Source organism: Bombina bombina, chromosome 7, assembly GCF_027579735.1.
Source record: "Bombina bombina isolate aBomBom1 chromosome 7, aBomBom1.pri, whole genome shotgun sequence".
NCBI lineage: Eukaryota > Metazoa > Chordata > Amphibia > Anura > Bombinatoridae > Bombina > Bombina bombina.
This window is the reverse complement of record NC_069505.1, coordinates 352,413,003-352,485,091: the sequence shown is the minus strand read 5'-3', so window position 1 is coordinate 352,485,091 and position 72,089 is coordinate 352,413,003. Positions and strand designations below refer to the sequence as shown.

General features: G+C 38.5%; 1 protein-coding gene across 1 annotated transcript; it reads right to left on the bottom strand.

Annotated features, from left to right (window-relative positions):
* Nucleotides 1-15,860: 15,860 nt before the first annotated feature.
* LOC128666429 (uncharacterized) lies at nucleotides 15,861-70,223 on the bottom strand. The gene is made up of 6 exons (XM_053721027.1): nucleotides 70,122-70,223; nucleotides 54,838-54,997; nucleotides 51,988-52,178; nucleotides 30,952-31,020; nucleotides 26,665-27,064; nucleotides 15,861-17,422 (listed from the first exon to the last, which is right to left on the bottom strand). Exons 2-6 carry the CDS (start codon nucleotides 54,956-54,958, stop codon nucleotides 16,809-16,811), a joined length of 1,395 nt encoding a protein of 464 aa, XP_053577002.1. The 5' UTR covers nucleotides 54,959-54,997; nucleotides 70,122-70,223; the 3' UTR covers nucleotides 15,861-16,808.
* Between the last annotated feature and the right edge of the window lie 1,866 nt (nucleotides 70,224-72,089).

Here is a 72,089-nt window from a genome sequence, read left to right as displayed (position 1 = left end):
TCAGCATATACCAAAGTATTAAACTTATCGGGCTGCAAAGACGTACAGGGGGAGCAGCGGGTAAGAACATTTAAAAAAGTAAATTACTTAAGGGCCGAATTGGGGCTTCTGATACATACGAAAGTATATAAACTCTACAAAGAAAAATAAAGGAGAAAAATAAAAAGGAAAATATCCGCCTGGGGCAGAAGGGCCTTTCTTTTTCTCTTTTCTCTACAACAAGTAACTGTAAAAGAAGTAACAATCACTCCTAGAGGAATGCTTGGAGAGAGGAATAAGAGTTAAGGAAAATGTGCTGATCTAAATACAAACACATGCTGTTCAAAGGACACTTTGTGGCTTTTTATTGCTACACAAAACTGTAAATGTCTGACTGGTATAGGAGAAGGAAAAGAAAGTAGAAGAGAAAGGGAAAAAAAGAAAAATAGAATGTGACTATGTAATTCTTTTCCTTTCTCCTTATGTTTACTTCTGCACTAAAAAATCTTTTCACTATATGTCTCAAGTCACAAATGGTCTTAAGTGTATTGAGCTAGGTATAGTATAACTTAACATTGATCGAAAATTTATTTAAATTGTGGGTAGCCTTTAATAGCTAACTAAGATTTTACTTTATGGTGCTGAGGTATAATCTTCTTATTCCCTGGTATTTATCCAAAGGAAATGGGTATATACACTCTATGAATTGGGCAGTGATATTTTGAGTAAAGTCTGAGCATACTAAGAATACCGGTTGAAAAAACACTGCTCAATATTCTTATCTCTCTTTCCTCTAAAGTCTGGGCATAAAGAGTGTTAATTCTCTCTGGTGGCAGATACAAATTATATAGAGCTTATAAATAAACAATTCATTGTCATCTGTTTAGATACTAAGCCTTAAACTCTCTATATTTAGGGATACTTGAAAGAGATTATATACAAATAATCCTAGTGCTAGGCACTGATATTATTTGTGCAAACTTTGCATCTCTAAAACAACTGTTAGATAGTTGCTGTACAAATATCAATTTCCTCCGTTGAGGTTCTAAAACTTAGTTCTGTGAGCTGAAAGCAGTAGCTGCAGGAATAGGGGAAGATAAGAGTAAAATTGATACTTCTTTAAACAAAAACGTCTAGAGTAACTAATATTAAACCTGAGACTTCAGGTAAATTCAATCTTAAATATAGCTGCAAGCAGCAATAGAGGTGGCCAGCGCATCATTTTTTCAATGCCATATAAGTAGTTATGTCACAAAATAAAGCTATACAACAACTGTTTACAGTTCTAACATAAGCATTTGGGGAAAAAAAACACATTTTCGAAATGTTTGCGTTTTTTAAAATGGCTGCCACATCATATGATCTATACTTTCAACATGAACAAATGTAACTCTAGGTGACAATATATGGTTATACAGCAAATTTCACAGCTTTAACATAAGCGGTTGGAAAGAAAACACAGTTTAAATTATTTTGCGTAAACCAATATGGCTGCCACAGCTTGTGACTAATTCCTTCAACATGAACAACTGTGACTCTAGGTCACAATATAAGACTGTACAGCAAATTTCAAAGTTCTTACATAAGCGGTTACAGAGAAAATAGACTTTCGAAATTTTTGCGTAAACCAAGATGGCTGCCCGATCGTAAGATATACAGCCTCTATATTATGCACAATAGTGCTCACTATAGATGTCAATAAACATGGCAAAAATAAAGCATTTTTGTAAAACGGTTTTTGTTTTATTATAAATTTAAATATATTGTTGAGCAATTTTGAACAATTCAAAATGGCTGCCAAACCACATGACGTATCAACTTCTCTTGAACAAATCTGAATATTAGTCATAAGATAACTCTATAAACAAAATTTCAAGTCTGCCCGATAAGCGGTTTCGGAGAAGAAGATTTTTTATAGTTTTTAAAAATGGCGCAAACAAAACAAAATGGCGCCAAGCTATGCAATGTATGGCTTTCAAATTGCACATACTAATGCTCACTATAGACCTCTACAATTTGCAGAAGTTTAATGAAAATTCGCAAATGTTTGATTTCACGAAGGTGACTGCGCAATGCAAATTTTAACTGCAATATTATCTTTAAGGGTTATGACTATGTGTAATCATGTGTCTATTACACTGTAATATTGTTAAATATTGTAAAACTAATGTATAAAGTGCAAAATTACGCAATTAAATGGCGATAAAAAGGTTAATGTCTCACAGCAGCCATGTTGATTATAGAAAAATCGCAATTTTAACAATCTTGGTAGAGGAAGTTGCAAGGAGCATACGTGCAAAATTGCGCTTTATTGCACAAAGCGGTTTAAGAGAAGAAGATGTTTAAAGATTTTCGTAAAATGCAAGATGGTTGCTACATCATGTGACCAAGTCACTTCTGTTGAGCAATGGCAAATCTAGGTCATAGCAGTACTAAGCACAGCAAGTTTCAAAGCTGCAACATAAGCAGTTCCAGGACTAAAGATTATTAAGCAGTTCTCAAAATTTGTCGCAAAAAACAATATGACTGCGTAACCTTATGACCTATAAGTTCAATATTGCATGAGATGTAGCATTGCAATAGGCTGTATCAGCATACCTGATTTCAAAAGTTTAGCATAAGTAATGTGTGTTTTGTGAGCAATTGACTCAAAAGAGGAAGTATTGAATTACAAATAATTACAATAAACATAAAACCGATATTGCTGCCGCATCATGCGACTGATTCTCTCCTAATGAGCAACTGTGAATCTAGGTCACCATATAAGACTGTACAGCAAATTTCACAGTTCTTACATAAGCGGTTGCAGAGAAAATAGACTTTTGAAATTTTCGCGTAAACCAAAATGGCTGCCCGATCGTAAGATATACAGCCTCTATATTATGCACAATAGTGCTCACTATAGATGTCAATAAACATGGCAAAAATAAAGCATTTTTGTAAAACGGTTTTTGTTTTATTATGATTTTAAATATATCGTTAAGCAATTTTGAACAATTCAAAATGGCTGCCAAACCACATGACGTATCAACTTCTCTTGAACAAATCTGAATGTTAGTCATAAGATAACTCTATAAACAAAATTTCAAGTCTGTCCCAATGGCCGCCAAGCTATGCAATGTATGGCTTTCAAATTGCACATACTAATGCTCACAATCCTCTACAATTTGCAGAAGTTTCATGAAAATTTGCAAATGTTTTATTTCACTAAGGCGATTGCGCAATGCAAATTTTAACTGCAATATTGTCTTTAAGGGTTATGTATATGTGTAATCATGTGTCTATTACACTGTAATATTGTTAAATATTGTAAAACTAATGTATAAAGTGCAAAATTACGCAATTAAATGGCGATAAAAAGGTTAATGTCTCACAGCAGCAATGTTGATTATGGAAAAAACGCAGTTTGAACAAACTTGGTAGAGGACCTTGCAAGGAGCATATGTGCAAATTTGTGCGTCATTGCACTAAGCGGTTTAAGAGAAGAGGATGTTTGAATATTTTTGCAAAATGCAAGATGGCTGCCACATCATGTGACCAACGCACTTCTCTTGAGCAATAGCAATTTTAGGTCATAGTAGCACTAAGCACAGCGAGTTTCAAAGTTGTAACATACGCAGTTCCAGAGCTAAAGATTTTTAAGCGTTTGTCAAAATTTGGCGCAAAAAGCAATATGGCTGCCAGAGCATGTGACCTATGAGTTCAATTTTGCATGAGATGTAGCACAGCAATAGGCTGTACCAGCATTCCTGATTTTAAGAGCTTTGCAAAAACAGTTAAGCAGTTATGGGCAATTGAATACAAAGCTTGGCGGAATAAAAAGAATAATAATAATAATAATAATAATAATAATCCGAACAATAACAATAGGTTGTCCTGCAACTTTGTTGCTGGCCACCTAATAATCCTGACAATAACAATAGGTTGTCCTGCAACTTCGTTGCATGGCCACCTAATAATAATAAATATAGCTGCAAGCAGCAATAGAGGTGGCCAGCGCTTCATTTTTGCAAAGCCATATAAGTAGTTATGTCACAAAAAAAATATACAACAACTGTTTACAGTTCTAACATAAGCATTTGGAAAAAAAACAAATTTTCGAAATGTTTGCGTTTTTTAAAATGGCTGCCACACCATATGACCTATACTTTCAACATGAACAAATGTAACTCTAGGTGACAATATATGGTTATACAGCAAATTTCACAGCTTTAACATAAGCGGTTGGAAAGAAAACAGTTTCAAAATGTTTGCGTAAACCAATATGGCTGCCACAGCTTGTAACTAATTCCTTCAACATGAACAACTGTGACTCTAGGTCACAATATAAGACTGTACAGCAAATTTCACAGTTCTTACATAAGGGGTTGCAGAGAAAATAGACTTTCGAAATTTTCGCGTAAACCAAAATGGCTGCCCGATCGTAAGATATACAGCCTCCATATTACGCACAATAGTGCTCACTATAGATGTCAATAAACATGGCCAAAATGAAGCATTTTTGTAAAACGGTTTTTGTTTTATTTTTAATTTAAATATATCGTTAAGCAATTTTGAACAATTCAAAATGGCTGCCAAACCACATGACGTATCAACTTCTCTTGAACAAATCTGAATGCTAGTCATAAGATAACTCTATAAACAAAATTTCAATTCTGTCCCATAAGTGGTTTCGGAGAAGATGTTTATAGTTTTTAAAAATTACGCATACGATACAAAATGGCTGCTAAGCTATGCAATGTATGGCTTTCAAATTGCACATACTAATGCTCACTATAGACCTCTACAATTTGCAGAAGTTTCATCAAAATTTACAAATGTTTTATTTCATGAATTTCATTGTCTTAAAGGGTTATGACTGTGTAATCATGTGTCTATTACACTGTAATATTGTTAAATATTGTACAACTAATGTATAAAGTGAAAAATTACGCAATTAAAGGGCGATAAAAAGGTTAATGTCTCACAGCAGCCATGTTGATTATGGAAAAATCGCAGTTTGAACAAACTTGGTAGAGGACCTTGCAAGGAGCATATGTGCAAAATTGCGCGTCATTGCACTAAGCGGTTTAGGAGAAGATGTTTGAATATTTTCGCAAAATGCAAGATGGCTGCCACATCATGTGACCAAGGCACTTCTCTTGAGCAATAGCAATTTCAGGTCATAGTAGCACTAAGCACAGCGAGTTTCAAAGTTGTAACATAAGCAGTTCCAGAGCTAAAGATTTTTAAGCATTTGTCGAAATTTGTCGCAAAAAGCAATATGGCTGCCAGAGCATGTGACCTATGAGTTAAATTTTGCATGAGATGTAGCACAGCAATAGTCTGTACCAGCATACCTGATTTTAAGAGCTTTGCAAAAACAGTTAAGCTGTTATGGGCAATTGAATACAAAGCTTGGCGGAATCAAAAGAATAATAAATATAGCTGCAAGCAGCGATAGGGGTGGCCATGCGCATCACCTTTGCAAAGCATACAAGCTGCAAAGTCACAATATATAGCTACACAGCAAATTTCAGAGCTTTAACATAAGCAGTTTTCGAAATTTTCGCGTAAACCAATATGGCTGCCAAAGCCTTCGACCAATTCCTTCAACATGAACAAATGTGACTCTAGGTCACAATATAAGGTTATACAGCTAGTTTCACAGTTCTAAAATAAGCAGTTGCAGAGAAAATAGATTTGTGAAATTTTCGCATAAAACAAAATGGCTGCCAGATCACGATATACAGCCTCCATATTATGCACAATAATTCTCACCATATATGTCAATAATAATGGCAAAAATAAAGCATTTTTGTAAAACGGTATTTGTTTTATTGTTATTTTAAAAATATCGTTAAGCGTTTTTGAACAATTCAAAATGGCTGCCAAATCACATGACCTATCAACTTCTCTTGAACAAATCTGAATGTTAGTCATAAGATAACTCTATAAACAAAATTTCAAGTCTGTGCCATAAGCGGTTTCGGAGAAGGAGATTTTTGTAGGTTTTAAAAAATGCGCATACGAAACAAAATGACCGCCAAGCTATGCATTGTATGGCTTTCAAATTGCACATACTAATGCTCACTATAGACCTCTACAATTTGCAGAAGTTTTATGAAAATTTGCAAATGTTTTATTTCACGAAGGCGACTGCGCAGTGCAAATATTTACGGCAATATTGCCTTTAGGGGTCATGTCTATGTGTACTCATGTGTCTGCTACACTGTAATATAGTTAAATAGTGTAAACAGAATGCATAAAATGCAAATGTACGCAATTAAACAGCGATAAAAAGGCGAATGGCTCATAGCAGCCATGTTGATTATGGAAAATTCACAGTTTGAACAAACTTAGTAGAGGACCTTGCAAGGAGCACATGTGCAAAATTGCGCTTCATTGCACTCAGCGGTTGCAGAGAAGAAGATGTTTAAAGATTTTCGCACATTTCAAAATGGCAGCTAGATCATGTGACTAAATCACTTCTGTTGAACAAAATTTATTCTAGGTCAGTACAGCAGTACACACAGCAAGTTTCACAGCTGTAACATAAGCGGTTCTGGAGAAGATTTTCAAGCGGTTGTCGAAATTTGTCGCAAAAAGCAATATGGCTGCTAGATCACATGACCTATAAGATTTATGTTGCACAGGATTATGCACAGCATAGATCTCTAGCATTGTGCCAAGTTTCATGAGTTTTTGAGTTATGCTGTTGTTTTTATAAGCAATTGAAAAAGTGGCGGAATAATAAAAAAAAAATAATAATAATAATCCTGACAATAACAATAGGTTGTCCTGCAACTTTGTTGCTGGCCACCTAAATATTGTCTCCTCACATGGCTGAAAGGAGAACATAATATAAACACAAGATCACATATTAGTCACTTAAAACACGATTTGAACAAAATAAATTAACACTTGGGTGGTTTTCACCCATCTTCCCCCCTTTTTTTTTTTTTTTTTTTCACAATACCTCACGAGAGCACCTCACAACCCCTTGTGTTTTTTTTTTGTTTGTTTTTTCTCACAACGCACGTGGCTTTTTTTCAGGGACAACGTAAGTATATATGGATAAATTTCTGCATGGTCACCCAAAAACTTCTCCATCAACCATGGCGGGGAGAAGAGACAAAAAAAGTAAAACTACTCCTGAACCTCAGTCAGAAACACAAATAGCTGGGGCTAATCCCTCACATATAATGGAACCTCTAGACATGCAAACATTGGTAAACAATATACTGATTGCATTAACTCCTAAATTTGTTTTTCTTAAGGTAGAAATAAAACAGGATATTGCTGCTTTGTCTACTGAAGTTAAACAGTTTGCACATAGAATCTCTGAGGCCGAACAAAGGATCTCGGATCTTGAGGATACGACCTCATACTATAAATCTGCTCTTGAATTAACAAATAATACACTAACGAAAATGCAAAGTAAGATCGAAGATCTAGAGGATAGGTCAAGAAGAAATAACCTTAGGGTTATTGGGGTCCCAGAAAGTAAACAATATGAAGATTTAGAAAAACTATTCTCAATCACCCTACCCCGGCTACTTTAGATTTCAGAATCCCATCCCCAGATAAAAGTTGAAAGGGCTCACAGAATAGGTTCACCTAATCAAAGTAAAGTAAACACAAGACCCAGACCAATTATAGCAAATCTTAAATTTCCAACATAAAGTGGCACTACTTCAGGCATACCGTAGACACCAACCTATCTTTTTAGAAGGCACAAAAATTTTAATGTTTCAAGATTATTCATCTGAAACAGCTACAAAAAGAAGGGAACTCGCTCCACACTGCACAAAATTTATTAAGCAAGGTGCAAGAGCTACCCTACTCTATCCGGCAAAATTGAAAATAGTGATAGAAGGTCTCAACTATTTTTTTGATTCGGCTCAGGATGCTGAAATTTTTTACAAGGAAACATACCCCACAGCAACAGAATAGACTAGAGGCACAGTTAATTGAGACCAAAGCTAGCTTTTTGTTATTAATCCTTTTGTTGCACTATAAAAATGGAAGAAATTGAATTTAAGGATCCCAGAGGGAGTAGGAACGTACTTCCCCTGAGGGCTTGGTTTAGATGGGATCTTAGGGATATTAGAAACCTGAATTACCTGCTTCATGGGATGTTTTTCCTTTTTAAATGTATCCCCTTTTTTTTTTTTTCTCATCTCCTTCTCTCTCCTCCTCCCCCTTCTAAGTATTTACTAGATGAGTATAAAAAATAAGCTTAAAATGACATCTTGGAACATAGGAGGCTTAACCTCCCCTATCAAACGTAAGACTATACTTTCTTATTTAAAAAAAAAAAAAAAAAAAAAACAATACGGATGTAGCCTTTTTACAGGAAACCCATTTAAAACCAGAAGAAGTCCGTAAGCTCAAGACCTCTTGGGTCAAGGAAGTTATATTTTCATCTACATGTGAAATGAAAAGCGGGGTAGCAATTCTGCTAGGCAAGAAAATCCCATATGAAGTTATACATGTGGAAACAGATGATGAGGGTAGATATCTTATTGTTAAAATTATAATTTCACATATTCTGTATACACTTTGCAATGTCTACGCTCCTAATGTTTTTAATCTGTATTTCTGGGAAAAATTGCAGAATAAACTTATGGTATGTGCAGAGGGGTATTTGATCCCCTGTGGGGGTTTCAATATGGCGCCCATATTTCCTATTGATAGGCTTAGACGAGACTCCACTTTAAAAAAAACAAAGAGAGATAACTTAGAAGCTAAATTATTCCTCAAAAGAAATAAAAATCTGAAAGTATGTGATATCTGGAGAATACAGATGTTAAAGAGTACACGTGTCACTCCCGAGCACATAAAACACTATCTAGGATAGATCTTTTTTTGGTGGATGAAAGAATCTGCAAATCCCAGATAAAAGCTGAGATTTCACTAATTACAATATCGGACCACGCCCCGATTCAGCTAGTAATTCAACTTGATAATTTCAAGAAAGGGACTAGATTCTTTCAGTTTCTGCGCTACCTGGCTTCTAACAATAAATTTAAAAATTGGGTAAATACCAAGTTCCGCGAATATGCCCAATTAAATCGTGAACATATAACCAGACCGGCCTTGTTCTGGGAAACAGCCAAGGCAGTTCTAAGAGGGGAAATACTGGCCTATAGTATATCTAGCACCAAGAAGTTGAAGTTAAGAGAGGGGGAGCTTCTGAAGGCAGTAACGAATGCGTATAATCGATATATATATATATATGAAAACTCCAGAGAGCTGGTCTAGGTATATAACAGCATTAGCCGATAGGGATTCCTTTTTACTGTATAAAACAACACAAAATGATTTAAGACTCCAGGCTAAACTATATCATTATGGGAATAAAACAGGGAAACTCCTGGCAAACTTGGTTAGACGGGAGAAAGCATCTCCCATAATAGACACAATAATAACAGAGGAAAAGTGTCTTAAAACACCAACTGAATTGACTGGAGTACTTTAAGATTACTATAGAAATCTTTACACTGCCAAAACCTCAAACTTAATAGAACGTGAGGAATTCTGGAAGAATTTAGCTCACCCAGTTCTAACCCCTGATCTCCTAGATAAACTATACTCTCCCATTTCTGAACAAGAAACTCTATTGACTATTCAAAATTTAGCTTCAAATAAAGCCTCTGGGCCAGATGCACTTCCCAACGAAATATATAAAATAATGGCTCCTGAAATAACAACCTATTTAACCTCATTATATAATGAATTGTATATTAAAGGTCTGACCCCAACATCTGACTTTGTTGCTTCAAACACAGTCCTTATTCTAAAATCTGGAAAAGACCCAAAGAGGAAAGAATCTTATCGACTTATTGCATTACTAAACACAGATTATAAGATACTAATGACGATTCTGGCAGGAAGGCTTCAATCTCTTCTTCCTAATATCATCCACACAGACCAAGCTGGGTTTCTTCTGAAGCGTAATTCTTCTGCTAAAATTAGGGAAGTATTCCTTACTATAGAATATTTTAAAGTAATGGGAGAATTAGGAGATGGGAGGGAAGAGGATGCCCCTGACAAGGCTATTATTTTTATTGATGCTGAAAAATCATTTGATTCAGTACACTATGATCATCTATCTTTTACTCTAAAGAGATTTGGATTGGGAGGCAATTTTCTTCGTTTCTTTGACAATTTATACAAAAATGCCTCAACTAAAATCATAGTGAATGGGGATCTATCTCAGGATATAAAACTAGGTAGAGGAACAAGGCAGGGGTGTCCTCTTTCCCCACTTTTATTTGACCTAGCTATAGAACCGTTGGCCAATGCAATTCGGCAACAGCTAGAAGGTATTAGGATTAATAAGAAGGAGATGCGAATGGCACTTTATGCGGACGATGTTTTGATATATGTCTCAAACACCTCCAAAAATATACCTAAACTGCTTAAAATAATTGATCAGTTTGGATCATTCTCAGGATACAGGGTCAATACCACAAAGTCAGAGTTATTGTGGATTAAACAAACAAAATATTCTACCCTGGAAATTCCTTTTAGTATAGTTAAAGATGCAGTTAAATATTTGGGAATATGGATATCATATAATCCTGAGAATTGGTATAATCTGAATATACTCCCGGTTCACAAAAAAGTAAAAGAGGCATTCAAGAACTGGCAGATGCTCCCCCTCTCCTTATCTGGTCGTATAGCTTTATATAAAATGACTCTCTTGCCAAAAATATTATATGTTCTTCAAAACACCCCAATTATCCTCAAATCTAAGGATATTCTCTCTTTCAATTCGGCTCTACGTTCATTTATATGGCAGAATAAAAAGCCCAGAATCTCCATAGCTAAATTAGCTTTACCTATGAAACTCGGAGGTCTCTCTCTCCCGGATATACGCATATATAATCAGCTGTTCCTAGCGCGTATTATAGTAGATTGGTTAACGAGTAATAATTATATCACAAACATAGAGCTGGATTCTAATATAACATATCCAGCTGACTTACGGGCCTTAGCACACTGTAATAAAAATGCGCTCCCTCTAATAACAAAAAAAATGAGATCAATATGCAACCCACTTCTTATGTGGGAAAAGGTTTGTAAGTTGCTATCCATAGAATATAGAGTATCAAAAAACAATCCACTGTTAAATAACCCGCAGTTTGAAGCTGGTATGCAATCAGCTACTTTCTCGCAGTGGAAGACTCAAGGGCTTATATACGTACATCAAGTATTAGATTTTGAAATTAAGGGCATTAGAACCTTTAACTCCTTGAAGGAAGAATTTAATATACCCAATAAAAACTTCTTCGCATACTTACAGGCAAGACATTATGCTACCAGTCTTTCATCCAAATATGGATGGGACTGGTCTCTGGGAAAGATAGAAAACTGGCTTCTACTAGTTAGAAATGGACTCATCTCAATTTCTTATACATACCAAAATTTGGTCTCTATTAAAGGCACAGAAATTATTGAAAAAATCTGTGAAAAATGGGCTGAGATGCTAAGAATAGAAACACTTGATACCACGTTAATCACCAAGTCAGTTCAAGTAGTTGCTAGGGCAACTCTTTCAGCAACATGGAGAGAGGCGCAGGTTAAGCTTCTTCACATATTTTACACCAAAAAAGGGAGCACAGTGTCTGAACTCTAGCTTCAATGTATGTCCAAAATGTTCTCTGCCTCAAGCTAATCTAATACACATGCTCTGGGAGTGCCCAAAAATAAAAAACTTCTGGTTGAAGGTCCAATACTGGATGAATAAAACGCTGGGTCTCTCTTCTATGTCTCTGTCACCGTTAATGGTGATAACACTAGCACATGAAGGGGAACTATCTCCTAACAACAAGAAAATGGCTAACTTAATAATATTAGCAGGCAGATATTTAATCTTAAAGAAATGGAAGAGTCGAGCAATCCCGAGTGTTAAAGAAATTAAAAATTGTTTAAAGAAACAATGCATGATTGAACAAGTGGACACTGACTTGCAAAGTGAGGCAGATGTAAAGAAGTTCTTTGCAAAGTGGTCTATTTTTATAAAAACTTTCCCCCTTACGGAAATTGAATATCTAATATACCCATTTAGAAATACTGAACTAGTATTGCTAGGCATCTGGTGAATTTGACTGCCCTTTATCTTTTTATATCCTCTTTCTCTATGGGAGGGAGGAGAGAGGGGAGAGAAAAGGGTAGATTTTTTTTTCCTCCTTTTTATTCATTTATATTATTATTTTTTAGCAGGTAAATTGCTTATTAATCTATTTAGAATACTGAGAATCAGTATAGGAAAGTGTATAAAATTGAAAAAACCCAGCAGAATGGGCAGTTTATTTTGGATGTTCTATAGTGTATCTTTATATAGTCATATTGTATAAAATTGGCTTGTTTACTTTTAAATTGATTTCTTTTTCCCACTCTTTGAATGTTTTCTTATGATTGACTAATATGTATTTAATGGCCCTGCGAGGTGCAAATTATGTATCTGAATTTCAATGTATCCTCTGCTGGATATAAATAAACAATTTAAAAAAAAAAAAAAAAAATTACATGCCCTATCTGGATCATGAAAGTTTTTTTTTTTTTACTAGACTGTCCCTTTAACCTTTTCGTGCCAGGGTTCACTTGTCTACATCGGAACAACTCTTCCGATGTAAACAAATTGAAATCTCACGATCGTGCATGTGATCATGAGATTTCAATGATGGGATTGTGCCAGGGGGTACACCCTTTGATGCTAGGCACGCCCTCCAGACCGCAATCCCATCAGGGAAGTGCCAGTGGCTTCAGGAAAGCCAAGCGGTTAGGACGTTGTATTTTGTCCTTCGGCGCTAAAGCCCAGCAAAATTTGGACGAAATACAACGTCCTAACGGCGTTAAAGGGTTAAGTATTTTTTTCCTTTATTTTTGTTTGTTATTTACCAAGGTAATGACAACCACTGTAAATAAGTAATCAGAATGATAGCAAGAATGAGAATATTATTTTCTGTTACAGTACATACTTTGAATTGTCTTTCGGAAGAGGTGTTATTTGTAACGTAATAGTTTTATTTTATATCCTCTCACATGATTTTCGCAGCAAAAAGTTCTCTACTGATCATGGGCAAGAAACTGACTGAAGCTTCTCCTTTGCCTTCCTGTAGAGGCAACAGCCCCTTTGTGGGGCTGTGACAGAAAGAAATGGACCCTGCGCAAATTAAAATGACAAAGTCCAAATTAAAAATAAATGGGTTGAATTGAGCATGAAGTTTTAAAAAACTTTTAATTTTATTTTTATTACCAATTTTGCTTAATTCACTTGGTATCCTTTGTTAAACATATAATTCTAGGTGAGCTCAGCAACATGCAAGTGTCCTTAGCAATCTGCCAGCAGTGTTTGCATCAATGTTTATAGCAATGATATACATAGTTGCAACTATGTATAACATTGCTGCAATCACTGATGCTAGATGGCTAAGGACACGAGTACACTTAGCCTAATTAGCTTTACTCTTCAACAAAGGATACCAAAAGAACAAAGCAAATCTGATTATAGAAATAAATTGAAAAGTTGTTTAAAACAGCATGCTCTACATGAACAATAAAATAACAATTTCCTTTAGATTGTGTTGCAGTGTATGTATAAGATGAACACCCAGAGCTCTACCCCTCATTGTAAGGTAACACCAACAACCAATCACTGACAGTAAATGTATTGAAAGGGATTGGATTTATTTATGTTATGATGATGGAGTTTGTGGATTCAGGGAAATCATCATAATGGGAAAAATATTCATGTTCTATGGATGCTTTACAACTCTGAGGGTAGTTTAATGTCATTGCTACCTTAGCCTTACTCATCGGTCTTCTGGGCAATGCTCTTATAGATGCCCTTCAGTTTCCTGCTTCTACATGATCCTCACCACTCTGTCATATCACATTTTATTTTAGGGACTAAAACCTAGAATTACAAGTGAGACACTATTAAGAGCAAATGGTGGGTGATAAATATCGCAGGCCCGCGCTGAGTAGTGTGCAATCTGGTGTTACAAGTCCATGGTAAAACAGAATTACTAGAGAATGTTTGTGCTTAAGTTTAAAGCTACATGTTGCACACATACACACATATTAAATATAATTTTTATTATTGAAATATATGTATAAAAAGTGTTTTAAAGGGTAATGGTATACGTCAATGTGTTTGACAGGGTAGGGCTCAAAGGTGTGTGCGTTTTTATATATATATATATATATATATATATATATATATATAAATTAATTTTATGTGTGTATTTGTATTTGTGCATGTACACATTTTTATATATGTATGCGTTTATGAATACATATGTATGTGTACACATACATACACAGATACAAATATAGACTCATATATACATCTTTGTGCCCTTCCCTGTCAAACATCTTGATATCTACCATATCCTTTTAAAATAAAGTGAATATATCAAATAGCATTGTTCACATGTTATCTATCTATCTATCTATCTATCTAGCAATAGATCTATATTTTAAATATAAAATGAACTAATATATTTTACATGTTATTTTTAATTTTATATTTAATAGTTTCCTTTAAGGGAAGAACAGTGCTAATTTTTAACACACCTTTGGCTTTAGCACAGTTGGCCTAGTGCACCTTCAGGTTAGTGCATGAACAAAAGACAGAAGAGGCTTTTGTAGAGCGCACATAGAAGTGCTATTAGACCATCAGATGTTAAAGGGACATTAAACCCAATTTTTTTCTTTCATGAGTCAGATAGAAAATACAATTCTAAACCACATTCCAATTTAGTTCTATTATGTAATTTGCTTCATTCTTTAGATATCCTTTGTTGAAGAAATAGCAATGCACAAGAGTGAGCCAATCACACGAGGCATCTATGTGCAGCCACCTATCAGCAGCTGCTGAGCCTATCTAGATATACTGTTCATCGCAGGATATCAAGAGAATGAAGCAAATTATATAATAAAAGTAAATGGGAATGTTGTTTAAAACTGTATTCTCTATCTGAATCATAAAAGAAAACTGTAAAGTTTAATGCCCCTTTAAGGCACCTAAGTTTTTCCCTCGAGCAGAAACTTTTTACTTGTAATATGACCGCAAGAATATGAGCGCTATTGATTTAAAGGGCCAAGAACTCTAAAATATGTCTTTCATGGCTCAGACAGATTATGCAATTTTAAGCAACTATTTTGCTTTGTTCTCTTAATATCATTTGTTGAAAAGCATATCTAGGTAGGCTGAGGAGCAGCAATGCACTACTGGGAGCTAGCTGCTAATAGGTGGTTGCACATATACACCTCTTGTGATTGGCTGACCTAATTTGTTTAGCTAGCTCCAAATAGTGCATTGCTGTACTTTCAACAAAGGACACTAAGAGAATAAAGCAAAGTTTGATAGTAGAAGTAAATTGGAAGGTTGTTTAAAAACTCATATTCTCTACCTGAATAATGAAAGAAACCAACATGTAAATCTCATCTCTCTCCCATTATCCCTTTCTCTCTGCAGCCTCAAAGAATCTCTGCCAGCTAAATTAACACCTTATTTAACAGTCTTTGCTCCATTCAGCTTCTGCCCTTTTAGGGTCTGATTCTCAAAAACTCACTGGCTTGGAGAGAAATCATCAACTTATTGTAATGAGCTTATATTACAAAGTGTCTCTCCATATAACACGTTAGGGAACTCCCCTTAGTAAGACATAGTTTCCAAGGTAAAAATTGCCTTTAAAAAAATTCCTAAAGGGCTTTGTAATAATGAGGTATCAAAGAATTTTGCTAGACCAGAGAGCTTTAGAGAATTGGGCCAATAGTGTATAGCGTGATCTTCAAAAATGTCTATCTTTATATGGCACACATTCATGCTAACCGCTGCTACAAATGAATTAGTGCAAATCAATTTGTTCTCACAGAAACCATTGAGAAAAACCTTTTTATTTCTTAACTAAAGCTCCGCCAGAGACAGAATTTCAGTTTTCAGCTAATCCTAGAGGGTTATTTTTTTAAAAAAAACTTTGTGGAACAAACATCATAGAATTCGCTGTCCTTTTATTCTTGAGATACATTTTCTGAGCACTAAATACACGTTTAGGGCACCCTCTCTCTTTAACCTGTACTTACACAATTACGCTTTATAAAGACTTTGATTATATTCTTTACCAACTTTTACATCAGATGAAATAATAATAAAAGCCCTTTGTTAAAGGGTAATAATTACATATTAATACAACAAACATATGCTGTAAATGGTTAAAACAATAGAACAATTTCAATATTTTCTAAATTGCACAAATTTTCTTGTTTCCATTTACTCTTTAACCCTTTGAGTGCTAAGCACTTTCCCACTTGGGTGCTAAGGTTTTTTTTATTTTATATTTTTAAAAATATATTTTTTTCCCCTTTTTTTCATATTTATTTCAGATCCCCAAGACTTACACTGTTGGAAAGGTTAGGCGATTACCTTTCCAACGTTGGGTCTTGGGGGTCTGTAGCTGCTTAGATGCCTAAGATACAGGCTTCTAAGCAGCATGCCCCCTGCTCCTATATTTAACATTGTTAATGTTAAATAAAGTTGCGCAGTGACGTCATCACGTTATTGCGCATGACGTCACCACGCAAAACGGGAAGCCCCGGCGATGCCTGGAATTATGCAGCACCGATCGCCGGGGTAGGAGCGGGTGGGAGCCCCCAGATCTCCCTCAAATTGGGAGAGTGCTAGTGACAGCTCTGAGCCGTCATTAGCACCAGAGTGGGAAACTCTGTGACGGCTCAGAGCCATCATTAGCACTCAAGGGGTTAAAAATGGAGTGTCGACCCTTGTAAGTGCCATCTGCTTTACCATGAGCACAAAAACATCACTAAAGTCTTCATTGAATGGATGCGCTAGCACAGCTTGTTTCATTCAGACTATCCATGGCTGTGCTTTGACCGGATGCAGTTTGGTGTTGAGTCCTAAACATTTCCAGAGCCTGATGCATAGTGCTCATTATTTGCTGCGAGTTGTGCAGCTGTTGCTGTGCAATAAGCTGCATATTAGCTGCAATTTTTTCTTGAACAGTATTTTTCTGCAATAAAATCTGGTTCATTTCTCTTTGTGCCTGAGTAAGAGATTTTATACATTCACACATGTAGTTCATTTTACTCATTAAATTGTGCCGGAACACCCTCTGTTCCTCATGGAACATAATCCCTTGTTCAGTAAAGCCAGTTTGCTGCATTTCTGAAGCCTGTGCTGGTGATACCAGTCTTGCTGCTGAAACCTGCTGATTTGCTTCACAAGGTGCAGCTCCCTCTGCGGATATAGCTACAGGACTCCCATAGTTAGCATTTACCGGCATCGAATTCAAAGCAGCTTCATCTTCAAGACTAATTGAGAAATTGTCCTCCACCGCAGAACCATTAGAGGAGTCCTCTTTACACTCTGTGACAAGAGTATCTCTAATTGCTTGGAACTGTTGTTCTACAGCATGGCTTGCATGTCCTAATAGAGAAAAAGTAAAAATGACAACACATATTAATTAGCAAATAAGATAAATATTTCTGCTTTGTATGTGGTGTGTTGCTAGTAAACACCAAAATAGAAGACTTGAAAAATAGAAAAGCTAAGATATAAAGGCTAGTAAAAACGTATCCTATAGCATACCAGCTGTATCGGAGAAAGCTATTTTTTTATACTTTAACTCTATTCACAATCTGTGTATAATAAAGACTACATAGACAATGCAAAAATATACTGGTTGGAATCTGCTAGACATAATGTTCAATAAATAGTATTGAGTTGTGGATCATCTCAAAATACTTTATACTTTCTAGAGAACAATCCCCCCCCCCTCATGTACAAAGAAAACAAGAAAAATAGATATTAAAAGAAAGAAGAAGAAAAAAATTACATTTCAGGGTTCAAATTTATTGAAAAGCATACCTAGATGGCCTCAGGAGCAGCAATGCATTACTGGGACTAGCTGGTGATTGGTGGCTGCACACTTATATGCCTCTTGTCACTGGTTCCCCCTATGGGGTAGATTTATCAAGCAGCAGATACTGCAATCTACCCCCGAAGTTTCAGGTCCACCTGAAACTTATGAAGCAGCACCTCTGAGTTGGCGGACAGCAATCATTCCAATCGGAACTGATCGGGATGATTGACACATGGCCGGGAATGTGCAGGGGGCGGCATTGCACAAGCATTTCACAAGAAATGCTTGTGCAATGATAAATGCTGACAGCGGATTATGTCCGCCAGACATTTGATAAATCTACCCCCATGTGTTCACCTGAGCTCCCAGAAGAGCAATTGCAGCACTGGAACTGACTTTATGTGCGCATCTGAACTGCCGCTAAGGTGTTAAAGTCATAACATATAACAACAATCAAGTTCTACACGGCAAAATATCTGTATACAAAATGCTGTAAATTTACAAATCAAGATCAGTTCAGAGATAAAATCATTAAAAAACATATTGTAATTAATGCATACTTTTCTGTGATCTTGTGCTTCAACCTATGTTAAAGTGAGTGTCAATTTTAATGCTAAAGTGCCCGGTTTTTAAAAATTTGATTAAAAACAGGGGCACTTTAATTCATCAAAATTTACATTTCACTCGTGTTGAGAAAAAAAAACACCTCTTAATCTTCACAGCAGCTCCAGCTTCCTCAACCTGTTGCAAAGCCTCTTCCTGGGTCTAAAATAAGGAATCCGGCTTCCTCCAATCACGGCGTTGACATTGATTCCCCCGGGGGGAAAGCCGTGATTGGAGGATGACCTATCCATCATTTCTGACGTCAGAAATGGCTTGCAACGACCGGAGGAAGCTGGAGCTGCTGTGAAGATTAAAAGGTAAGTTTTTTTTTCATCAGGAGTGAAATGTAAATTTTGATGAATTAAAGTGCCCCTCTTTTTAATCGAATTTTTAAAAACCGGACACTTTAGCTTCAAAATTGACATTCACTTTAAGAATGTTGCAGGATCAGTTACAATTCCCCCAAGTACAATCAAGGCACTACAGGAACATTCATTATACTTAAAGGGACATTGTACATTTTCCTAATAGTCCATTTTACCTGCTTGAGTGCAGTTTGCAAACAACCTTTAACTTTATTTTGTTATTTGAAATAACTGATTTTCCTGTAGAAACTGAAAATATGAATACCAAAACATATTCTCTAAATAAAAGCCATGTAAACAGGAGACAGTAGCACACATTAATCTATCTGTGGGAGGGAGAAGGCTAGAGGTTGTTATATCTAAAATAGCTGGTTGTGCGTTTAAACATTGATAACATTAACAGGTTTGCTTTACCTGGAGACTCAGGCCATTTTTGGGCATATTCTTTAGAACAACAGGTTATGGCTTTAATGAGCAAAAACAGCTATCTTAAATACAAAAGCAAACATGAAAGAACAGTTCTCCATACATTTGAAACAAGTTAAAGGGAAACACATTTTATAGTACAGTGAAACTCAAAATGTTCTTTTGTGGATTCAGACAGAGAATATAATTTTAAAAAAAAAGTTTCCAATTTACGTATATTATAAATGTGCTTTGTTCTCTTGTTATTCTTTGTTGAATAGATGGGCAGCCTGCATTGAGCAAGTACTTAGTTTTAGGGGGAGATAGAGAGCTCTCTTTGAAACAGAAAGAAGCTTTTTGGATTTTCCAGCTTGAATCATTAACACCAATATGTATGAATAAGGATTATGATTTAGCAGTATTTTTGTAATGATCCTTGGCATCCGTGTTACATATAGATGTTTTCCCTAAGATAGTACTTTTATGATTATAAATGATTAATAAAATAAATGTAAGAATTTGGTTATGAAGGGGTAAAATTTGTATTAAGAGATGTGGCTATGTATAGGTTAAATAGTTATGCTATTCAAACACTGTGTCACACCCACTAAGGGCATTGCACCCGAAACTTGCTGTATTCCGTTTCATGCACAATAAATTGCAATCAATCAGCAGCTAGCTCCCAGCTCCTGAACCTACCTAGGTATGATTTTCAACAAAGGATACCAAAAGAACAAAGCAAATGAGATAAAATAAGCAGAATGGAAAGTTGTTTAAAATTATGGGCCAGATTATGAGTGGAGCACAAATATTGCGCTTATGCAAGCTCAATATTTGCGCTCCACTCAGTAATACCAACGCAACAGCGTAAATGTGCTCTGGTATTACAAGTGTGATGCAATGCGAACACTCCCTCACAAGAGTGCACTTCCATAGGCTACAATGGGAGCCTCATTTTCATGCCGGCAGCCACAGCAAACGACCTAGCGCAGCAGAGGGGCAAATCGTGCAGCAATAAATATATGTAAAAGCTTATATACATATATATTTATGTGTTTATATGTGAAAATATATATATATATATATATATAACAGAATTTATGTTTACCTGATAAATTACTTTCTCCAACGGTGTGTCCGGTCCACGGCGTCATCCTTACTTGTGGGATATTCTCTTCCCCAACAGGAAATGGCAAAGAGCCCAGCAAAGCTGGTCACATGATCCCTCCTAGGCTCCGCCTACCCCAGTCATTCGACCGACGTTAAGGAGGAATATTTGCATAGGAGAAACCATATGGTACCGTGGTGACTGTAGTTAAAGAAAATAAAATATCAGACCTGATTAAAAAAACCAGGGCGGGCCGTGGACCGGACACACCGTTGGAGAAAGTAATTTATCAGGTAAACATAAATTCTGTTTTCTCCAACATAGGTGTGTCCGGTCCACGGCGTCATCCTTACTTGTGGGAACCAATACCAAAGCTTTAGGACACGGATGAAGGGAGGGAGCAAATCAGGTCACCTAAATGGAAGGCACCACGGCTTGCAAAACCTTTCTCCCAAAAATAGCCTCAGAAGAAGCAAAAGTATCAAACTTGTAAAATTTGGTAAAAGTGTGCAGTGAAGACCAAGTCGCTGCCCTACATATCTGATCAACAGAAGCCTCGTTCTTGAAGGCCCATGTGGAAGCCACAGCCCTAGTGGAATGAGCTGTGATTCTTTCGGGAGGCTGCCGTCCGGCAGTCTCGTAAGCCAATCTGATGATGCTTTTAATCCACAAAGAGAGAGAGGTAGAAGTTGCTTTTTGACCTCTCCTTTTACCGGAATAAACAACAAACAAGGAAGATGTTTGTCTAAAATCCTTTGTAGCATCTAAATAGAATTTTAGAGCGCGAACAACATCCAAGTTGTGCAACAAACGTTCCTTCTTTGAAACTGGTTTCGGACACAGAGAAGGTACGATAATCTCCTGGTTAATGTTTTTGTTAGAAACAACTTTTGGAAGAAAACCAGGTTTAGTACGTAAAACCACCTTATCTGCATGGAACACCAGATAAGGAGGAGAACACTGCAGAGCAGATAATTCTGAAACTCTTCTAGCAGAAGAAATTGCAACTAAAAATAAAACTTTCCAAGATAATAACTTAATATCAACGGAATGTAAGGGTTCAAACGGAACCCCCTGAAGAACTGAAAGAACTAAATTGAGACTCCAAGGAGGAGTCAAAGGTTTGTAAACAGGCTTAATTCTAACCAGAGCCTGAACAAAAGCTTGAACATCTGGCACAGCTGCCAGCTTTTTGTGAAGTAACACAGACAAGGCAGAAATCTGTCCCTTCAGGGAACTTGCAGATAATCCTTTTTCCAATCCTTCTTGAAGGAAGGATAAAATCTTAGGAATCTTAACCTTGTCCCAAGGGAATCCTTTAGATTCACACCAACAGATATATTTTTTCCAAATTTTGTGGTAAATCTTTCTAGTTACAGGCTTTCTGGCCTGAACAAGAGTATCGATAACAGAATCTGAGAACCCTCGCTTCGATAAGATCAAGCGTTCAATCTCCAAGCAGTCAGCTGGAGTGAAACCAGATTCGGATGTTCGAACGGACCCTGAACAAGCAGGTCTCGTCTCAAAGGTAGCTTCCAAGGTGGAGCCGATGACATATTCACCAGATCTGCATACCAAGTCCTGCGTGGCCACGCAGGAGCTATCAAGATCACCGACGCCCTCTCCTGATTGATCCTGGCTACCAGCCTGGGGATGAGAGGAAACGGCGGGAACACATAAGCTAGTTTGAAGGTCCAAGGTGCTACTAGTGCATCCACTAGAGCCGCCTTGGGATCCCTGGATCTGGACCCGTAGCAAGGAACTTTGAAGTTCTGACGAGAGGCCATCAGATCCATGTCTGGAATGCCCCACAGCTGAGTGACTTGGGCAAAGATTTCCGGATGGAGTTCCCACTCCCCCGGATGTAATGTCTGACGACTCAGAAAATCCGCTTCCCAATTTTCCACTCCTGGGATGTGGATAGCAGACAGGTGGCAGGAGTGAGACTCCGCCCATAGAATGATTTTGGTCACTTCTTCCATCGCTAGGGAACTCCTTGTTCCCCCCTGATGGTTGATGTACGCAACAGTTGTCATGTTGTCTGATTGAAACCGTATGAACTTGGCCCTCGCTAGCTGAGGCCAAGCCTTGAGAGCATTGAATATCGCTCTCAGTTCCAGAATATTTATCGGTAGAAGAGATTCTTCCCGAGACCAAAGACCCTGAGCTTTCAGGGATCCCCAGACCGCGCCCCAGCCCATCAGACTGGCGTCGGTCGTGACAATGACCCACTCTGGTCTGCGGAATGTCATCCCTTGTGACAGGTTGTCCAGGGACAGCCACCAACGGAGTGAGTCTCTGGTCCTCTGATTTACTTGTATCTTCGGAGACAAGTCTGTATAGTCCCCATTCCACTGACTGAGCATGCACAGTTGTAATGGTCTTAGATGAATGCGCGCAAAAGGAACTATGTCCATTGCCGCTACCATCAACCCGATCACTTCCATGCACTGAGCTATGGAAGGAAGAGGAACGGAATGAAGTATCCGACAAGAGTCTAGAAGTTTTGTTCTTCTGGCCTCTGTCAGAAAAATCCTCATTTCTAAGGAGTCTATTATTGTTCCCAAGAAGGGAACCCTTGTTGACGGAGATAGAGAACTCTTTTCCACGTTCACTTTCCATCCGTGAGATCTGAGAAAGGCCAGGACAATGTCCGTGTGAGCCTTTGCTTGAGGAAGGGACGACGCTTGAATCAGAATGTCGTCCAAGTAAGGTACTACAGAAATGCCCCTTGGTCTCAGCACAGCTAGAAGGGACCCTAGTACCTTTGTGAAAATCCTTGGAGCAGTGGCTAATCCGAAAGGAAGCGCCACGAACTGGTAATGCTTGTCCAGGAATGCGAACCTTAGGAACCGATGATGTTCCTTGTGGATAGGAATATGTAGATACGCATCCTTTAAATCCACCGTGGTCATGAATTGACCTTCCTGGATGGAAGGAAGAATAGTTCGAATGGTTTCCATCTTGAACGATGGAACCTTGAGAAACTTGTTTAAGATCTTGAGATCTAAGATTGGTCTGAACGTTCCCTCTTTTTTGGGAACTATGAACAGATTGGAGTAGAACCCCATCCCTTGTTCTCTTAATGGAACAGGATGAATCACTCCCATTTTTAACAGGTCTTCTACACAATGTAAGAATGCCTGTCTTTTTATGTGGTCTGAAGACAACTGAGACCTCTGGAACCTCCCCCTTGGGGAAAGTCCCTTGAATTCCAGAAGATAACCTTGGGAGACTATTTCTAGCGCCCAAGGATCCAGAACATCTCTTGCCCAAGCCTGAGCGAAGAGAGAGAGTCTGCCCCCCACCAGATCCGGTCCCGGATCGGGGGCCAACATTTCATGCTGTCTTGGTAGCAGTGGCAGGTTTCTTGGCCTGCTTTCCCTTGTTCCAGCCTTGCATTGGTCTCCAAGCTGGCTTGGCTTGAGAAGTATTACCCTCTTGCTTAGAGGACGTAGCACTTTGGGCTGGTCCGTTTCTACGAAAGGGACGAAAATTAGGTTTATTTTTTGCCTTGAAAGGCCGATCCTGAGGAAGGGCGTGGCCCTTACCCCCAGTGATATCAGAGATAATCTCTTTCAAGTCAGGGCCAAACAGCGTTTTCCCCTTGAAAGGAATGTTAAGTAGCTTGTTCTTGGAAGACGCATCAGCCGACCAAGATTTCAACCAAAGCGCTCTGCGCGCCACAATAGCAAACCCAGAATTCTTAGCCGCTAACCTAGCCAATTGCAAAGTGGCGTCTAGGGTGAAAGAATTAGCCAATTTGAGAGCATTGATTCTGTCCATAATCTCCTCATAAGGAGGAGAATCACTATCAACCGCCTTTATCAGCTCATCGAACCAGAAACATGCGGCTGTAGCGACAGGGACAATGCATGAAATTGGTTGTAGAAGGTAACCCTGCTGAACAAACATCTTTTTAAGCAAACCTTCTAATTTTTTATCCATAGGATCTTTGAAAGCACAACTATCCTCTATGGGTATAGTGGTGCGTTTGTTTAAAGTGGAAACCGCTCCCTCGACCTTGGGGACTGTCTGCCATAAGTCCTTTCTGGGGTCGACCATAGGAAACAATTTTTTAAATATGGGGGGAGGGACGAAAGGAATACCGGGCCTTTCCCATTCTTTATTAACAATGTCCGCCACCCGCTTGGGTATAGGAAAAGCTTCTGGGAGCCCCGGCACCTCTAGGAACTTGTCCATTTTACATAGTTTCTCTGGGATGACCAACTTGTCACAATCATCCAGAGTGGATAAGACCTCCTTAAGCAGAATGCGGAGATGTTCCAACTTAAATTTAAATGTAATCACATCAGGTTCAGCTTGTTGAGAAATGTTCCCTGAATCAGTAATTTCTCCCTCAGACAAAACCTCCCTGGCCCCATCAGACTGGGTTAGGGGCCCTTCAGAAATATTATTATCAGCGTCGTCATGCTCTTCAGTATCTAAAACAGAGCAGTCGCGCTTACGCTGATAAGTGTTCATTTTGGCTAAAATGTTTTTGACAGAATTATCCATTACAGCCGTTAATTGTTGCATAGTAAGGAGTATTGGCGCGCTAGATGTACTAGGGGCCTCCTGAGTGGGCAAGACTCGTGTAGACGAAGGAGGGAATGATGCAGTACCATGCTTACTCCCCTCACTTGAGGAATCATCTTGGGCATCATTGTCATTGTCACATAAATCACATTTATTTAAATGAATAGGAATTCTGGCTTCCCCACATTCAGAACACAGTCTATCTGGTAGTTCAGACATGTTAAACAGGCATAAACTTGATAACAAAGTACAAAAAACGTTTTAAAATAAAACCGTTACTGTCACTTTAAATTTTAAACTGAACACACTTTATTACTGCAATTGCGAAAAAACATGAAGGAATTGTTCAAAATTCACCAAATTTTCACCACAGTGTCTTAAAGCCTTAAAAGTATTGCACACCAAATTTGGAAGCTTTAACCCTTAAAATAACGGAACCGGAGCCGTTTTGAACTTTAACCCCTTTACAGTCCCTGGTATCTGCTTTGCTGAGACCCAACCAAGCCCAAAGGGGAATACGATACCAAATGACGCCTTCAGAAAGTCTTTTCTAAGTATCAGAGCTCCTCTCACATGCGACTGCATGCCATGCCTCTCAAAAACAAGTGCGCAACACCGGCGCGAAAATGAGGCTCTGCCTATGCTTTGGGAAAGCCCCTAAAGAATAAGGTGTCTAAAACAGTGCCTGCAGATATTATTATATCAAAATACCCAGATAAAATGATTCCTCAAGGCTAAATATGTATTTAATAATGAATCGATTTAGCCCAGAAAAAGTCTACAGTCTTAATAAGCCCTTGTGAAGCCCTTATTTACGATCGTAATAAACATGGCTTACCGGATCCCATAGGGAAAATGACAGCTTCCAGCATTACATCGTCTTGTTAGAATGTGTCATACCTCAAGCAGCAAGAGACTGCTCACTGTTCCCCCAACTGAAGTTAATTGCTCTCAACAGTCCTGTGTGGAACAGCCATGGATTTTAGTGACGGTTGCTAAAATCATTTTCCTCATACAAACAGAAATCTTCATCACTTTTCTGTTTCTGAGTAAATAGTACATACCAGCACTATTTCAAAATAACAAACTCTTGATTGAATAATAAAAACTACAGTTAAACACTAAAAAACTCTAAGCCATCTCCGTGGAGATGTTGCCTGTACAACGGCAAAGAGAATGACTGGGGTAGGCGGAGCCTAGGAGGGATCATGTGACCAGCTTTGCTGGGCTCTTTGCCATTTCCTGTTGGGGAAGAGAATATCCCACAAGTAAGGATGACGCCGTGGACCGGACACACCTATGTTGGAGAAATATATATATATATATAAAAGCAAATACATATATATTATTTATAGGAAAAGCACATTCCCCCATTGACCTCCATGTAAAGGCACTTTAGGTGCCGTTTTTCTTTTTTCAAACACCCCACATCCCCCGACTATAACCCCTTAAAACGGCTTTGTGCAGTTTAAAAAAAAAAAAAAAAAAAAAAAAAGCTAATATTTATTTTACATGTTAATGTACTTTTTATTTTTAATCAGAGGTCTGACCTCCGGTTAATTGCGCTTAGCGCATAATTAAGCCACAAGCTTGCGGTCACATTAATCTGCCACTTGTAAATGGAAGGTTAATGGGCAAATTTGCCCCTTTACGGGAGCACGTTAAGATATCACTCCACTCGTCTGGCCCTGTATGGTCTATGAAAGAAAAATGTTTGGTTTCACGTCCCTTTCATTTCTCAAATTAAGATATGGTTGGATTCGCAACATCAGTATATTATACTGACCTGCCTCGTCCTCGGACTGTTGAGTAATATCAGTTACCGCTTTGATACCTTCCACAATGCCAGACGTTAGAAAGGTCTTCATTTTTTGCTCATATGGCCATAAAGGGAAAGAAAGAGGTGGGGGGAACCTTGCCTGTTTACATAGTTTTTGCTTCATGTTCCTTTTAATATCAGAAAACCTCTTTTTGCAATGCAGGATAGTGCGAGGATAGGTGGAAACTGAATTAACAGCATTCACTATGTTTCTCCATATTTCATTCTTTTCTTCTGTGGATGTTTCAGTAGCAAATTTCCCATAAATGTTATCATAATGCTCAAGAATGTTTGTGATAAGTACATCATTTTCTTCCAATGAAAAGCGAAAATTCTTCTGTGTTTCTTTATCTGCATTAGGGTCATCCTAAAAAAAAAAATTGGTTAAAAATAATTATTATACAGAGTACAATTGCATTTATTGGGCACTGTGGTGGCAATATTTGCTTAGTTCCAAAAGACAGAATAACATTTTTCTATTAAAGGGACATAATACTCAAATGCTAAATCACTTGAAACTGATGCAGTATAACTGTAAAAAGCTGACAGGAAAATGTCACCTGAGCATCTCTATGTAAAAAAGGAAGATATTTTACCTCACAATCTCCTCAGCTAAGCAGAGTAAGTTCTGTGTAAAAAAACTATGCTCAGCTGCAGGTAAAAAAATAAAGAAATGAACAGCAGCCAATCAGCATCAGCAGTGCTGAGGTCATGAACTCTTACTGTGATCTCATGATATTTCACTTAACTCTCATGAGATTTCATTGTAAACTTCCTTATACTGTATAGGGAAATAAGATGAGAGTGCACGAATGCTCGCTCCTTCTGCTGTCCCAGGACAGACATACTGATTTGCTGCTTAGAAGTCCTTTACAATGGGATGTGGCTACTGAGGAACTTTTGAGGTAAAATATCTTACTTTTTTACATAGAGATGTTCAGGTGATATTTTCTAGTCAGCGTTTTACAGCTATGCTGCATTACTTTCCAGTGTTTAAACATTTGGGTATTATGGCCCTTTAATAAAAGCACACTAGATTTTTTTTAAAAAAAGGTAAATAAACATCAAAATTAAAGGGACATGAAAATCAAATTTTGTATTTTATGATTCAGATAGAGTATGTGATTTAAACAACTTTCTAATTTACTTCTATTATCAAATTTGTTTGGTTATTTTGGTATCCTTTATTTAAAAGGATAACTAAGATTATGAGCTGCTGATTGGTGGCTGCACATAAAGGCCTCATGTTATTGGCTCACCCAATGGACTCCGCTAGCTCCCAGGAATGCATTGTTGTTTTTGTTTTCAACAAAGAATACCAAGATAATGAAGAAACTTTATTTAATGGTTCAGATAGAGAATACAATTTTAAACAACTTTACAAATTACCTCTATTATCTAATACATACAAACCTAAAATATACATCTCATTGTTATAGAGGATGTGGACAAAAAGGTTCAGTTCCTTTGTGCAAATTTGTAATTTGTTGTCTGCTCGGCTCCTGTCAAATCGTACGGAGCTGTACCCACAGGGTACTATATAAAAAAACTTGTGCCACAGTAAAAAAAAAAAATATATAGCAACAATTTGTAAATGAAGGGTCCCTCATAAGAATTATATTCTGTATCCAATTTAACAACTTTTTAATATCTTGAATAGGCAGCCAATGTATTGAACAAGTGTCCAAAAAGCATTTAACAAATACATTTAAAGGGACAGTACAGTCTACACCTTAGTCATCTTAAAGTCTTACCTTAGATTAAGCTGCAAATAGCCTCCTGCACCATTTCTAGATCATGCAGCAGGAATGGTAAAAAAGTTATTTTAAAATGAATATTGTTTCTGGCCAGTTTGAAATGGATGCCAAGCTCCACCCACTGATGACATCACGATCTGGGCACCATCTAGGCAATCTGCTGAATAGCATTGACAGTCTGTTGAATACAACTAGTGAGTCTTTTGTGATCGGAAGCAATATGCATCCCAGATTGTGATGTCATCAGTAAGTGGAGCTTTGCAGCCATTTCAAACTGGCCAGAAACAATATTCATTTCAAAATAACAGTTTTACCATTCCTGCTGCATGATATAGAAAAGGTGCAGAAAGGTATTTGCAGCTTAATCTAAGGCAAGACTTGAAGATGCCTAAGGCATATACTGTCCCTTTAAGATGTATAGATTTTCTTGTAAATTATTCAATTCCTTTTGATTCTTTGTTTGGCTCTCTACCTGGTTTTATTAACCACTAAAATATATGGAAGGACTGTTTTTAATAATTTCACTAGACGTGTTTCCTAGATGTTTTAGTGTTTATATTGAAATTATTGTACTGCTTAATTTTTTACAACAGAAGAGTTCTATCTTGGAATGTGCAAATGTAATGCATTTCTGTACCTTTGTTTAAAACAGTTTGTAATTTATTGATACACAGCTTTCAATGAAAAGTAATTACTTCAAAATGCATTACTACTGAGGTACGCAGTTCTCTGTCTTCTTGGGAAGAAGGAAGTCAGATATTCAGATGCACTTTTCCTTTGTAAATAATTACTGCCCTCCTACTTACTTCTAAGAAATTAGATAGAAGACAAAAAACAGTTATTGTGTCTGTGCCATATTACAGTAGATGCTGTTTAAAGATAAGAGTAGACACATTTATTGCAAATTTAAAGGGATAGAAAGGTCAACAAATAAATGTGAATGGGTGTTAAATATAAGCGTTTTTGCAATATTTTTCCATTAGCAAAAACGCTTCTAGTAAAAGATATTACTGTTTTTCAGTGGCATACGCACATATGCTGTGAGGGCCCATGCATCAGTATTCAAACAATACACCTTCTCAGAGAGTCAGCAGTGGCTTGTATGACGCAAATAATGTCCTTAGATGCACTGCACAACACTGCCAGCTCTCTGAGGTGTACTGCTTGAATACTGATGCAAGGTCCCTCACAGCATATGTGGCAGAAAAGTAGTAATAATTTTTACTAGAAGCATTTTCTTGATTAAAGTATATTGCAAAAAATGCTTATATTTCAAATGTAAATGCACCCAAGCACATTTATTTTTTTACCTTTCTATCCCTTTAAGACACAAAAATAATATTGAGAAGTCAGCCAAACATTTTAGGAGCCAGACAATGCAGTTTTTATACAGATAAGTAGAATAATACAAAAAGTTTGGATGGATATTTGAATTAATATTAGCCCATCAAAATAAAAATGCTCATCTTAAAGGAATAGGAAAGTCAAAATTAAACTTTGATTCAGATAGAGCATGTAATTTTAAGACACTTTTAGATTCACTTCTATTTTCAGAAGCGCTTTGTTCTCTTGATATCCCATGTTGAAAAAAGAACACACACACTCATCCGTCACTAGTGGGAGCTAGCTGCTGATTGGTGCCTGCACACATTTGTCTCTTGTGATGCGCTATCTAGATGTGCTTATCTAGCTATCAATTGTGCACTGCTGATCCTTCAGCAAAGGATTACAAGAGAATAAAGCATTTGATAACAGAAGTAAATTGTAAATTTGTTTAAAATTATACGTTCTATCCAAATCATGAAAGAAAATGTTGGGGTGTCCTGTCCCTTTAAAAGGACACATTTCTGTTATGCAGCATGGACTAGAAGTGAAATATTGAATAGCCCATGCCTTCAGTGGCAAATAAATAAATATTTTTTTTCTCAGAAACTGCTTAGGATTGAGTAGAAGTGCTCTGGTAATTATTATTATATATACAGGTGGCCCTCGTTTTACAACGGTTCAATTTACACCGTTTCAGAATAACAACCTTTTTTTCCAGTCATGTGACTGCTATTGAAAAGCATTGAGAAGCAGTGCATTTATTAAAATAGCCAGTAGGTGGAGCTGTCCGCTTGTGTTGCAGCAAAGCCAAGCAAGTTGAAATTAATCAGTTTTTTAAAGGAACAAGATCTTTCTGTCTATAAATCAGTCCAGATTGGAATGCATAGAAAGAACTGTTTGCAGAAAAATGCAAGTGAAGTATGTGTTGTGTAATTATTTTATTAGGTTTATAATGCTGTTTAGCTTTTAAAATAATGTATTAGGTGTTACTTATGACAATTTTGAGAGGGGCCTGGAACCTATCTCCCTCACTTCCCATTGACTAACATTATAAACTGGGTTTCAATTTACAACGGTTTCGATTTACAACCATTCCTTCTGGAACCTAACCCTGGCGTAAACTGAGGGCTACCTGTATATATATATATATATATATATGACAGACACATACCTTTGGTGGGTACTGAGAGGACTGCTTGAGCGACGTGTTTTTTTCCTGGCACTGCAGGCATTCAGAGACCTGTTATAGGGCATAAAGTTAGTTCACATCTGCTCTATTCCTTATAAGTGAATAAAATCAAACGTGACATTTATCTCAAATACGATAAAGAATACTAATTAGTTAACTCTGTTTTTGCTTTATCCAAGAAAATGTGACCTTTTTCTACCTGATCTTACAGACAGTACATGAAGCATAAGGTCATTTTAGATCAGGGCTGCCTGTGGGATAACTAATCATTTGTACTGAAGTTTGTAAAATTAAGTAAAATATACAGTTAAATTAAATCCATGAAGGAGACATAAAAGTGCAAAAAGAAGATGCTCTAAAGTGGTATATGTAAGCAATAGTGCAATAACAAAATGATATGACTATGCCCTCCATTTATCAGTGGCTGGATGGGCATGGGAATGTGCTTAAAGGGACACTGAACCCAATTTTTTTCTTTTGTGATTCAGATGGAGCATGCAATTTTAAGCAACTTTCTAATTTACTCCTATTATCAATTTTTCTTCATTCTCTTGCTATCTTTATTTGAAAAAAAAGTCATCTAAGTTTTTTTTTTTGGTTCAGACTCTGGACAGCAATTTTTTATTGGTGGATGAATTTATGTAACAATCAGCAAGGACAACCCAGGTTGTTCACCAAAAATGGGCCGGCATCTAAACTTACATTCTTGCATTTCAAATAAAGATACCAAGAGAATAAAGAAAATGTGAAAATAGGAGTAAATTAGAAAGTTGCTCAAAATTTCATGCTCTATATGAATCACGAAAAAAAAAAAAAATTGCGTTCAGTGTCCCTTTAAGCTTAGAGGCATTGTCAGTTGTCAAGATTTGCAAGCAAAGTGCTTGATGTGTTTCATAACTGTAATTAATCAAATAAGCTTAACAGATAAAGCTAATGGATTAATAGACAAGAGCAATCTTATAAAGAAAGTCATCAGGATAGAAAGACTCCAGCTGGTGTGTCCAAATCTAACCGGAAATGGCTAGTTCTGTCAACACCAGTGTTGGAAGAACCAACACATTTACATTTTTGCTCAGCGAAAATAACATTGTGTTCCATTGTGTCACTAAAGGGGATGCCAATTATAACTAGAACTGCGGTATGTTTTACAAAAGTGACACACGAGCATCCACCCTTTGAGATGTTTGACAAAATGTAAGAGTTTTCCTCTTGAGTTTTGTTACATTTAAAGTTTGTGCTTTGTATTTTATATTACTTTAGACTTGAGATTATGCCCTTTTAGTTTTGCTCTATTTTGTTTTGTAATGCATTTAGATTTTGAATACAACAGTGTATTTAGAATTGTGATTTTACAAATTCTGATTATGCTTTCACAGTTTGCGTAACTTTAACAAATTGTATACCGATGTGTATCTTTTCCAAGGTACATTGCACTTTGCAAAAATAAAACTGACAGATACAGTTTCCCAGAGAGCTTCATTATCTTCTTTGGGCCAGATGATCAAAGATTTTCCAGTTTGTATAGAAATTATAGTGCAGACTTCAAAGGGGCCGAACTCACTGAATTCTCTAAGAAAAAGAGCAGAACCTGGAAGTCCCAGAGAGATGAGAGATGCTTTCCATAGAAAAGTAGTGAGGCACTCTGGGATACAAAATCTCACAAGGGAGAGTGACGTTAACGGTGGACCACCTGACACTGATATACAGTTTTCATTACAATTTATCTTGCATTTGCCTCTAGTTTAGTATATATTACTTTTCTGTCAGTTAAATGTATACTGTACTATACAATTTGTATTGCCTTAATGTGTTCCAAATGACTCGTTATACCTACTTCAGAGTATATAATGTATGGAGAAATTGTTACCTCCCCAACAGGCCAGGTTTTCAGTATTACCTTGGATGAGATGTTTACTAATCAGCTGATTATTTCAACTGTGCTCTAGTTCAGATATCCTCAAAATGTGGCCTGTTAGGAAAGCCTGAGAACAGGTTTAAAAACCACTGACCTAGGACATATCCATAACAATAGGCTGAGCCTGGAAGTATTTATGTTAGATATTGAAATGCTAATTATGGTTGGGAGGTTGAATAAACACAAACAACTATTTTACATACAGAATCTCTCTCTCTCATACCAATTAATTAGTGCCACTGGCTTCTCGAGATATATACAAACATATATTTACATACACACATAGGTACAAATTCCCAAATCAAATTATCAAAAATGACTGTTTCCTGCCTATAAGTCACAGTCTTCACCATCTGCGTCTTCAGGTGTTTTTTTATGTTCTAAAATGCAAATAGTCTATATTTATTAAAGATAACAAATTTTACCTGATTACAGTACTGTACTATCTTTCTAAAGGTATTATGTCTACAATTTAGCCTACATGTATAAGCTGTATTATGACATGTATATATTGCCTACAAGACATGATATTGTTGTTTACACTTGGTGCCATCTCCTCTACAAACTGTGCCATTTTAAAGATGCAAATATAAAAAAAAAAAAAAAAAAACTATTCTAAAATCCAAACCTTTTCCATTCTCAAGCAGATTGGAAAAAAAAAAAAAATGTTTTAAAAATCCAAGAGGTGGAAGATGTATGGTCCAGCCCAAGCACCACAAACTTCTGGAGTCTTAAAAGAGTCTGATTTTTTTATGCCATAGGATACAAACAAGATAAAGGCAAGATGGGGGTCCTCTACATCATCTTATCGTCATCGTGTTTGTATCCTATGGCATTTTTAGACTTCAAGGGGTTGGGTGTGATCCAAGTGAGGGAAGATGGGACCTACTGTAGCTGTACATGATGTAGAAAGAGAAAAGCTAGGATAAAAAAAATTACTTTAAGAACAGAAATCACTGTGGACTGAATGAGTGAGACCATGTGACAGAGAAACATTGTAGCTGGCTCACAAATGTGAGACTTGTATTGGCCCTGCAGGATGAAATGCATCTGTAGAAGAGGAGCAGATGAAGCGCAAATACCACAGAATAGAGAGGATGCATGTCAGCAAGAGAAGACTGCCTTCCGGTAGCTGAAATGTTTTTATTTAAAGTGAATGTAAATTTTGATGCTAAAAAGTGCCCGGGTTTTAAAAATTTGATTAAAAAGAGGGGCACTTTGACTTCCGGTGGGCGGGCGCCGCGGTCGGCAGCAGGTGAATTGAGCTCCGCTCGGAATCCACATGAAAACTTTTAAAAAGTGACCTGGAACACTTGTTTTCACCCTGAAACTACTTCTTGCCTGCCCTGCTGCTGACCGGGTGCCCACTGAAAAATCCTTGGCAGATACAGCTGCCCGGAGCGGAGGGATCGCTAGGTCTGGGACCCCCTCTGTCTTTTTCAGGAGAGCTAACATCGCTCCACCACTGTGGCCTGCCGCTTGGGCTGCTAAACACCGGGACACGGACCGCAGCTAAGGGGTAATACCTGACCCCCGGAGTACCACTAGAATCCGGCCTACAATCATCTGGGCTGACACCCTCCCCGGACCGGGTGAGACCATCTCCTCTCTGACGAGCAGCCATCTTGGCCCCACGTGGCATACCCCCACCCTGAATTGGGGAGAAATCGCTCACTTTGCAGCAACCAGGGATCGCGGCAGTTGCCGACACTAACACCGGGCTACCTCACATCACCCCCCAGACTGCTCAATAGGGTCTGGTGAAAGGGACTCACACCGCAGATCGCCTCCGCCACGGAACTTCTCTTTTGGCGCGAAACGGCGCGACTCCTTCTCGAGGGGCCCCATCTTGCAGCAGACGCCAAACAGGAGCCACAGGACCCACCGGGGGTAAGCCTATTTACTTTGCCCTATCTGAAGGCCCCCTACTCAGTGCTGGACACACCCGCTCCACCCAAGGCCCATCCACAAATGACCAGCTCTCCCTTTTCTTCCCTCTGGGGACACTAATCACTGGGAGGCCTCGGGTTTACATTAGCAGGGTTAGCAGCCCACGCTCCTCCGGGACACTGCAAATACCGCTAGACCTGATCCCAACTCCTACAGAGCCTCTTATTAAACTAAACTAATAGAGCCTACCTAACATGCTAGGCCTCCTTTAAACTGCATAGCCTCCTGTCACCCTTCAGCAGCTTTGAGGCAGAACTGATCCGGCGATCCCAGATTCTTGGCTGTGGAGCTTACTGCCATTTGTTTTATTGAACTGCACACACAGGGATTCCTGGTCTCCTATTCATAGGATACTGAATGTGTGGCCACCTTGCTGCAACACCACCACATTTGTTTCTCTGTGGAGCCTGCTGTACAGAACCTGAAATCTTGCACTGCTACTAATTTCTGTTCATAATCCTTTTTTTTTCTCCCTAGCAACCAGAGTATACTGTTGTGCTTATTCAGACCTTGTGTATATTTGTCTGCATACACTGTGTGGGTTTTTGTAACTCAAATTTTAGATTTTGACATTGCTCACATTGGCACTTAACCATACAGTCACCTGTTTTATTGAGCTGCACATACAAGGACTCTTGGTCTCCTATCCTTAGGATACTGAATGTGTGGACACCTTGCTGCAGGCCACCACATTTGTTTCTCTGTGGAGCTTGCTGTATAGAACCTGAAATTTTGTACTGCTAATAATTTCTGTTCATAACCCTTTTCTCTCCCCAGCAACCAAAGTATTCTGTTATGTTTATTCTGACCTTGTGAATGTTTGTCTGTATACACTGTGTGGGTTTTTGAAACTTAAATCTTAGATTTTGACATTGTTCACACTGGCACTTAACCATACATACTATATTTCTTTCAGTCCAGACATGCTCAGGGGTACTGTTTCTTGCGAGATTTGACTGCCTGATTGTGATTTAGTGCCCCTGCTGGTGAGGTTCACAACTGAATCTTATCCAAGTTTAACACTGCTCCCAGATATTGCCCTTCTATCACTACCCATCTATCTCATATCTTTCATTGGTTTATGGAGAAATACCTAACTAACACACCAATGGCGAGTCGCAATAAAGCTAATGACCGCCGTCACAGGGCTACAAATGACCCTACTACACAAGGCCACAGTTCTGATTTTCCACTAGAAGGCGAATTATTAGATACACACCCCATTGTCAAACAAATTACCATGCTTTTTATGCCTAAAATTGACAACCTTCAAAGGGGAGTAGACACCCTAGCGGGTGAGGTTAAACAGTTTTCCACCAGGATGGGGGAGGCAGAGGGTAGAATTTCAGACTTGGAGGACTCTAATGTCACCACCACTCATAAGATAGAGCAGCTAGAGAGACAAACCGCAACCCTCCAATCAAAAATAGATGATCTAGAAAATAGATCGAGGCGCAATAACATGCGTCTCCTTGGCCTCCCCGAATCCATCAAACAAACCGATCTAATTCATTTCGTAGAAAACACTCTGCCGTCTCTGTTAAAACTTTCTCCTAAAGACTTAATTGGAGGAGTGGAGAGGGCACACAGAGTGGGCCTGGAAAGGGGGGGTCAGGACCCGGCACAACCCCGTCCCATAATGATAAAGTTCTTACATTTTCAGACCAAAACAGCCATCCTGAGAGCTTACAGGAAATTGCATGAGCTGGTGTTTGAGAATGCGAGATTGCTGTTGTTTCAGGATTACTCTGCGGATCTCATGAGACGCCGCAGAGAATTCGCGCCTCTCTGCTCTCGACTGCATAGGGAGGGCAGACAAGCGTATCTTTTATACCCTGCCAGACTCAAACTGGTCACCCACAGGGGCCTTAGATTCTTTGATTCCCCAACAGCCGCCCAGGAGTTCCTTGATAACTATGAACCCCCTGTACGCAGCCCCACGCGTAGCCCAGTGAGACAGATGAGAGAAGGTGAGGGCTGAATGGCTCTGATAGATTCATATTTACTGTATTTAAACCCTTATACCTAATTACTACATCTACAATTTAACACTATGGCTGGAATGGTATTGACACTGATCCAGTTGACCGTATTACTACTGAGCCTCTCCCTGGGGAAAAATCTTGAGCGGGCTGGGGTCCCTGGTCCTAGTCCCCCTAGTGAGATGCGGGAGGGTGAGACGCAATGTAGGCCCCAGTTGAAGAATAGAGAGGGTCGACTAGGGTGCTTCCCCCTCACACAGTTCTGCATGAAATGTTTTGAACTTTTTGTTATACTTACCTCTTGGAAACCACCTCCATTCAGATTCCAGTATAAAGAACACTGTTTTTGTCTCAATATATTACCTACTTTCAATTATGTTAAAACTAAATCCCTGCCATGGAATCCAAGGGTAAAACTGTTCTATGAGGACCACTTTGAGTCCCTTGTTAGAGTTGCCGTGTTTGTACTTCTGTTATTTATGCATAAATCTAAAGGTAAATGTCCTTGTTGCAACACGCCACCTTTTAGTGGTTATGTTTTGAGTTGTGGGTTAGAATGGTTTTCAATGACAAACATATACTCTTTTTTACAGTGTAGCAGTCATGGTACACTAAAGGAGAAATTCCACTTGGCGAGGTCTGGCGAGGGATTGGTGTGCTGTGAGGCTGAACCGGGAGTCTTGCCACGCACCATGGGAGGTCACCAAAGTATGAGGTGTGAACTTCCTCTCCCCCTTTTTTTTTTTTTTTTTTTTTTTTTTCTTTCCCTCCTCTCCTCTCCCCTCTCTTCCGTTCCCCCCCTTCCCTCCTTCATGATTATGCTCTTACCCTTTCTCTGATGTCTCTCTTTTGCACTTACTATGCCGTATGCACTGTACACCTCCTTGCCATCCATGTAGTCTCCACCTCAGGATCATTGATAGTAGTAAACATTTAATCTGTACTCTTGGAACGTAGGGGGAATTCATTCCCCCATCAAGAGAAAATCGATCCTAACACACCTCAGGAAAAAAAGAGCGGAGATTGTGTTTCTACAAGAGACACACCTCTCGGACTTGGAACACAGTAAACTACAGACTGACTGGGTGGGTAGAGTAGAGTATGCCTCATACAAGTCAGCTAGCAGAGGAGTGGCCATACTCTTTGGTAAACAATTGAACTATGAAGTCCTGGAAACACTTAAAGACCCTGAAGGTAGATTCATTGTCGCAAAGATTCGCACCTCAGACAACATCTACACACTATGTAACATCTATGCCCCTAATCAAAAAGATAGGAAATTCTGGGACTCCATACTGACGACACTCATTCCCTTTCTAGGGACTCATATCATTCTAGGAGGGGATTTCAATTTGGCCCCAAACCCTCACTGTGATAGGCTTAAAGATCCCAACAGATGCACAGAGAGAAGCCTGCCTAGGGTATCAGATAAATTTGAGAGAGATGTGTTTGGGGGCTTATCCACCTCCCTTGATATCTCAGACATTTGGCGACAGCTTAATCCGGATGGTAGGGACTACACTTGCGTATCCCGGGCCACACCCTCTATGTCACGCATTGATCTCTTCATGATCTCAAACTCTCTAATCACCCGAGTCATCGATACTAAAATAGGCGAGATTATTGTCTCTGACCACGCCCCCATAGCTCTTTTTCTGGATATAACTCCCAGGGTTGGCAACAGACGCACTCTACGCTTCCCGAGATATCTTGTAACATCCCAGGAATTCCAAGCCTACCTAACGCATTGTTGGGATGATTACAAGGCAAATAATATCCAACACATACATACTCCAGAACTTTTCTGGACTACGGCCAAAGCGGTGCTCTCGGGTGATATTATCGCTTACCTAGCCCGGAGAAAGAAACAATGTCTAGAAAAGGTTGTTAACTTGAGGAACAACCTTGCAGAGGCCTACCGCGAATATTGTTCTACCCCCTCCAACGATTCCTACCATAAATATGTTGGTACCAAAACAGAATACGATGCGCTTCTGGCGCACCAGGCCTCGCAAGCGCTCCTCCGGACTCGCGGTAAATACTATCGCTATGGGGATAAATCCGGGAAGCTTTTGGCTACCCTAGTGAAGCTCAATAACTCCTCCAGACACATTGCTGCTTTAAGAGCGGGTGGCAGAGTGCTCAAAGACTCCAATCAAATAGCGGAGGCTTTTGCCTCCTATTACTCTACCCTTTACGCAAGTGAGCTCCCCTCGGGAAACGAAGTGAGAGACAGATTCTGGGAATCTGTTGAACTCCCAAAAATCTCAGAGGAGCAATTAAATAAACTGAATGCTCCGATAGCGAGGGATGAGGTTGAGAGAACCATCATGGCCATGTCTCTGGGCAAGGCGCCAGGTCTGGATGGATTGCCTATCGAATTTTATCGATTACTTAAGTCACAGGTCACTCCCTCTCTTGTGGATCTATTCTCTATCTACCTTAGAGAGGAGTCGGCACCCTCCCCAGAATTTGTATCGGCCTCCATCACTTTGATTCATAAAGAAGGGAAGGACTGCCTGTTACCCGAATCTTATAGACCGATATCCCTGCTAAACGCGGACTATAAGATCCTTACTAAATTGTTCGCCGAGAGACTTAAGTTCATACTACCCACTATCATCCATGAAGATCAGACTGGCTTCATGCATGCGCGCTCTTCAGTAGTTAACGTACGCAGGGTCCTACAGATAGCTCAACTCTTCTGGTCTGGCTCGAGGAAACAGGCGGAGACAGTTGACTCGGAGGCCTTCCTGCTGTCGCTTGACGCAGAGAAGGCCTTTGATCGGGTGGAATGGGACCACCTTCTTCACACTATGTCCCAAGCCAACTTCTCTGGTCCCTTTCTCACTCTCATCAAAAATCTCTACCACTCGCCCACGGCTAATGTGATTGTTAACAATGTCTTCTCGCCTGATTTCCAACTGCACAGGGGCACAAGACAGGGGTGCCCCCTGTCGCCCCTACTCTTTAATATAGCGTTAGAACCCCTGGCCGTTAAACTGCGGCAGACCTTCCCGGGTGTGGATATAGCAGGATCTCCACAGCATTTGGCACTATATGCCGATGATATGCTCCTCTTTGTGCAGGACCCTCAGAGACACCTGCCTAATATCATGAATGATCTTAAGAATTTTGGCCTATTCTCGGGTTATAGAATAAATGTACAAAAGTCGGAGATCCTTTGGCTAAATAGGAAATCCACCTCTGGGGTGAACTACCCCTTTACAATAGCCAAACATAATATTACCTACCTCGGTATTAAGATTTCAGCCAACCCCAATAGGCTATATGCTGACAACCTAACCCCCATATGTGCTAAACTACAAGCCCAAATGAACAGTTGGAGATCCCTACCATTGTCGTTGACGGGAAGAATTGCCCTGCTTAAAATGGTGGTGCTCCCCCGGGTTTTATACCCACTTCTAATGCTTCCCTTACTCTTGAGCAAAGCTGATCTCAAGCTTCTAAACTCTGCAACACGAGAGTTCATCTGGCAAGGGAAAAAATCACGGATCTCGAGGGAAAAACTTAATATGACATTCCTTAATGGAGGCTTAGCACTCCCTGATTTCCGGCTCTACAACTGGGCCGCTCTGATTCGTCTGGTAGTGGATTGGCAGGTAGGCACCCATCACTTCTGTCGTCCAGATCTGGAGCAGGCAGTGCTGGGGGATATTTCCCTGGCCTACCTTCCGCATCTTGCAAACATGAAGGCCTTGAAGAACCTGGGTCTCAACGCTCTATTCAGCGACCCCCTGAAGGCCTGGCTTCTTGCCCACAAATATCTAGGCAAAACCTCCCACGCTTCGCCTTATCTTCCTATCAGGAGTAACCCAGATTTTCCGACAGGATCTGATACCCTGCCTTTCAGGATTTGGGAGGCGAAGGGGATAAAATCTCTCAAGCCTCTCTTTGATCCGCTAACAAAAACTTTCACGACATTTGGGGCCCTACAGAGGGACTATGGCTTGCCAAGAACTCACTTTTATGCATTCCTCCAGATACGTCACTATGCTGGAACACTGGTCAGAGACACAACAGATTTTTGGGAGGGATCCCCTTTCCGCCTCACTCAATCACTATATGCCATGGGCAGGTTTTCTCTCTCAGAAATATATCAAATCCTATTGCAACACCACCTCCCAAAGTTACAACCATCTATACAGACAGGCTGGATTAGAGAGGGACTGGGAGAGACTACATGGGTGGAAATTAAGAATAGTATGGAAAAAACCAGGAAAGCAACCCTATCAGCCACGCTTAGAGAATCCCAAGTACGCTTCTTACATAGGGCATACTTCACACCCAGAGTTATGGCCAAGTGGATTCCCACCCACACAAATAAATGCTCTAAATGCTCACTAGATAACCCTAATCTACTCCACTATGTATGGGATTGCCCTCCGATCAGGCAATATTGGGGTAAAATCCAATTTTGGCTGAAACAAAAACTCCAGATACAGCTTGAGATACGCCCCGAAACTATCATATTCCTATGCTGGGATGACCGACACAAACAACATGACTCAGTACTGAGCTTAATCATGCTCGTGGCTAGGAAACACATATTGAAACACTGGATTAACAACATTGGCCCCTCATTTAAAGGCTTTAAGAACCTTTTACAATCCCAATTATTCATTGAGCAAATGGACGTCAGGATAGATGTACAGAACAGATTGGGCCTATTCTTACGTAAGTGGCGCAGATTAATCCTCACCTTTGAACTGGAAATACAGAGGCTCATTCTCAAGCCATTTAAAGACTCTGTGATTTTTATGGAAAGTACTTTAAGGGGTGACTGGGCTCACCTGCTTCAGGGGCATGGTTAGTGGCTTAGCTTTAGGCCCTGCATTGCGCTCCACACACACCCGCATCTCGTCCTCCAAAGCACCGCGCTTACCCCTTTACACCACCTGCCCACCTGCCTCCTCTTTCCCCCTTCCCCCCACCCCCCCCTCTTCTTTTTTTTTTTTTTTTTCTCCCTCTGCCAGGCCTCGACCTCGACCGGCCCCACAGTAGGGCCTTAAGTGGTTTAGTAGTAGTTTAGTTTATTTTTTCTTTTTTTAGCTATTAAGTTAGTGTATTTAGGAACGTTTTGGTTTATAAAAAAAATACTTTAAAATGCCTGGGGATGGCAGACACGTACAGAGGTAACTTTTATACCCACTCGTAGATCAATGGCTGACGGAAATGTCAATATGTATCAGAGAATAGCACTCCTCATGATTATGTTTACTCCTGCTATTGTTACATACTGTAATCTTACCTACTAATTGTAAACTGTACATTGAATCTATGTGTCCTCTGTGCGTTCTGTTTTTGCTCTCCCTAATAAAAAATGATATTTAAAAAAAAAAAAAAAAAAGAGGGGCACTTTAATTCATCAAAATTTACATTTCACTCCTGTTGTGAAAACAAACTTACCTTTTAATCTTCACAGCAGCTCCAGCTTCCTCCACCCATTGCAAAGACTCTTCCTGGGTCTAAAATGAGGAATTCGGCTTTCTCCAATCACAACGTTGAATCAGACACTGATTCCCCGGGGGGGAAGCTGTGATTGGAGGATGACCTATCCATTCTGACATCAGAAATGGCTTGAGACGACTGGAGAAAGATGGAGCTGCTGTGAAGATTAAAAGGTAAGTTTTTTTTTCTCAACAGGAGTGAAATGTAAATTTTGATGAATTAAAGTGCCCCTGTTTTTAATCGAATTTTTAAAAAATGGGCACTTTAGCATCAAAATTTACATTCACTTTAAAGAAGTTGTGCTGGTGTAACTGTAATTTAGGTTTTCAAAATACTACAAGTCAAATCGCCAATTTAGGGATTACAGCATTCTGTGTATTTAGATAAGAAAATGTGCTTTTTAACTTTACAAAGGAACCCGGGACAGGCACCATTTTGTGTAAAGCCAAGATTATTTATAAAAGTGACATGAAACCCAAATTTTTTTTTTTCTTTCATCATTCAGATAGAGCATACAATTGTAAACACGTTTCCAATTTACTTCTATGATCTAATTTGCTTAGTTCTCTTTGTATCCTTAGTGTAAAAGCACACATAGGTAGCTGGGAACAAGCTGCTGATTGGTGGCTGCATATATATGCCTTATCATTGGCTTACTAATGCGTTCAGCTAGCTCCCAGTAGTTCATTGATACTCATTCAATAAAGGATTACAAGTGAATGAAACAAAAATGATGTTCTATCTGAAGTAAGCAAAAACATTTGGATTTCATGTTCCTTTAAGCACAATTGCTGGGAGAATGGATCAGCTAAGAAATTAATGTCTAGTGGTAGCCTGTTACATGGGACAGAAGAATAATAGCAAATGTAATATTAAATTATCCTATGCAGATTAAACTGTTTCTATTAAAAAGGAGCCCCTAATGTAAAATAGAAAAAAAGGATTACCTAAACAACACTAATCAAGTTTATTAAAAAAATAAATAGGGGGCGTGTCCATGCCGCAGTCATGGCAGGTTGCACATACTAGAGTCTCCTGAATCAAGAATAATAATCGGCTGGTTAACTATTACGCAATCTAACCTTCTTAGTTGCTGAATCTTGTGGAAAGTTCTACAGACTACTTCTAACTAAGCTTTATCTGATAAAAACTCTCACACTGGAGCTCTAAGTCAGACAGAAGGAAACCTGGGCCGCGGCCTACATTCAAGTCTTTCATTATCATCCCCCCCCGGCTTGCCGGGTAAACCAGTCCTAATTATATTGCTCTCTCTGTCAACCACATAAAATGTGGAGGAATCTCAGACATAGATGCAATTATAGCTAGCTGAGCTTGAGAGGAGAATGCACAGTGGATATTGCAGCCTTCTAATGCTGCTGAGAGATCCACTAATTGAGGACAACTTCTGCAGTGCTGCGTCAGAAGAAGAAGAAATTGTTGATGCACATAACATCATACCACTCCCGAATGGGAGAAACATCCACACTGAGGCAGGCAATTCACACGAGCAACCTAGCAAAACCCGGGAAACAGAGAAGTGCCTACCCCTAGTGCTTGCCTCAACCAAGAGGGATGCGGCTGACCCTTCAGAGCGAATCACAACTAATCTATGGCAGCATGGGGTAGCTTCTTTACTAAGAGATAAAGGGGAAAATCTTGCAAAAGAAAGTGAACAGTATATACTAGAAGGGTGGATAGCTCAGTTAATTGATTCGTGCACCAGGATGTCCAATACTCTAAAACTATATGTGGCTCCGTCTTTCAACGGATGCACAAAATGCAATAAGGATGGTGATGCCTCTACCCTCAGCATTACCATATCTCTCACAGCTCACCGGCACATCAAGCAGCTTGTGAAGCCCTCATGGCTAGGACTGATCAGAGCCCCTAGGAGAACCGGAGTAGGTTAAACCACTTAGAACCTACCTATGTGGTGGGAGGACTTCTACTTCGGACACACACACTGGGAAATTTGCTGGTCTGTGGAACTTGCCGAAGGGATGGTCAGCCAGGGTCACCGGCTCCTATAACACCTCAAATATGGGACTCTTTACTGCCGTTATGCATTGCACTTTCTTGCTTCTCCAGATATACAGGAGTGTATGGTTATATATATATGTGCAAGTTCTTTGTTAAAGTTAATAATTTCCTAACAGCTATCAGATATAGTTCTACTATCTGCTACCTTAGTGCGTTACAGTGAACTACACCGTCTATTATGGATATAAGCTTATGATTAGGACTATATTCTGGATCTACAGGACTTTATTTTGATCTTTATGGTACATTCTGCTATGCTGCATATAAAATTGAATTTGTAACTTAGGTTCTATACTTTCTAAAGTTTATTGTTACGAATGTAACCCAGACATATTAATTGGTTACTACAATTTACACCTGCAATGTGTCCTATAGACGTGTAATATTAAGATACACTCTCACTTATGGGAACAGCTTCACCTATCTCTAGTATATCTGGCTATATCATTCTTGGCTAAGTTTCCTACTTAGTCTTCATAATTGCACGTGTGACTCACCAACTATAACTCATACACCCACAATGGTCTGCGGATGGCTTTCATTTAATAAAGACACGAGCTGCTAGGCCAGGGTGATCTCCATTTTGTTAGGTGCAGGGAGCATTGTTTAAAGATGCATACACCTACATCCCATATGGGTGCTCACACACATAAAGGCATAACATGCTCCATAATTCTAGTAACCTCCCACTTATTGCCCAGCGCTCATGACTCACCCTCATATTCATAGCCCATGACAGTACGCTGAATTTTGAGTAGGAAGACACAGAGAGCTAATCCCCATTTGCCATATATTAGGTTCTTCTGGTAATTATTTTATTCTAAGCGGTGCTTACCCGCTGAAAAACTTGACTATAACATGAGTTCATATTTTCTGCAACTTTACTAAGTGCCATCGGCCCCATTGGGGTCTTTAGCTTGACTAACATACCTTACCAGTGCTACCTGAATCAAAGAATAAGTGGCCGACTAACTAGTCATGCATGAAAACCTTAAAAACTACAAAAACTAAATTTATGCTTACCTGATAAATTACTTTCTTTTACGATATGACGAGTCCACAGATTTCATCCTTACTTGTGGGATATTAACCTCCTGCTAACAGGAAGTGGCAAAGAGCACCACAACAGAGCTGTATATATAGCCCCTCCCCTTCCCCTCCACCCTCAGTCATTCGGCCGAAGGTTATAGGAAGAGAAAAGGAAAGGCTAAAAAGGTGCAGAGGTGACTGAAGTTTTCAAAAAATAAAATAAACCTGTCTTAAAATAACAGGGAGGGCTGTGGATGTGTCATATCGTAAAAGAAAGTAATTTATCAGGTAAGCATAAATTTAGTTTTCTTTTACAAAGATATGACGAGTCCACGGATTTCATCCTTACTTGTGGGAAACCAATACCAAAGCAATAGGACATGGATGAAAGGGAGGGACAAGACAGGAACCTAAACGGAAGGCACCACTGCTTGAAGAACCTTTCTCCCAAAGATAGCCTCAGAAGAAGCAAAAGTATCAAATTCGTAAAATTTGGAAAAAATGTGAAGGGACGACCAAGTCGCAGTCTTACAAATCTGTTCCACAGATGCATCGTTTTTAAAAGCCCATGTGGAAGCCACAGCCCTAGTAGAATGAGCTGTAATTCTTTCAGGAGGCTGCTGTCCAGCAGTCTCATATGCCAGGCGGATGATACTTCTCAGCCAAAAAGAAAGCGAGGTAGCCGTAGCTTTCTGACTCCTACGCTTTCCAGAATAAACAATGAATAATGAAGATGATTGACAGAAATCCTTAGTTGCCTGTAAGTAAAACGTTAAGGCACGGACCACGTCCAAGTTATGTAACTGACGCTCCTTCTTAGAAGAAGGATTAGAACACAAGGAAGGAACAACAATTTCCTGATTAATATTCTTATTCGAAACAACCTTTGGAAGGAACCCAGGTTTAGTACGCAAAACCACCTTATCAGAATGAAATATGAGATAAGGCGAACCACACTGTAATGCTGAAAGCTCAGAAACTCTTCGAGCAGAAGAAATAGCAACCAAAAACAGAACTTTCCAAGATAATAGTTTAATATCTATGGAATCCATAGGTTCAAACGGAACCCCTTGCAGAACTCGAAGAACTAAATTCAAACTCCAGGGAGGAGTAATAGGTCTAAATACAGGCTTAATTATAGATAGAGCCTGACAAAAAGAATGAACATCTGATACATTTGCCAAACGTTTGTGAAACAGAATTGACAAAGCTGAAATTTGTCCCTTTAAAGAACTTGCTGATAACCCTTTCTCCAATCCTTCTGGGAGAAAAGACAAAATCCTAGGAATCCTAACTTTACTCCATGAGAAACCCTTGGATTCACACCAATAAAGATATTTACGCCATATCTTATGATAGATCTTTCTAGTAATAGGCTTTCTAGCCTGTATCAAAGTATTAATAACTGAATCAGAGAATCCTCGCTTCGATAAAAATCAAGCGTTCAATCTCCACGCAGTCAGTTGCAGAGAAATTAGATTTGGATGTTGGAAAGGACCTTGAATGAGAAGGTCCTTTCTCAACGGAAGTTTCCACGGTGGCAGAGAGGACATGTCCACTAGATCCGCATACCAAGTCCTGCGTGGCCACGCAGGCGCTATCAGGATCACTGAAGCTCTCTCCTGTTTGATTCGAGCAATCACGCGTGGTAGGAGAGGAAACGACGGAAACACATAAGCTAGGCTGAACAACCAAGGTACTGCCAAGGCATCTATCAGTTCGGCCTGAGGATCCCTTGACCGGGATCCGTATCTTGGAAGCTTGGCATTCTGACGAGATGCCATCAAATCCAATTCCGGTCTGCCCCATCTGAGAATCAATGAGGCAAATACCTCTGGGTGAAGTTCCCACTCCCCAGGATGAAAACTGCTTCCCAGTTCTCTACCCCTGGGATGTAGATTGCTGACAGATGACAAGAGTGGGCCTCTGCCCAACTGATTATCTTGGATACTTCTATTATCGCTAAGGAACTTCTTGTCCCCCCTGATGATTGACATATGCCACAGTCGTTATGTTGTCCGACTGGATTCTGATGAATTTGGCCGAAGCCAACTGAGGCCACGCCTGAAGCGCATTGAATATTGCTCTCAGTTCCAGAATATTGATTGGAAGTACAGACTCCACCTGAGTCCAAACACCCTGAGCCTTCAGGGAGTTCCAAACTGCACCCCAGCCCAGAAGGCTGGCATCTGTTGTCACTATCACCCACGAGGGTCTGCGGAAACAAGTCCCCTGGGACAGATGATCTGGCGACAACCACCAAAGAAGAGAGTTTCTGGTCTCTTGATCCAGAATTATCTTTGGAGATAAATCTGCATAATCCCCATTCCACTGACCGAGCATGCACAGTTGCAGTGGTCTGAGATGAAAGCGAGCAAACTGAACAATGTCCATTGCCGCTACCATTAATCCGATTACCTCCATACACTGAGCCACTGATGGCCGAGGAATGGACAGAAGTGGTCGGCAAGCATTCAAAATTCAGAAATACTTTCTTGGCTACCGAGTTTATCAGAGTTCCCAAGAAAGGAACCCTTGTCTGTGGAACAAGTGAACTCTTCTCTATGTTCACCTTCCAGCCGTGAGTTCTCAGAAAAGACAACACTGTGTCCGTGTGAGATTTTGTCAGATAATATGTTGACGCCTGAATCAGAATATCATCCAGATAAGGCGCCACTGCTATCCCTTGCGGTCTGAGAACCACCAAAAGAGACCCTAGAACCTTTGTGAAGATTCTGGGTGCTATGGCCAACCCGAAAGGAAGAGCCACGAACTGATAATGTTTGTCCAAGAACGCAAACCTTAAAAACAGATGATGATCTTTGTGGATTGGAATATGAAGGTAAGCATCCTTCAAATCCACAGTAGTCATATATTGACCCTCCTGGATCATTGGCAAAATCGTTCAAATTGTCTTCATCTTGAATGATGGAACTCTTAGAAATTTTTTTAGACACTTGAGGTCCAAAATGGGTCTGAACGCTCCCTCTTTAATAGGTTCAAGTAAAACCCCTGTCCCTGTTCCAATTTTGGAACAAGACAGATTACTCCCATAGTAAAAAGGTCTTTTACACAGCGTAAGAACACCTCTCTCTTTATCTGGTTTGTAGATAATTTTGAAAGATGAAATCTCCCTCTTGGGAGAAAATCCTTGAATTCCAATTGATAACTGTGGGTCACTATTTCTAGTGCCCAGGAATCCTGAACATCTCTTGCCCAAGCCTGAGCAAAAAAAGAAAGTCTGCCCCCTACTAGATCCGCTCCCGGATCGGGGGCCACCCCTTCATGCTGCTTTGTGGAAGAAGAAGAAGAAGCGGGGGGTCCTTTAAAGTTCCGAAAGAAACAAAAATTATTCTGTTTACCCCTTATTTTAACCCGACCTATCCTGAAGTAGTGCATGGCCCTTACCTCCTGTAATATCAGAAATGATCTCCTTCAATTCTGGCCCAAAAAGGCTCTTACCTTTAAAGGGAATAGCTAAAAGCTTATGTTTTGATGACACATCAGCAGACCAAGATTTGAGCCACAATGCTCTACGTGCTAAAATAGCAAATCCTGTATTTTTTGCCGCTAATTTAGCAATTTGAAAAGCGGCATCAGTAATAAAAGAATTAGCTAGCTTAAGAGCCTTAATTCTATCTAGAATGTCATCTAATGGAGTCTCAACCTTAAGAGACTCTTCTAGAGCCTCAAACCAAAAAGCTGCTGCAGTAGTTACTGGAACAATGCAGGCCGTAGGTTGTAAAAGAAATCCCTGATTAACAAATTTCTTTAGTAGACCCTCTAATTTCTTATCCATAGGATCCTTGAAAGCACAACTATCCTCAATGGGTATAGTAGTATGCTTAGCTAGGGAAGATATAGCTCCGGAAGGACAGAGGTATACCCCAGCGCCAACTAAACCTTAAATGCCTGAGGTGGTGATACCTAGCTAACACCTATTTAGAGACAAATGTAAAGAGTGTGCTCAGATGCCAACAATACGGAGGCTAAGGTAAAAGATACTATTTTAATACATAAAAATCCCTATGATATAATTACAATTTTACAAATGCATGGATCCACGCTAAATTGACATAAAAACATAAATAAAAACATAAATAAATGGTAATCTGGATGATAAAATCTAATACATAGATGAAAATAATACAGTCTATTCCTTTAGAAATGTCAGAGGAGAAAATACAAAAAATGTGATCCAGGTGAGTGACCTAAAAAATCCAAAAAAGGGTCCAAAAGATATCCAAAAGTCAAATCAGTGATACAGAAGTGAATTCTTACTCAAAAAATCGTTAAAAATAATTCAACAGTGTTCCAAAAAAAGTCTTTGAAAATGTCCAAAAGGTGATAAAGTGTCAATCCTGTGAGGTATTCAGTAAGGGAATAATTAGTCCAATGTTGTGAGCGTTTTCAGTGAAATAATAATATAATACTTATCCCTTGGTGCTCAGATGCCCACGGGGACTGGGCCCCAGTGATAGATAAAGATGAAGATATAGCTCCCTCTACATTAGGGACCGTCTGCCATGAGTCCCGAATGGTATCTGATATAGGAAACATTTTCTTAAAATTAGGAGAGGGAGAAAACGGTATACCTGGTCTATCCCATTCCTTACTAATAATTTCCGAAATTCTCTTAGGAACCGGAAAAACATCAGTGTAAGTAGGAACTTCCAAATATTTATCCATTTTACACAAATTTCTCTGGAGGAATCACAATAGGATCACAATCATCCAGAGTCGCTAAAACCTCCCTAAGCAACAGGCGGAGGTGTTCAAGCTTAAATTTTAATGACATAGCATCCGAATCTGTCTAAGGCAAAACATTCCCTGAATCAGAAATTTCACCCTCAGACAGTAATTCCCTGATCCCCAACTCAGAGCACTGTGAGGGAACATCGGAAATAGCTAATAAAGCATCAGAGGATTCAGTATTTACATTAATACTTGACCTACTGCGTTTACCCTGCAACACTGGTAATTTTGACAATACCGCTGTAAGGGTAGTTGACATAACTGCAGCCATCTCCTGCAGAGTATAGGAATTAGACGTACTAGAAGTACTAGGCGTCGCTTGTGTGGGCATAAAAGGTTGTGACACTTGGGGAGAATTGGATGGCATATCCTGATTCTCTTCAGACTGAGAATCATCCCTAGGCACACTTACTTTATTTAAAATATGCTTTTACATTGTAAAGCCCTTTAAGTACAAAAGTTACACAATGTTAGAGGGGGTTGCACAATAGCTTCTAAACACATAGAACAATGAGAAACCTCAATGTCAGACATGTTGAACAGACTAGTAATAGCACAAAAGCCGTTTAAACACTTATTTATAGCATAAAATAAACATTAGAAAAAACGTGTACTGTGCCTTTAAGAAAAGAAAAAGTGAACAATTTTTCCAAAATGCATAAAAAACGTTAAATTATTCCCAAATTTAACTTAATATCGTTGGTAAATCCAAAAATTACTGCACCCAGAAGCAAGGGCAGAAATAAGGCTTTAGAAGTACTTATATCAACGTAGTAAAAAAAAAAGATAAAAATACACTCTGCACCTCAAGCTGTGGCGCCTACCTGCCCCCAGGGTACTTCAAATCAAGTTTCCAACCCTTCGGACCAGCTACACAGTCCAGGAGCCACCGAGGTACTGTTTGCTGCTGCTGTGCCTGAAGAAATTGTGCCAAAATAGGCTCCGCCCCTTAAGGTCAAAAGTCAGAGTAGGCCCAAACAACACCGCATGGAAATGCAGTTTTGCACTAAAGTAAAAATATGCACACAATATAACCCTCAAGCATAAAACCAATAAGTTTTAAGTGCCAAAAATAAAAAAACATAAAACATAGTTTTTTTATATTGTCTCCCATGTCACAAAATGCCCAAATATCAACTAATGATAAATATAAAATAGGGACTCCAGTAACACCCCTCTTATTAAAATAGGTTTTACTGCTTACCCCATTCCCATACAGGGAAATAATGCCAGCCAGTTCTGATGCACCAAGTCTCCTCAGAAAAAAAAGGCTGCACATACCTTAATGCTGCTTGTAGCATGAAACCGGTCTCCACACTGAAGATGTCTCATGGTTACCTTCAGAAGTCTTGTGGGAACCAGCGTGGATCTTAGTTACAAATGCTAAGATCATGAAACCTCAGGGCAGAAATCTTCTTCCATATCCCCCTGAAGAAAATAGTATGCACCGGTACCATTTAAAATAAAAAACTTCTTGATTGAAGAAACTAAAACTAACACCTCACTTTACCATGTCTTCCTAGTATAACACAGGCAAAGAGAATGACTGGGGGTGGAGGGGAAGGGGAGGGGTTATATATACAGCTCTGCTGTGGTGATCTTTGCCTCTTCCTGTTAGCAGGAGGTTAATATCCCACAAGTAAGGATGAAATCCGTGGACTCGTCATATCTTTGTAAAAGAAATATAGCTTTCAGAAGTTTAAATTATGCCAATCATTGTGTTTCATACTTTTATCAGTGTATTTTGATGTATGAAAAGTCTGTCATTTATGTCATAAGAAGTTTAGTTTATGTTTTTCTTATGTGCAAAACCTCAATAAAAGATTATTAAAAAAATAAAGTGGAAGTCAATAACAAACAAGTAACTACACCTACCCATTTATATATATCTACTGTCATAGATGGCCAGTAGTAGCTCCTACAGATGACATTGACAGTTTTAGTAATACCATGATGTGCTCCTCCGGGGCTTACGTGGAGTGACTGAAATATTTCTGCAGCGTCTTTAGCAGATATCACCACTTTTGCCATCCTGTTTTTATTACCTTTGTAGTAAAGTTCATTACCTGAAAATAAATGTGAAATAATATTACAGCATTCTACATACCTGCAGAAAACATGGGTATTGAATATGACACTTCATTATAAACATGGTTAACCCCTTAACGACCAGCGCCGTACCCTGGGCTTCTCTCTGCCGTGATCTTGCTCAAAACAGCAAGATTGCGCTATTTCTGCATGCCCCATTTGCAGAGTTATTGATGCAGAGAGGGCCACTCTGTGGCCCTCTCTGCATTGCACAGTGGTGGTGCCGCCCATCGGGTGGGCAGCCCATTGCTGGAGGAGGTGGGTGGGACCACTACGCCACTCAACACTTTAGGGGGAAAAAAAAGTGCCGGTTACACCGGGAAGTGAGAGGGAAGGAGGGAGGACAATGAGGGCATTCTATGTGGGATCCATTGAGGGAAAGGGATCTGGGAGGGGGTAGGGTAATGAAGGGGGCAGCTACACTACAGAAAAAAAAAGTTTTTTTTATTTTTATTTTTTTAATTGCCTAATTTGCTGCAAACTGGGTACTGGCAGACAGCTGCCAGTACCTAAGATGGCAGCAAATAGGTAGAGGGGGGAGGCTTAGAGAGCTGTTTGGGTGTGGGGGGGGGGGGGGTTATACACTGAAGAAAACAAAAACAAAAAAAATTATATATATATAAAAAATAAAAAAAAAGCCTTTTATTTTAGTACTGGCAGACTTTCTACCAGTACTTAAGATGGGGTGACCTTTGGGCTGTTTGAGAGGGGTCAGGGGGTGGGATGTGTCAGGTGGGATGCTGATCTCTACACTAAAGCTAAAATTAAACCTACAAGCTACCTAATTAACCCCTTCACTGCTAGGCATAATTCAAGTGCAGTGCGCAGCAGCATTTAGCGGCCTTCTAAGTACCAAAAAGCAATGCCAAAGCCATATATGTCTGCTATTTCTGAACAAACGGGATACCAGAGAAGCATTTACAACCATTTGTGCCATAATTGCACAAGCTGTTTGAAAATAATTTCAGTGAGAAACCTAAAATTGTGAAAAGTTTTTTTTTTTTTAATTTGATCGCATTTGGCGGTGATTATTTCTGTTTAAATGTAGTGATGGCAAAAATGCTAAAAATGCTCTGGTCTTTTGGGGAAGTTTTTGTCTGAAATGCCCAGTCCTTAAAGGGTTAAAGTAATACTAAACCCAAATGTTTTCTTGTATGATTCAAATACAGCATGCAATTTTAAGCAACTTTCTAATTTAATCCTATTATCAATTTGTCTTCATTCTCTTGGTATCTTTATTTGAAAAAGCAGGAATCTAAGCTAAGGAGCCGGAACATTTTTGGTTCAGCACCCTGGATAGAGCTTGCTGATTGGTGGGTACATTTAGCCACCAATCAGCAAGCGCAACCCAGGTGTTGAACCAAAAATGGGATGGCTCCTAATCTTACATTCTTCCTTTTCAAATAAGAATTAGAAAGTTGCTTAAAATTGCATTCTCTATCTAAATTATAAAAAAAAAAAGGTCAAAACACTTCTACTTCAAATAGTATTAAAAGGACAAATGATGTCACACATCAGACGTACGTTTTCCTTGAAAAAGCTACTGTGGTAGTGAAACGTACGTCGGATGAGAGCAATGTACCAAGGAGGGGATGTGCTAAGTTATAGTAAGATACAGAAACATGGAGAATACTTACAAAGACTATGTTAAAGTTTGATACTTTGTTACTAGATCTCCCCAAGAGATGTCTGCAAGCTGCTGTGTGTTCTGTAAACACTTTGAGAAACTTTTTAATTGCTTTTATATTGTGAGTAAACATTTGGATTGAGGTTTGCCTGTGATTCATTTGTATATGTAATACGCACATACTGAGCACTGATCCAGTTGTGTGAGTATGGTCCTTTCTGAGAAGCAGTCTTTATCCACATATAAACTGTATTACACTATTGGAACTATTTTCTTTCATTTGAGGAAATTATACATTCTCTATGGAAATAATAAAATAACTTTATTTCCCATAAAAGGACTTTGAGAGTTTATTTGCATGTTTATTAAGAGGACACAGTGTTTATTGTATCCGTTTTTTTTTTTTTGGAACTTTTACACTGTACTGTGATATTTTTATTTTGTCTATTCAATGTCCCTTTAAATCAAGTTTTAGGGAAACTCAAGAAACCCATACGTCAAAGCAAGGTGGTAGATGGCTGATATAAGTGCATTAGGAAAATTTAAAAAAATATATATATATTGTATTCAAATGTAAATGCACAGCGAATATCATTGTCCTGCAAAAGATCTATATACAAAATAGATGTGTTTTAAGGTCAATTAACACTAATTTTGTTGGCATATTTCAAAAGGTTTTGTAAATCAAGAGCAGATCAGGAACACACTGTAAAGTGCTTGGTACAAGCAATGTTCCTGGTCTCCTTCCTGCAGCTGAATACGGGCAGCACCTGCCCCTATTCATTTAGGTTTCTGACTCTGTAACATTCAACACAGTGATTGCTTAGATCAGTGCACAAGCTTATTTACATCAAATAAGGTTGTGTTCTGATCTAAGCAATCACTGTGTAGAATGTTGCAGAGACAGTAACCTAAATCATAAATATGATGGAGGTGCTCCAGCTTTTTGAGGGGGAAGAGACTTTATAACAAAGTTATTTCATGTTCACAGGAATTCTAATTCCGCATACCTTGGAGTACAAAGCTGGCTGCCCTCCGTCTAATAATCATCCTTTGTGTCCTGTTCAACAAAGGAGGGAAGCCTTTTCCAGATTTGTAGGCAATTACTTCATCTGCAATCCTTTTGTCCATTTTCTCAGCCAATGGAATGCCTTAGGTCCCTCTGCCTTTCTTTTATGGTTTAAAAAATAAAAGCAAATGACAATTAATAATCCTAAAACACAGATACAGGTATACCTCGTTTTATTGCGCTTCATTTTATTGTGCTTCACAGATATTGCTCTTTTTACAAATTGAAGGTTTGTGGCAACCCTGTGTCAAGCAAGTCTATTGCTCCATTTTCCAACATTTATACATACCCCAAGGCCGAACACTATGTGATGTCATCGCAGAAACTGTGCAGTGCAAATTGTTTTGCCTGCACTTTGAATTTCTGCCTGCAGGTGTCACTGTTCCGTTCTAACGCTCCTCTCCAATTTCCTCCCCTTTCCTGAACTCCTCCAGTGCGGTACAGGGTAACAGCACATTGCAGAAAAGGTAAGTCAGGGCTTAAAGTGAATGTAAAATTTGATTCTAAAGTGTCCAGTTTTAAAAAAATTGATTAAAAACAGGGGCACTTAAATTCATCAAAATTTACATTTTTCTTGTGTTGTGAAAAAATACTTACCTTTTAATTTTGACAGCCGCTCCAGCTTCCTCCGCCCGTCGCAAAGCCTCTTCCTGGGTCTAAAATGAGGAATCCGGCTTCCTCCAATCACGGTGTGGAATCAGACACTGATTCCCCCGGGGGGGGGGGGGGAGAAGTCGTGATTGGAGGATGACCGATCCATCATTTCTGACGTCATAAATGGCTTGCGACGACTGGGGGAAGCTGGAGCAGCTGTCAAGATTAAAAGGTAAGTATTTTTTCACAACGAGTGAAATGTAAATTTTGATGAATTAAAGTGCCCCCGTTTTAATTGAAATTTTAAAAACTGGGCACTTTAGCATAAAAATTTACATTCACTTTAACAACATTTATTCAAGGAGCCTAGGAGGCAACCAATATACTATTAGATGTTTAAGAAATGTGTGTTAATGTTAATATGTTTGTATGTGTATGTACTGTATGTGTGTATATGTATGTGTGTATATGTACTGTATGTGTGTATATGTGTGTGTATATGTATATGTATGTGTGTATATGTGTGTGTGTGTATATATGTACTGTATGTGTGTATATGTATGTGTGTGTATGTATGTATATGTATGTGTATATGTATGTGTGTATATGTGTGTGTGTGTATATATGTACTGTATGTGTGTATATGTATGTGTGTGTATGTATGTATATGTATGTGTGTATATATGTACTGTATGTGTGTGTATATGTATGTGTGTGTGTGTGTGTGTGATTAGATAGATAGACACACACACACACAAGGGTGGGGGGGGGGGAGAGGGACCATTGCATTTTTAAGTAATAAAACAGCAGAGCTACAGAGAGTTCAGAAAATAAGACTATACATTAGTACAGAGGCAAGCTGCTAAGTTAGTGGGTGTAAAGTTTGAGGAAACAAAATACAAAAACGATCCTTTGTTGTAAAACAGTAAAAAAACAACACAAAACACTAAACCACATTCATTAAATTATAATTTTCAGTAACAGAATCCCTTTCAGTGACATCTAAGGTTGCAGAACTTACTAAGATGTGGCTAAAACACTGCTCATTGACTGCATCTCTCTTCCTGCTCTGCCTCTGTCTGTATTAAGGAAGTGACAGTGGAACATTCCACTGCCTTAGAGGGGAAATACAGAACTCTCTTTTTCACTTTAGCAAAAGCAGGCAGCTTCACAGGACAGCAACAAAATAAATGAAAGTCGTTTTTTTCCGTTTTTGTTTTGTTTTATATTATTAAACATCCAGCCCTAACCCTAAGTTCCACTTACTAATGCCTCTCACTGGATTGGGTCAGCCCAAATAGGACTTCCTCAAATAAAGCACTTATGGGCCATGCAATGATCTAAACCACTTTCATCCAGTAGGTGGCGCAGCATGTTGTGTAATGGTGGGCAAACCTGCTTGTGCCTATCTATTGCACAACATCTAGCTGTGAAAAAAAAATTGCAATTTTTATTTTTTTAATTTTTTAAAGCCAATAAAAAAATATATATTTTTGCCCATATGAGAGGTGAAGCACTGCCTCACCTGCCTCTAGTGACTGCACATCACTGCTATCTATCCATCTCTCTTCTTATGTGTTGTTCTCCCCTATGGTCTCTTTCTCTGTCTCTCTTCCTTCCCCTCTGACTCTCTCATCCCTTATGTGTCTCTCTAACCCTCTGTGTTTGATTGTCTGTGTCTCTCTCTCTCTCTTTCTCTCTCTCTCTAACTCTCTGTGTGCGATTGTGTCTATCTCTCTCTCACCCTCTGTGTGTGATTGTGTCTCTCTCTCTTTCTCTCTAACCCTCTGTGTGTCTCTCCCCCCATCTCTCTCTCCCTCTCCCCCCGAGTGCTTTTCTGTGGTTCTTTCTACCTTTTATTTAATTAATGAATTGGTAGTGCCATCTTATAGTGTGGATTTATTTAAAGGGGTGGGGTCAAGAGCCCCACCATCTTTAAATTTCACCAGCCGCCACTGGATCAAGACATTTTTATATTTACTGAATGATGAAAGAATCTATAAGCATAATTTGCAGCATTAAAGTAAAAAGTATGTTTTAAACATATTTTAGCCGTCACAGAGTTTCTCACTCTGGTGCTAATGACGGCTCAGAGCCGTCATGAGCACTCTCCCACCTTGAGGGAGATCTGGGGGCTCCTTACTGATCCTACCCCAGCGATCGTGCCTGTAGAGTGACAGGCATCGCCGGGGCTTCACGTGATGCACGGTGACGTCACGCGCAATTACGTGATGACGTCACAGCGCAACTTTATTTATACTTAACAATACTTTTACAGACCCACAAGACCCATTGTTGGAAAGGTAATCACCTAACCTTTCCAACAGTGTAAGTCTTGGGGGTCTGTAAAAGGAAATAAAAAAAGTTTAAAATTTTTTTTTCAAAAATTTCAAAAATAAAAATAAATAAATAAAATATTAGCACCCAGGTGGGAAATGGCTTAGCAGCCAAAGGGTTAATGGGCATGGATTTCTAGATCTCATAATCAGAGCTAGCATTTTGTTATCTGGCAGGTGTTTCTGTTACAATCCTTTAGACTAAAATCAGATGTTTACTAAGTTGACCAGTTTTCCAAGAAACCATTTAAAGGGACATGAAACCCATGTGTTTTCTTTCATGATTTAGAAAGAGCATGCAATTTTAAATAACTTTCCAATTTACATCTAATATTTAATTTTCTTCATTCTTTTCATATCCTTGTTTAAAATCATATCTAAATATGCTCAGTAGCTGCTGATTGGTGGCTGCACATAGATACCTCATGTGATTGGCTCACCCATGTGCATTGCTATTTCTTCAACAAAGGATATCTAATGAATGAAGGTGTATCCTAGCCACTGCCTCACCAGCCTCTGACATCACTGCACGTCACTGGTGTGTGTGTGTGTGTGTGTGTGTGTGTGTATGTATGTATGTATGTATATGTATGTGTAGGGATGCGCAATTCCTATCGCCCGACACCCAGGACAAACAGTTCTGGGCGCAGGGCTTGTGTTTTTTCCCCCCCATTTAGCCCTGCTGTGGGCAAGCAGAAGCAGACTTCATCCGGTGTAATTTATCAAATGAGCACAATGCAAATTATCTCTGGCGCCTTCATTTTACTTCCCTTCTGTGTTCCTAGTGTCCCCTTTCACACCTCCACTCTACCTTGGTCCTACGCCAGCCATCTGAATAATCTACTTCCCATTGGCTGGCGGCGCCAATTTTAATCTAATTAGTGAACTAGTGCCGGGGGTGAGTGCTATTACGCATGCGCGCCTTACTGTAATATTAGGCAAAGTGTCTCATCGTTGTCCCCATCTCCACACCATACCTGCCAGGACATAGGACTAGCTCATATGCGTAGTGACTGTCGGACAGCAGAGACTCCGTTAAGGTAAGACCGCGGCTGCTTCCGGTTCTCGTCAGTGTGCAAGTTTAGTGTGTTCAGTACTGTGTTGCGATCCGGGACCCATATAGGCTGAAATTCCTGAGCCTGAGCAGCACCACATAGGATAACTTAAGAATTGGCCAAACTAGGGACATAAAGAGTGCCAGCTATCTTCGTACAGGTACCAGCATCTTAAATAAAGCATACTTTTTTTTTTTTTTTTTTTATAATTATTCATTTATAAGCCAGAAGAATTTATTGTTGCACATTCTGGTCTTTGAAACTCTTACGGTGACATAAAAGCCATTTGTTTACAGTATGTAAACGAATGGCTTTTATGTCACCGTAAGAGTTTCAAAGACCGGAATGTGCAACAATAAATTCTTCTGGCTTATAATTAAATAAATTAATAATTATAAAACAAAAAACGTATGCTTTATTTAAGCTGGTTTGCAATATACCGTTAGTACTAGGTTTTCATCTTTTTGCACATAATGCCTCCTCTCTGTTCGATAATGTACAATATCCATCAATGCAGTCACTGAGAGCAAGTGATGTTACATTTAAATGGACAGTAAAGACAGAAATGTCTTGTAAGTACAAGGTATTTAATACTGCCCTTTCAATATCACTTGGCACATGTGTGGTTGGAAAATACTGACTACTTAGATTGTGCTAAATATTAGCTGAATGGCCATTGTAGCAACGTATCAGACACAGTTATAATATAGTGTGTATACAATGTTACAACCAGTCAAAAAGCAATGAAAAACATCTATTTTACTAATAAAACACTCAAATTGGACTCATTTTTACTGGTAAAACCACTGCATGTATTGGCTAAGTTTTGGCACAGATATAAGGTGCCCACTGGTGCCATTTATGGAGAGGAAGCTTTTACTAGACAAGTTTTCAGCTTGTTTTGTCCAATTTTTTACTGCTCTAGAAATTATTAAATTCAACATTCCACACAGTGACTGCTGGATCACTGCAGGAGCTCATGTATATCTGCAAATGGATTCTTGCATTTTCTAGGGGAAGTGGGGAAAAAATACAGGAAAATTGGAGGACAATAGGGAAAAGTGCATTGCAAATTTTCTTTGAAAACAACAAAAAAAAAAAAAAACCATTCACCATTGTGAGTTTAAAAAACAAACTTTGCAATGTACTTTCATTATTTGATTTTCCCCATTTTCCTTCAATTTTCCCTTTTTTTTTTACTGCCCCAGAAATGCTAGAATCACTGGCAGATATAAATGAGCTCCTGCAGTGATCCAGCAGTCACTGTGTGGAATGTTGAATTCCATAATTTCTAGGGCAGTAAAAAATTGGAGGAAAACAGAACAAATCAAGTAATGAAAGTACATTGCAAAGTTTTTTGTTTTTTTTATTAAAAATCACCATTGTGGTTTTTTTAAAAAATAAAAAACAAACTTTGCAATGTACTTTCATTATTTGATTTGCACTATTTTTCCTCCAATGTTTCTTGTATTTTTTCAAACTTAACAGTCAGCTTCTGAAAAAGAAGTAGCTGATTTTTTATTTTTTTATTAAGTGATCTGTAGTAAATCTGTAAATGTTCCTTGGTTAAAAGGCAGAACATACAGTGATCTGAGATGTCATCGCAGAAAATGCAGCATGTCTGCAGAAAGATCAGGACACATGCAGAAACTGTTAGCGCTTGAACTTTGTAGTGCTGTTCCACATTAGACAGTTCTCTTCAAACAGGGCTGTACTCTGGTTGCAGTGTGTAAGTTTTCCTTAACACAGTGCATCCAAAGCAAAGTACTGTTTGAAGTGATCAGTCAAATATGCAGTAGCGCTGCAAAGCAGCAGCACATTGCTTGTTGACTAGCTCTCAGAGATTTTTTCAAATCCGCCCCCTAGCCTTTCCCAGTCTGCAAGGCTGTTTATTCTGAATTTAAGACGTTAGTATGAGCATTGCATCTTTTTTATTACTACATTTCTATGTTAGAGCAAGAGAAAAGGAAACAGATTCATTCAAGAGACAATGTAAAAAAAAAAAAATTTGTATGCAGCTAATTTGCAATGCTTTATTCTTCAGTTAACTAACACATTGCATTTGAACTGGTGCCTTAGTGTAACTGTCTAATTGAAATTTTTATGTTATTTAAAAATGACCTGCAGAAAATTTTTCACTAAAAAAAATCTCATTGCAGAAAGTAAAGAAAAGTTCTGCCTCAAACCTGTATATCAGCTAGCGTGATCATGGTCCTGCTAGACGTCTAGAAGATTAGCATGTGTATTTTAGCTAGCGGCCTGCTGCATTGTAGCTCACAGTGTTTTGTGTCTCAGAGGAGCTTATTATACAGATCCAGCTGTACCCAGAGAGCAAACTGTTGTCTTGCTAATTCACAGCTTCTCAACACATAAAAAATAAATATGTCCCTTGAAAGACTGCAATGCCGTCAGGTTGCTCAGATAGATTAGCGTTGGCAAGGCATTTATTGTGATCATTTATGGCTGAGCTGTAGTGTAAGTTTGTTGTAAACCCTAATTTACAAATTTGTTTTAATTTCAAATTCAAAGAGAATTTGGCAAAATGTGGTAAATAGAAATTGATAAGCAAATTTGTTCTGTAGTTTATCTGAAGAGGCTGATTTGTAGATGTAGCAGCATCCAGACATTTCCTTTAGACTTATTTTTACTGGTAAAACCACTGCATGTATTGGCTAAGTTTTGGCACAGATATAAGAGGATAAGAGGAAGCTTTTACTAGACAAGTTTTCAGCTTGTTCTGTCCAATTTTTTACTGCTCTAGAAATTATTAAATTCAACATTCCACACAGTGACTGCTGGATCACTGCAGGAGCTCATGTATATCTGCAAATGGATTCTAGCATTTTCTAGGGGAAGTGGGTGGAAAAATACTAGAAAATTGGAGGACAATAGGGAAAAGGGCATTGCAAATGTTCTTTGAAAACAACCACAAAAAAACAAACATTCACCATTGTGTGTTTAAAAAAACAAACTTTGCAATGTACTTTCATTATTTGATTTTCCCCATTTTCCTTCAATTTAATTTTCCTTTTTTTTTTACTCCCCCAGAAATGCTAGAATCATTGGCAGATATAAATCATTGGCTCCTGCAGTGATCCAGCAGTCACTGTGTGGAATGTTGAATTCCATAATTTCTAGGGCAGTAAAAAAATTGCAGGAACACAGAACAAATCAAGTAATGAAAATACATTGCAAAGTTTGTTTGTTTAAAAAAATCACCATTGTGGTTTTTTAAAAATAAAATAAAATTTTTTGCAATGCACTTTAATTATTTGATTTGCACTATTTTTCCTCCAATGTTTGTTTTTTTTCCACTGCCCCAGAAATGCTGGAATGCATTGGCAGATATATATGAGCTCCTGCAGTGATGCAGCAATCACTGTGTAGAATGTTGCATTCCATCATTTATAGGGCAGTGAAAAAACACAGGGACTTTTGAAGGGACATAATGCAAATCAATTCCTGAAAATACAATGCAAAGTTTGTTTGAACCCCCCCCCCCCCCCAAAAAAAAACTCTGTTTAAAAAACAAAAAAAAAAACTTTACAATGTATTTTCATTATTTGATTTGCACTATTTTCCTCCATCTTCTTACTGCCCTAGAAATGATGGAATGCAACATTCTACACAGTGACTGCTGGATCACTTCAGTTGCTCATGTTTATCTGCCAATGCATTCCAGCATTTCTGGGGCAGCGAAAAAGGGCTAATTTTGTAAAACATATCACAATCATTTTTTTACAAATAATTGCTGGCAAGTATTTTAAAATAATTTTCAAAAATAAGCAAAATTAGTTAGTTACATAGCTATGCTGTCTGGAGAAGTCTGATCCACCTGCCCTTAGCAGTGTTTAGCATCAGAAATTGTATTTCAACTGAGTTCACAGCAGCTTATTTGTTTCTAGGTATATAAGGAATTGTGTGAGGGGAGTTAGAGCTGTACAATTCAAGGGTTAATGGTGAAGCACTGCAGTATACATTTGCAAGTAAAGTAATTAAAGTACATATACATTTTTTTTGTCAAGTGAGAGTCTTACTTTGTCTTATGATATCTTGGGCTGTACTTTCAAAATTGAATAAAATTGCTAATTTCTTAGAAATTAGTGTTTTTGTTCATTCTTGGGGCCTTGCAGATCCCATACGAAAATTTTAAAATAAAAAAAATGTAAAATCCAACAATGTCCTTATTTTTACAGATTCGTGTATGCAAAGTTTAGAAGTGTTGAGGTGTAATAAGAATAGAATCTAGTTTGCCTAGGAAGTTTACCTAGAAAGACAGTTTTCATAGCAGTTTTTGGACAGTCAATATGCCACCTCAAAGTCTTCTTAAATTTGGCTTCACAAAAACCAGCAAACAAGATGCAGGCGGCACACAAGAGGCAGCCACAGAAGAGATGGGCACACAAGATGCTAGGAATGTGTCTCAGAGTCAAAGCCACTGCGGGAGTCGAAGACCAAATCCTACTGCTGCTACTGTATCAAAAGACAAAACGTATGATACAGAGAAGAGACAGAGAGTGTTTCAACCTCACTGGAAAGATTCCTGGCCATGGCTTGTTTTGAAGGAGAGTCAAGGGAAAGAAAAGATGTTCTGTGAAATTTGCTTAAAATACCCTACCATAGCAATGAGTCACTCTGGATCTGGTAGGAATGCCTTTGTTAGTGGCTGTGATAAATTTCGCATTGAACCAATCAAAGCTCATGGAACAAGTAAAGCTCACATGGCATGCAGTTCGTGGTTCAAACAAGTAAAAAACAAAACACCAGAGGCATCAGCGTTCACTAGCAGTAACAGTTCTGCAGTTACAGCGAAACCCATTTACAGGTAGAACTCAGGTTAGGTTCCAGAAGGAATGGTCTTAAATCGAAACCGTTGTAAATTGAAACCCAATTTATAATGTAAGTCAATGGGAAGTGAGGGAGATAGGTTCCAGGCACCTCTCAAAATTGTCATAAGTAACACCTAATACATTATTTTTAAAGCTTTGAAATGAAGACTTTAAATGCTAAACAGCATTATAAACCTAATAAAATAAGCACACAACACAGAATATATAATTAAACTAAGTTAAATGAACAAAAACATTTGCTAAACAGCATTATAAACCTAATAAAATAATCACACAACACAGATTTCACTTGCAATTTTCTGCAAACAGTTCTTTCTATGCATTCCAATCTGGACTGATTTATAGACAGGAAGATCTTGTTCCTTTGAAATCTGCTCGATAGCTCAGGTCTGGTTACACTGATAAATTTCAGCTTGCTTGGCTTTGCTGCAACACAAGCGGACAGCTCCACCTACTGGCTATTTTAATAAATGCACTGCTTCTCAATGCTTTTCAATAGCAGTCACATGACTGGAAAAAAAGGTTGTTATTCTGAAACGGTGTAAATTGAACCGTTGTAAAACGAGGGCCACCTGTATTGTTAAAGTTCTTCAAAAACTGAAGGAAGGAGAAAGGAAGAGGCTAACTATTTTATTTAACAATGCATATTTAATTGCAAAACAGGGGAAGCCTCTGTCAGACATGGATATGTTGTGCCGAGCAATGGTAAAGGCTGGTGTGGACTTAGGGAAAAACTACACTAATCGTGAAAAAGCTGCTGAATTCATTAAATGTGAAGCGGAAATAATTTGACAGGACATCAAAGAGATTGTCAGAAATTCACGGTTTATCTGTATTGTTGCAGATGGCAGCACAGATAGTGCCATAATTGAACAGGAAACCGTGCTGATCAGGGTTGTCAATGAAGGGAAGCCTTATACAGCATTTGTAGACCTTGTCCCAGTGGAGCACGCACATGCTACAGGTGTGTTGGATGCAATTGTTAAAGGTCTAAAAAACCTGTCTTTGGATACGCAACATATGAGGTCCCCAGAGCAGCCTGGTCCAACGCTTAACTCTGTAAATTTTGATGGTGCTGCTGTAATGCTGGGTTCAAAAGGTGGTGCAGCAGCACTGATAAAGAAAGACATCCCATTTCTGCTGCCTGTACATTGTGTAGCACACAAGCTTCAACTGGCAATTCTAGATGCAGTGAAGAACACACCTTATGTTCTTTGTTTTGAAGAAACTTTGAAATGGGTCTTCAAGTTCTACTGGAATAGCCCTAAAAAGGAGAAGATGCTAAAGAAATTGCAAGGGTAATAGAAGAAAGTTTTGCTCATTTCTGTGACATTAAACAAGTGAGATGGGTTTCTAGTAAAAGTAGGGCCCTAAAAGCAATGCAGCAAAACTTGCAAACTGTGGTTCTGCATCTTGGTCAGGTTGGTGCTGGGACTGATGAGTCTTCAGCTAAAGCAAGAAAATATTTGAAATGCATCAGCAGTGTGAATTTTCTCTCTACCCTGTGCATTTTGAGAGATATTCTTGAGCCTGTATGTCAGATGTCAGAATTTTTTCAATCGAATGACCTTCTGTTACTTGATGTTAAGTCTGCTCTTGAGAAATGTGCACTAAGACTGACTGGCTTGATGCTTGATCTGGGTGAAAACATGAAGCTGTTCAATAGACTGTACCATCCAGAGGAGAGGAAATGTGGAGATCAATCTACTGAGGGGTGGGAGATTCAATTGACAGGCCAGTGCCCACCAGCTACTAGCATACGTAATGTACAGCTAATTGAAAATATTATAGACTACATTGATGAAAGGTTTTCCATTTTTAATTCTATTCCAACCAGTGGATTCCAGGTTTTTGACTACTTAACATGGCCTGAAGGCAGAGAGGAACTATATACGTATGGCATAGATGACCTTGAAGAATTGTTAGGCTATTTTGGCATTCTTTTCTCGGCTGAGGAAAAGTCAGCTATTCTTGATGAGTTTTGCGGACTTAAGGCACACATGAAAAATTTCAAAGATAAAAACATAAAAGTTTTGCCTGCATATTCATCAGTGTTGTCATCAAAACCTTCTTCGTTGTGGAGATGATGTTCACAGTAAGTGTTTCAACAGCTGAGGCAGAACGGGTGTTTTCTGCAATGAACATAGTAAAAAATCCACTTTGAACAAGACTTCGGCAAGGCATACTGCAGGACTTAATGATCATTAAAATGGAGGGGCCTGAATTTGAAGAATATGACCCCAGCAGAGCTATTCAGTATTGGCTTACATCTGGTGGAACCAAGCATGTTGGTGGACATAAGAGGCCTCACGAGGTTGACTCTGCCTAAAGTATACTTTAACTTTATTTTTTATAAAGTAAGCTCCAATTTGCATTTGGAAATCCTGTTTAATCACACTAACTACTTGCATTTGTTAATTGCATTAAAGTATTGTTAGGTCTGTCTCCTAATTTGTTATCAATAAAAACCTTATTTATATAATACAGTTTTGGTTAAAATTATTTTGTGAATCAGGACAAGTAGATTGTCTCAAGGGACAAGTAGATTGGGCTCCCGCTTTAGTCCCTTGGACAAGTAGTTTTTTTTTTTAAATTTCCACACCTCTGTATGTGTGTGTATGTATGTATGTATGTATGTATGTATGTACGTACGTACGTATGTACGTACATGTTAATTAATACGTATGTGTGTATATGCAATGGGAAACAAAAACAATGAGTGTGACTCACTTTATTGCTAAATTCGCTTTATTGCAGTGGTCTGGAACCAAACCTGCAATATTTCCAAGGTACGCCTGCATATTCAAACAAAAGATGTCTGTGTTTTTGCAATGTTAGAAAATAAATTTCCTTAAAGCGAGAGTAAACATTTTTAATAAATCAAAACATGCCCAGTAGTGGCCTATAGCATATAAGGGAAGTCAGTATTGTACACACACAAACATGTACATACATGCACAAAAATAAGTGCATAACCACTAAAAACATGCATGAGCACAGAAACACACATGCGCATACATTTTTAACAATACTGTCTTTCTGCTGACTCTTATGTTTTGAATACAATTTGTCCTGGTTTTTAAAAAAAAAAGTGCAAATATTTTATTCTCAAAATGCTCTCTAAAGTAAAGAAATGTTTTTTGCTCATGCGATCTTAGCACTAAGCAAGTATGAGACAATAACGAGAGACACATGTATGTAGCCGCTAATAACCAGCTAGCTCCCAGTAATGTAGAATATATACATAATCTGTTCAACAAAGCATACCAAGAGAACAAAGTAAATTTGTTTATAGAAGTGAATTTAAGTGTCTTAAAATAGCATGCTTTGAATCACACAAGTTAATTTTGATTTTCCTATCCCATTTAACAAATGCATATTTCAAAATTATGCAAAGAGGTTAAACACATAACTACGGAGAAATTAAAGTCATTTTTTATATATGAATGAGAAATTTAGCACCAAATTATTTATATATATATATAAAATTATTTTTTTACAAGCATTTAAAATTGTCATTTTGAAGTCCTTGGATATACCTTTAAATAGACCTCAAATACTATTGACAAGTCAAATTCACAAATTATCCACAATGTCCCAACTCTTTCTCTGTATTTCCCCAAATAGTTTTATCTAAGTACACTGCAAAGTTGTTTTACTCAGTACAGCTGATGAGTCAATTAGAAGCCCCGTATTCAGGAGAAGCATATCAGTTTGACTGGTTTGCACATTATAACTATAAAAAGTTTAAAACACAGTTTGCAACAGGCATCTGCTTAAAGCAATGATAAATCCTAGCAGTTTTGAAACGCTAGGATTTACCAGTGCTACAAATTAAGGGGACTTTAAGTCATGAAGTATAAAATACTTAATGCTGAAAGCTCCTTTATTTGCCTGCAGCGTATGCCGCACTGAGTGCCTAAGGCCTCCCACGGCAGAACACTTTTTTAATGAGGTGATGTTTCCACCTCTTAGCCAATAGCAGTGCAGCCCAGTTGGCATTATGCTGTATGGCTAGCATGCTATAGGCTAACATAACCTCATTGATAAAAATAGCGTTCTGCCGTGGGCGGCCTGAGGCGCTCAGCACTGAGGGCAAATAAAGGAGCTTTCAGCATGAAGTATTTTATACTTCATGACTGAAAGTCCCCTTTATTTGAAGCACTGGTAAGTACTAGCGTTTCAAACCCGCTAGGATTCACCATCACTTTAAAGTGATGGTAAAGTTTTTTGAAACGTTACGCTGGGTGTAAAACCATCTTTCCAAATGAATAGCACTTTCATTCATAATTTTGTTATAATATGCGTATTTAAAAAGTTATATATAACATACTGTTAGAATTGTGCCGCTTTTCCTCCACTGTCTATTTTCTTAGACCTTTTTTTTTTAGTCACTTTCTTCAATCTTCCAGAACCCATGCCAGCTGGCATCCTTGGAAGAAACACACACGCCCCTAACTCTTATAGCGCATGCGCTAGATATTTGATGTGTCTCCATAATCTGCCCTGGGTTCTGATTGGAAGATTGAAGAAAGTGACAACAAACAAAAAAAAAGTCTAAGAAAATAGACGGGCGGAGGAACAGCGGCATGATTCTAACAGTTTATGATATAATACTTTTTTAATACACATATATTACAATAAAGTTATGAATGAAAGTGCCATTCATTTGGAAAGATGGATCACACACAGCGTAGCGTTTGAATAAACTTTACCATCACTTTAATAATAAAATTATCTACTACATTTGAGCATTTTATTAATACAAAATAATGTCCCTTTCACTTTCCTATGTATTCTCTAGCTCTTGTTAAAAGTATAGTCTATATATTTATTCATATTTTTACCACCAACAATAATTTTGAAATGTGACATGCTGCTTAAATTGACTACTACACCCTGATATTAGAGAAGCAGTTGGTGCATAGTAAAAGTCTATTTGGAAGCTACAAAACCCTTGACACACTAACAATATGGTGCATAGAGATGAAAACAAATTAGGCACTAAACCTACATGTTGTATAAATTGGTTACATGTGACATACATGTACTTGAAGGGACATAAAATCACACATTTTTCATTCATGATTTAGATACAGAGTAAACAGTTTTAAAGGGATACTCAATCAAAATTAAACTTTCATTATTCAGATAGAGCATGCCATTTTAAACAACTTTCCAATTTACTTCCATTAACTAAATGTGCACAGTATTTTTATATTTAAACTTTTTGAGTCACCAGCTCCTACTGAGCATGTGCAAGAATAAATATGTATGCATTTGTGAATGGCTGATGGCTGTCACATGGTATGTGTATGCATTTGTGATTGGCTGATGGCTGTCACATGGTACAGGGGGAGTGGAAAAAGACATAACTTTTAAAATTGTCAGGAAAAAAAAATCTACTACTCATTTGAAGTTCAGACTAAGTGCTATTGCATTGTCTTGTTATCTTGCAATTGTTGATTATGCAAATCTACTGTGTTGACTGGTCCTTTAAGCAGCTTTCCAATTTACTCCTATTATCAAGTTTGCTTAATTTGTTTGGTGTCCTTTGTTGAAAGAGCAGCAGTGCACTACCGAGAGCTAGCTACACACGAGGTGCGCCAATGACAAGAGGCATATATGTGCAGCCACCAATCAGCAGCTAGTTCTTAGTAGTATATTGCCGTGCCTGAGTCTACCTAGGTATGCGTTTAATTAAAGGATACGAAGAGAACAAAACAAAATAAATAATAGAAGTAAATTAAATTAAGTTGTTTAAAAAGGTCACACTGTTGGGAATCATGAAATAAAAAATGAGGGATCTAAACATACTGTGCATTTTGGTTGCATAAATACACATAGAATAATGATTATTAAAGAGACAGTAAAGACAAAACTAAACTTTCATAATTCACATTAATCTAATGCACTGATACAAACATGTCACACAAACTTAAAACATTTTTACAGCACATACATCACAGATAAGTAGTGAATACAAACACCTAAATCATATGTAGGTTTAACAAACAAATATAAATTAACCATATCACATGTCATATAGTTATAAAAAAATTTTTTTGCGCAACACCTACACTGCATATATATATATATATGTATATGATCTATGCATACGTACCAATGTCTGATATACAAAACATATAGCTTCGTCACATTTAGTTTACACGAATACAAATGTGAAACGTATGTAAACACATCTTGTACACATAAACACAACTAGACACACACTAATCTGCATATTGTAAGTATAATGTTCACACACCGGTATGTATTTTAAGGATGTCATATTTCCTGTAATACAACGGAGAACTATTTAGACGCTCATAAAAGCTGTGACCTAAGTAAACAATATGACACATGATGAGCACATATTTGCATACTTACATTGCTTACAAATACGGAATACACACATAATTCTACACATCACCATGCTGCAGAATGAGAGCTGTGATCTCCAGAAAGCAGACAAATCTGTTCAGCTGCGACACCTAGTGACCGGAGGAATTACACACAACCCAGCAACAGCTAGTCTTTATTTCCTGTGTTTTAGTATTACTGTTTCCGGGCTCAGTCAGGAGCTCAGCTACAACTAAGTTCCTATGTGGTGTCATTTGCAAATTGTACGGTTCTGACTCTTCTGAGAAATTAGTTCAATTTCTCTAAATACAGTTTAGACATTTCAAGTAAAACGTTTGTGACCTCTTGCTGCGCACTTTTAATTCCCCAGTATCAATTACGTTTGTATATATAGTTTTACCAATAAGATACAATTTTAAATGCTAAATGAACAGTAAACATAATGTTTCTGTTTCAATAATTCTGCAGTATGTACACAATTAATTACCACAATGGGACTTTCACCTTTTAAAAATGTCTTGACTCTATTTATGCCCCCAAAAATGCCTCTACATTTAAAAACCAGATGTTATCAGATCACAACCTGTTCAATCGCACTGTTCAGATAAATGTGCCACGTACCTGCACTGGATAAAATACTTTTAGCAGGATTAAAGGGATATGTATTTTTTTTCTTTTATGATTCATCTGACTCATAAAAGAACATGCACCAAAGAGAACATGCAATTTTAAGCAACTTTCTAAATTACTCCTATTATCAAATTTGCTTTGTTCTCTTGGTATCGTTTTTTTTATATAAAGCATAAATGTAAGCTTAGGAGCCAACCCTGGGTAGAGCTTATTGATTGGTGGCTACATATCCCTTTAATTTGGGTTTCATATCCCTTTAAGTGGGTTGTGATTTGAGAACAACCCTGTCTTGTGTTTTGTTTTGCTTTTTTATATGCAGCATCAGATAGGAGGGAACTGTGGATGAAGGATATTTAGGGGCCATAAATATAAGAGATTATAATCAAGAGCAAATTTGTGTGAACAAGATTATGAGTTCAAATCAGCATTTTTTTTTATGAGAAACAGGACATTATTAGGACATACTTTGGCATTCAGTGTTTTATGAAAGCAACATAAAGAACCTGGTAACTCCTTCACTGTAACTCTGAAGCTAAATGTGCCAAGAGTTCACCAAAAATGTGTCCCTCAAGCTTTTATCTCTGCTACTCCATCTCTATGGTACACTCTCCCCAGAACTGTGAAAGAAGAAAATTCCCTGGATATTTTTAAAGATTCGAGACCTACTTGTTAAAGGGACAGTCAACACCAGAATTTTTGTTGTTTAAAAAGATAGATAATCCCTTAATTACCAATTCCCAAGTTTTGCATAACCAACACAGTTATAATAATACACTTTTTTACCTCTGTGATTACCTTGTATCTTAGCCTCTGCAAACTTCCCCCTTATTTCAGTTCTTTTGACAGACTTGCATTTTATCCAATCAGAGCTGTCTCCTTGGTAAATTCACGTGCATGAGCTCAATGTTATCTATATGAAACACGTGAACTAATGCCCTCTGGTGGTGAAAAACTATCAAAATGCATTTAGATTAGAGGCGGCCTTCAATGTCTAAGAAATTAACATATGAACCTCCTAGGTTTAGCTTTCAACTAAGAATACCAAGAGAACAAAGCAAAATTGGTAATAAAAGTAAACTGGAAAGTTGTTTAAAATGACATGCCCTATTTGAAACATGAAAGTTTTTTTTAAACTTGACTGTCCCTTTAACACAAGCTTTTTTCAGGAATAAAATCTGTAACTTCCAGCCCACATGTAATATTATTACAATTATTATTTATATTATTACTATGAAGCACTTATTGTTTCAATTAAAGGGATAATGAACCCAATTTTTTTCTTTCATGATTCAGATAGAGCATGCAAATTTAAGCAACTTTCTAATTTACTTCTATTATCATTTTGTTCTTAGTTCTCTTGCTATC

Excerpts from the sequence above, each read along its gene's own strand:
- LOC128666429 (XM_053721027.1), bottom strand. The coding sequence starts at position 54,958 with ATGGACAAAAGGATTGCAGATGAAGTAATTGCCTACAAATCTGGAAAA. Across the intron at positions 31,021-51,987 it reads CAGTAGATATATATAAATGG|GTCTCTGAATGCCTGCAGTG; the intron begins GTAGGTGTAGTT and ends GCCCTATAACAG. Across the intron at positions 17,423-26,664 it reads ACAGTCCGAGGACGAGGCAG|GACATGCAAGCCATGCTGTA; the intron begins GTCAGTATAATA and ends TTTCTCTATTAG.